Below are 72,089 nucleotides of genomic sequence, written 5' to 3' on the forward strand. Positions count from 1 at the left end.
GAATAAGATGCCAGGAATCCATCAGTAGCTAAGCTATGCTATCATGTTTGTCCTCAACACTTACTTTTTATACTTTTGTTACAGTCATCAGAGATCTCTTACATTAGTTTACACTGCACTGTCAGTCATTATCAACAGTCATTATTTACCAACCTCACCGCTGCCGCCGTTTCCTCTTTTCACCTGGCAATAACACACCTGAGACGTGCTGAGATGCAGAGGTCTAAAACAGTGCAGGAGAGGGCCGCTCGGGATGTTTTCAGAGTGGCCCTCTTCTGTGCTAGTTTAGAAAAAAAAGTAAAATAAATAAATAATCAAATTGCCGCAGGTGCCACCCCCTCCAGAGTGCTGCCTGAGGCTGCCGCCTCACCTCACCTCAGAGGGGTGGCCCTGGGTTGGGGATAGATTGGCCCAACATATTTACTAAAACTCACACCAGAGTTATTGTTATGGTTCTGTGTGTGTGTGTATATATATATATATATATATATATATATATATAAAAATATTTTTTTTAAACTACAGAACCTCTAGTCTGTAGAACACTACAGTGAGGTCCACAGGACCAGTGGCGGGCGGCTGTATGTTTGAACTGAAATGTGAACTACTGCAAAGACACTGCAGCGCGGTACTTAATGAGAACTACTGCAAAGACACTGCAGCCTGAAAGTTAATGTGAACTACTGCAAAGACACTGCAGCCTGAAAGTCAATGTGAACAGCTGCAAAGACACTGCAGCCTGAACTCAATGTGAACAATGTGTACTGTGCGACACTCCATGTGAACAAGGTGCAACTAAAACCCTGCCAGTTTAGTTCACTGGCCAGGTGCACCAGTACAAGCGAAACACACACGGCTGCCAAGGGTTAACACTCACCCTAGGCCAGCAAACACGCACACTTACCCCTGCGACAGCTAGGGGCCACCATGGAAGTTTAGAACATTCTCCTGCACACAGCTTGGTGTTACCAGGGGAGTTTGCATGGTCCTGCACACAGCTTGGAGCCATCAAACACCCATGCTCCCGCACACAGCTAGGAGCCATACATGAAGTCAGACAGTACACATAGGCTATCTCAGAGACCATACCTGCTGCAGATCTACAAGCTGGAACGGCGTCTACCGCTCCTAGCCCTGGTGTAGATCTAAGGCTCCATTCACACAGAGTAACGCCAGGCGTCATTTGTGTGTAATTTGTGTGTCTTTTACGGCCGTCATAAAACGTTTACATAGAGTTCTATAGGAAAAGACATCTGTAATTTACGGCCGTCATTTACGGCCGTCTTTTCCTATAGAATTCTATGTAAACGTTTTATGATGGCCGTAAAAGACACACAAATTACACACAAATGACGCCTGGCGTTACTCTGTGTGAATACAGCCTAACAGTTCAGGGTTTACAGGTCCTATCTAACAGCACCCAGGAGAAGCAGAGGAACCCCACACAGAGGCCTAGTCTGAAACTGACTGAGTACTGGAGCCTATTTCTGCAAACTACTGTCATTCACGTCGTGGACTTTGAGGAGATTTTAGTCAAAGTGTGAGCGCCCGGTGGGCGTTGGCTCACACTATTTAAAGGGAAGTCCCCGCCCAATAGGGGCGGTGGCCATGACCTCACCTCTCATGCTTAGTAGGGGAGAAATGGTACTTAGCTATATGCTTGAAAAGCATAAAACATATATATATATATATATATATATATATTTATTTATTTATATATGCATAAACATTACACCAAAATCACCTACCCTAAAAAAACCTTTTATTATAAATAGTCGGAAAATCTCATCACATGTTTGTTTTTAACCATTTCTCATATTACTGTATCCACTTTTCCAATATCAGCAGATTTCATTATATTATTATTTTTTCCATTTCTTTACTTTTGAATGTGTAAGTAATTTTTGGGTCAATATCTTACTAAAAGTTTTAACACACTTACATTTTATACATGGGTACTATCAGCTGTCACATACAAAGGGAGTATTTTTGGGATTTTTGTTGCCTCTAGCTTCCTGTTTTTACATTCCTAAAATTTGTGACAATAAACTTTTTTTTATGACTAATGTTGTTTTTAAGCTTTGCCAAGCCTGGGCAGGTCTATGACTCTCCTGTATCTTCATCATGTGTGTTATAAAATAGTACTTCATAGCAGAATTATTCTTAGCATGGTAACAGTGAATAAGAGTTGAAAGGGGTTGTGGTATAGGAACAATCTGGTTGATCAGTCGAGAGTCTTAAGTTGGCCATACATTAATAATTTTGCACCTATGACGACAGATGTCAACCTTTTTTCATGACATAAAACACTATGTTAGACACTAATATCTGTAAAAACATGATCCGAAATGTTGGATTTTTCCAATCATTGTCATGGGCAGTCACTGACAACAACAGATGTGCTCCCCATCAATCGAAGCCAAGCCCAGGCAGAAGTCAATCAGTAATTTGTCCTCTCAATGTATGGCAGAAAGTCAACGAGTCATTCAGAAATCATCCTTAAGTGACTTCTAGTGTTTGTTTTTTTTTATAGATAAGAAAGATTGGTAAGCCTTGAGGACAAGCCAGTATATCTGACACAGTGGCTCGTTGAATCAATGGAAGACATTCTCGAATATGAGGCCATCTAGGAAGCTATTTTCAATGAATATCATTGACTCTGAGTAATACAATGTACATTACTCTTAACCTTTTTTTTTTTTTTTTTTCTTTTTAAATGTAGATTGTGAGCCCCACATAGATCTCACAATGTACATTTTTCCCTATCAGTATGTCTTTTGGAATATGGGATGGAAATCCATGCAAACACGGGGAGAACATACAAACTCCTTGCAGGTGGTTTTATGCTCTTGGCGGGATTTGAACACCAGGACTCCAGCGCTGCAAGGCTGTGGTGCTAACCACTGAGCCACCGTGTGGCCCTCACGCTTAACCTTTTCTGAAAAAAACCACTGGCAAACACGAACGTACTTCCTATGGATACAGGCTATCTCTTTTACATGTTTTACATGGGACAATGAATAGAATGGAGTGAATATTACCCTGTGTAAACATTGCAATGATCAGGCAACAAATAAAAGCAAATGCTAGTTTTTTTGTCTCGTGGTATCTTTTATGTGAACCTAAAACCTATTACTATTAACCACTTCAGTACCGGGCCAATTTGTGGTCCAGGACCAGACACATTTTAGGTTTATTTTGTATGTGCGGTTTTGAGGGCTGTAACATTTTTCCCGTATGTCTCAGTCAACTAATTTTTGCGTCTTTTTTCGGGGACACATAGGGCTTTATTTTTATGTTATCTTTATTTTCGAATGTGTTTTAATTTTTTTTATATCTGGGAAAATATAAACAAAATAGGAGGGAAATTGTGTCTGGTTTTCAATTTTTTTTTTTTTTTTTTTTTTTTAAAATTTAATAACACAAAGTGTCACTGAAAAACTTTATAATATAGTTTTTCCTCTCCGTTACGGTAATTTCTATTTTGTATGGTGTCGTCGGGGGTGGGGCTATGACCTTTAATAACGGCGTTTTATTAGCGTATTATTTATTTATTTTTTATTATTATTTTATTTACATTTTTTTTAAACTTTTTTATTATATTTTTATTTTATTTTTTTTCCAGATTGTGTCCCCATAAGGTGATAAAAGACCTTTGGGGACATCTGATCACTTTTTTTTTTGTACTTGAGGCTGATTTCTCCTATAACTGGGGCTGGTAAATTTAACCTCAGATACAGGAGAAATCCAGCCTCCTGCACGCTGTATACACAGCTTACTGAGCTGATCTGAGTCCTGTAGGACCCAGCAGCTCTGGTAAGACTCTGCTCCCGGCGGATCACGTGTCCGCCGGGTCAGAGGGCAGCTGAATTATGGCTGCGTCCATAGCTGTGTATACAGCGCTCATTGAGCGCTGTATATACAGCGATCGAGAAGGCAGGGGAGGTAATAAATCTGCCCTGTCTTCTCTCTGGGAGCTCCAGCTGTAACTTCAGCCGGCTCCTAGTGAAAGCAGCTACACGATCTCCGTACAGCTGCTGTGTTCTGACTGGACGTACAGGTACGTCCTGTCAGAACTAGGCAACCACTTCCCGGACGTATATAGTCTATGGGCGGTCCGGAAGTGGTTAAGCAGCACAACTGTCTGTCATAAAGCCACCTTATAGGGGATGAACAATCTAGGGAATGATGTCTCTCCCTCAATGTGCCTATGAGATGATCTTTTGAACATGGTCCGATCAACATACTGTATTAACAACTGGTGCTCTATACTTGGCCCATCTAAAAGGGCAATAAAGCATTGTGAACACTGTAACTATTTACAAATATATTACTGCCCCTCCCCCACCAGCAACAACAGTAATACATACCCGAAATGAATAGTAATGGTCCTTTTACACCAGCCAGTTTCTGCCCATGACTGTCAACCAATGACATACTGTACATAGGCTCTTGTTCTTAGCTTTTCACAATGACATAAGTTGATCAAACAAAAGATAGTCTAATCCCCTTTTTATAACCCTACAAGTGCACATACTATGTCTATAAGGGGTGATCACTGGCCCATGTAAAAGTGACATAAGAAATACTAGGAATGAAAGGAAAAAATATGTTTCCAACAAACTCTTTTATGTAGAGCTCTATGAACCCACTGGCTGGTGTTAGACAGTGGTGCCAGGTCCCCTATTGAGCCGTGGGATGGCTGCAGATGCCTACTTACATACTGGCTTTGAGTTTCAGCTATACATGTGTGAACAGCTTGTACTGTAAGCCTCCTAGAGATGAGAACTAGAATAAGATGATTAACGTGTCGCCAATACTGGAATAAGGAAGCAGTCAGCCTGACAACGTATATACAGTCATTTCCATTGAACCGTAAATAAACCATAGTAAATAAATGAAGTCCAAAGTTGTACAGTTATACCAGTATTCACAGGGGTCTAGCTGAGGAGTAATTTAATAAGTGTCCAGGTAGATCCATGCAACCAAGGATCTAGTGCATATCACCACAAAATGTCCAACAAGGACTGAGGCTAAGGCAAATTCCAACTCTCAAATCTCAGCCCATATAAATATTGTGATACTCATCAAGAGAGGTAAAAGAAATGATATGCAGGAACCGCTATATGGAATTGCAGTTATAACTGCATTCCCCGGAGACCTGATGGTGGGCTCAGGTACAACTTGGGCTTTTGGAAGGCAGGAGTCAAAAGCCACTCACAAGTGATCACTTACCCATATAGTGTATGTCATGTCAATGCTGCAACTTTTGGCTTCATGACTTGTATGGTGGACAAAAAATCACTGTGACAGAAGAGAGCAAAGAAAGAGATCTAATACTATATGGGGAAGGGAGTATTGGTAGATTAGATCAGAATGGTATAATATTGAGGGGCCAGGTTGTGGATGGCCTTATAATATTTTTTGGAATGGGTGACCGGTGAAGAGTTTGGGGTAGGGTTGAGGCAGAGGAGAAAAGAGGGGAAGCAGCTATGTGTTGTGTGTAAGCAAGGAGTTAAAAATTGCAGCTGTCCCGTGCAAGCTTTTTTCCCACGTCCAGTTGCATGGCATTGAGTCTCCCACCTCCAACTTAGCAGTCTTCACAAGTTCGCAATGCATTAAATTGTACTACATTAATGAAGTAGCACTACATTACAATTAAGGGAAACCTTGTTACAACCGTAAATAGAGGCAATTTCTTGAAGACGCATCATGGGAGTTGTAGCTCTCATAAAACTATCCACTGGGAATAATAAAAGCTCTTTATGCAAGAATGTGTAATACACAAGTGTCACAAGTCTGCGACCGTGCAAATAAAAGTTGAATTCGGACTAAGAAAGAAGACTGAATGAAGAGAATTTCTAGGGCCGCGTGGTTATACAGTATATGGGATAACATCCGTTCTACTATCATTTCTAAGAATTTAGCAGTCACTTAGGAGAACCATGACCATTTCTAAGCACAAGGCCGCAGGTCAAGTGCTTTAATACAGGTCACACAATTCAGAGGTATATTTATATAGTCTTAATAATGTCTAGCTGGGTGAGCTATATTGCTTATAATAGATTCTAATCCTTAAAAAAAAGTAGTCTGCAACATCTGACAGGTATATTATGTTGGTTGGCAGCAATAGGAACTTAGTACGGTATAATTCCTGCGGAAAGTGAAATCGCGAGGTTCTGAGATCACAGTGTGACATTTATATAAGTACTACTGTGTATACAGAAAAGGTTAATAGAAGATTGAAGCTGAAATAATATCATCCTGCCTTCTGGCTGGGAAGTTACTCAGGACTGAAGATGTAATTGTAGCACAGCAAGAGATTTATCCCTGGCTTATGCTTTATGTAGCCATGCATGCTGATGGTCTTATCTACATTTGTATTCATCCATAGGTATAGATTTATGTAATAATTGCAACGGACTGGTTGCTGAAATAAAATCTCAAGAAAATTCTGTCTAGTCTTAGGGTGCATTCACGTGGAGGAAAATGGCGCTGAATTTAGTGTGGAATTTTAGCGCTGAAAAAAAAAAACTCCCATTGACTTCAATGCTAACAGTAAAAGGAAACCATTGAAGTCAATGGGAGGCTTTTTTTTCAGCGCTGAAATTCCACACTAAATTCAACGCCACTTTCCTCCATGTGAACGCACCCTTAAAATGGTTGGTTGAGTTCACAGAGAGGTATGCCGAGTGGTATGGGGGTCAACTCCTAGTAAGGGGGTTGTCCTCATTGTGATTGCAGGTTGAAAAGATAAAGGGCCGATTACAGACCCCATAAAATATAGACCAATAATGACTATAAATGTCTGCACACCGTACATTGTTTTGGTGCCAAATTTATATAGAAACTTTTATTTCCAGTGTGTGCAATTATAACACAATAGATAGAAGATAAAGAGGCAGCTTCCAAAATACAGTAATAATGATAATTAAACACATATACAATAGGCTACATGAGAAGAAATACATTGGGATGCTTTAGTTTACCCCCTGAACGGTACATAGCAAACCCTTTTAATAATCCCAAATGTGTTGTTGTCTATGCTTACATTGTGCACACTATCTGTATAAAATGTCAATTGGCATCACTTATATGATAGCAAGTGTGTATGATACAGTGACATTTCATGCATATTGTGTAGGCTGCCTTACATACATATTCCTGACATTTAGAGAGACAATAGAAGCCGATCAGTGTGCTAAGTTCTTACTTATACTAAATCACTCGGGTTTGTACTGAGCGTATAATCTCATTCAGATGGATATATTGTACCAGTGTTTAACTATCTACAGTAGTGCCCAAAAGTTTTTGACAGGTGTGGAAGAAATGCTGCAAAGTAAGAATGCTTTCGATAATAGAAGTGGTAATAGTTTATTGTAGTCAATTAAATGATTGAAGAAAAGAGAAATCTAAATTCCATCAATATTTGGTGTGACTGCCCTTTGGAGGAGGAGTCCTCGAAGTGATGACGACCCCCACAGAGCCCTGCTCTCAACATCATCCAGTCTGTCTGGAATTACATGAAAAGACAGAAGGATTGGAGCAAGCCTACATATACAGAGGATCTGTGCTTAGTTCTCCAAGACGTCTGAAACAACCTCCCTACTGAGGTCCTTCAAGAACTGTCTGCAAGTGTTCTTAGAAGAATTGATGGAAGGCAAAGGGTGATCACACCAAATACTGATGTGATTTAGATTTCTCTTTTCTGCATTCACTTCATTTTGTTAATTGACAAAAATAAACTATTAACACTTCTATTTCTGAAACTGTTGTCACTTTGTAGCATGATGCAGTATGTTCTGGGTCACTGGGTCCTTAGGTTGGCATGTGATGTGATGAAATAACTAATACTCACGTGTTCAATCCCACAACTCTCCAATGTTGCTTCTCAGGTCCCTGTTGAGCATCAATGCAGTTGTTCCATACATTATTCACCACATTATTGCTGCCAGCTGTTCACTGGCCTGAGTGGTCACGTGTTTATCATGGGCACATGACCACTGATGCCTGTGATTGGCCACAGTGGATGATATATGTGATGACATCAGTGCAGAACCAATAAAGACATAGACTAGAGCAGTTGCTGGAGAGATGGGGGGTCAATGTTTATATAAATTTAATACTTCTAAATACATTTTTTAAATTTCAAATTTTTTTAACAGGTTTAGAATGGGTTACAAAATAACAAAGCAATACTCACCTCATTGATCCCCCTTCAGTTCTTGTTCTGATGCTTATCGGGTCCTCATATTTCTTTACTTCCTGGCCATGTATTGACATCTAAGAGACGTCACAATGGTCATCTCTTTTGTGGCAAGACAGGACAGAATTAAAGGCTAATGCCATGTTCACACGGGGATTCCGCTTGTAATATTCTGTCGCGGCTGCCGCAAAGAGATGCCGTTGCAGTGCACAGCATCCCACACGCATCTCCACTCCGAATTAGGCCCAAATGAATGGGCCTAGTCCGGAGGGTGCTGTCTTAAGGCAGACACCACGGCTGATTCAGCCGCGGAATCCGCCTGAAGAAAGGGCATGTCGATTCTTTTTTCCGTGAGTGGCAACATGCAGCTCATGGAAAAAAGAGCACTAGTGGTCTACATAGACCTCCATTGTGAGGGGGCGGATTATGATGTGGATTCAGCGCCATAATCAGCCCCCTCTTGCCCCGTGTGAACGAGCCCTAATGGGGACCTTGTAAGGATCGGAGCAATAGCAGTGCAGAATGAGTTGGGTGACTGTTTCCATTGGGCAACCCCTTTAACCTACAGTATGTCAAATTTCTCACATATTTATTAAAAATAACAACCATGCACCATTCCCTCTAGAATATGTAATAAGGTTAATATATCCACGTTGTTGATATTTGAGGAAATATTTCTAAGCACAGTTGTGTAGTGTAGCTGTTGTTTCCATACGCCATTATGAGTAGTGTGAAGCTGTTATTATGGCTATTGTCATACTCTGGTCCCTTCGTTTGGTTATAATGTTGTGTTAGCTCAATGTGGACAGGCCAGCTACAATAGATGTTGTTTGTCACCCACTATCAAACATACTATGGCCCAACCAAACATCAGACTTCTGTAATACCATAAAGTCACTTAAGTTTTCTTTATATGTACTGAAAGAATAGATCAAACACATTCTTACATGCACCAATAGAAATAAGAATTGAAGAGAAAGCTTGAAAGGTCACAGGAATATATAGAATCGCATCTAGAAAAAATGTTCTGTGCTAGAGAACTGTCTGAATGGCTTCCAGCAATTACGCTAATGGGGCTCTCAGAGAGCAATGTTATTTTCAAAGGACCAGGGTCACTGGCAAGAAATACGTAAACCACGAAAAGCAGCTCTCCATACATCTGTTCCTGCTGTATTTTAAGTATACAAGAGATACAAAAAGTTTGGCAATGCCAAAAATATATGCTCCCAAAATAAGCAGCCTATGTAAGGCTTTTAGATTTGGGGGAACAATACATCTAAAGCTATCCATAGCTTACCCACTGTGGGCTGTCTGTTAGATTTAAAGAAGTTATCTTAGATCCTTCAAAAATTGTCAAGGAAATTGTGTAAAATAAAGATATAGATTCTATGTACATTTTAAATATCCCTCCGCTCCAGCAGTGCCCAGCAACTTTGATCCCTATGATCCTGCAGCAATGATGCCATGTTCATTGGACATATGGCTGCTACATCTAATCACTGACTTCAGTGTCCATGTTCTGTACATGCAGAAAAGAACGTAAAGGACGAATATGATGTCATTGCTACAGGAACGGCAAGACTAGAGCGCCTGAACAGATATGGTTTACGGTTTATGTTTCAAGTCTGTTAAGTCTTTTGAAAATCCAGATCAAGCTTAGAGTCGACTTCAGAATATCGACTGCAAGGTTGTTCCCGTAGTTGTTGGCCCATCCATGGAGGTGAAGTCTTTGATGGTCATTTCAGAGTCTGCTAGTTGCTTGCTGTTCTTTGCTCTTCGTGACAGAAGACCACCTATTCTTCTGAGCCAGCTGCGTACATCTTCTTTGAAGGACGGGGTGTACAATCCATAAACAAGAGGATCAGTGCAAGTGTGTAGAAGGCCAAAGAGAAACAAGCTATGGTGAACATACTCAGGGGTCAAGTGAATCATTTCAGGCTGGAACCAGTACCATATTCCCAATAGATAATAAGGGGTCCAGCAGACCATGAATGATACTACAATAACCAATGTCATCTTCAGTGTTTTCAGACGTGCTTTGGAGATTAGGTCATTTTTACTTCTTGCAAGCTCTGGGAAGAAAAACACATAGATTAAGAAATGTTTGCGGGTCACTGAATAAAGCATCCAGAGGGGCTCCGGCACCAATGCTTCAAAATGATGAAATTACACAACGGGCAAGATTTATTATCTCCCTATGCCAGATTTCTGGTATAAAAACTGTGTTTTTGCAACTTTTTAAGTGTCACTTGTGACTAAAATTGTTGCAACTGGTGTTTTTACATGTTTAAGATGTACATCTTAATTCTGATGCATTGGACCCCCAGTATGTTGCCTATACCATGCATTAGTCTTATAACACCTTTTATAACAATGTTATAGTATATAGTCCTTCTACCAATAAACTCTTAAAAAATATCTGCTAGTGGTCAAATAAAAGCTACCAAAATTTCCCATATAATGTTCTAATATAAAAAGTTCTAAACTAGTTATAATATTATATGGTAGTCACAAGCATCGCTTCATAGAACTCCTGAGCCTCTACCTTCAGCAGCAGGGGTGTAACTTAAGGGGGTGCAGTCGCACCAGGGCCCAGCAGCCTTAGGGGGTCCATAAACTCTAGTCTCAGTATTGAGATTGAAGCTTCCATCTGGCCCATAAACCAAGAAGACCCACAGATTACTCCAACCACACTAAGGTTCATTAAACTCCTTACCACCCATAACCATGACTAGCAAGAATTCGCTATAGGGATAGGAGGTAGGGGGCCCCGGACAAAAGATTTTACCGGGGTCCACAAGACTTTAGTTACGCCGCTGTTTAGCAGTGTTGGCTGATGCACCCTGTATAACCATATAGGTCGTGCATTCCTATCGCTAGCCACCGAGTGAATCTGCTGAGTATGTACATCGGCCTATGTCGTAGCAGAAACAAATTATCAAAAAAAGGGTAAGGTAGAGAATTTCATTTTTCACAGCATCTGATTTTTCTTATCAGGTACGCCCAGTCATAGACTGAGTGAGAGATGCGGCAGATACAATTTCCGAGCAAGCAGGAAGACTACCAATCCAATTTCTTCCAAAATAAACCCATGTGTTATTTTCATGCCATGGCTGACAATTGTGTATTAGGCCTCCTTCTTATGACAGTAGTGTTTTTTACTGTCTCAAATACTGAGCCAGGAGCTGCAAAAAACATGTCCGCATGTCATCTGCATTCCATAAGAGGACTTCCGTACACTGGTCTGTTCTGCAACTATGGGCAAAAATAGGACATGCTTGATAATTTGTGGTCCTTGAATAAGGCACAGACACGCAACTTCAAAAAATGTAGTCATGTGTATGGGTCCATAGAAATGAATTGGTCCATACTTGCGGATAAAAACTACGGTTGTGTGAACTAGGACTTAGTGTTTAGGAATTTATGAAAAAAACATAGTGGTATCAATAAAAAACTCAAATGGATAACACAGTTTACTTTCAGGACTATCTTTACATGGTTTAATATTCCACACACAGGTCACAGGGAAGACGTTACTCCAGAGATGAATTTTCTTGGATATATAGCTATGGAACCAATGTGGAGCACGTGGTTGTAGTAAGCAATGAGACATCAGCCTAGCTATTAATGGTGGTCCTGGTTATCTCAGGATCAGATTGTAGTACGGCACTAGTCCTGATAACCATAGGTGTCAGGATGTGCCGTAAATAATGGCTGCCAGGTTTTCATTAGCTGGATGGAATTTACTATTCATTAAAGGGAACTTGAATATTTTAGTCTGTCTGCTGGCAGCATGTCATATAGCAGGAGGAGCTGAGCAAATTGATATTATACAGTATATAGTTTGCTTACTCATTCAGGAAACATTTCAGAAAAAGCTGTAATGTGTGAGTATATGAGGAGCAGCACTATGTTTTGCCATTATATGTCTTGTATACTGCGTTTTTTTGTGGTGTCCTACTGCTGCAGGCTCTACTATATCTCTAATTGTCAGTTGTCTAGTGAGTGAAGACTAACTGATATGACATCTGTCATACACGGCACACACAGAACAGGAGATCTTAGTCCTCTAATTCTATCTCACATACACAAAGTAAAACAGCAACAGTATGCAGGGCATTGTACAGCAGTACTGAACAATGTAGCTGTGAATCCAGCACTATGGTGAGGTAAAGCACTCAGTAGAAGCTGCAGCTGTCTCTCTTCCTGTTACCCAGTAGCAGCTTCTACTTCCTCCTCCCCTCTCCTCTCCATAGACATCTATGGGCAGCATGTAACCTGATCTTTCACTGAGCTGAAAGTCCATCTTGTCTTTCCAGACAAATTTAGCAATGGCTTCAACGTGAGTGAAGAAGTCTGAAAAGTGGAGAGTAGTTGAGAAATTACAGTTAGAAACTTTATTATATTTGCTTGTACTATCATTTATGTTACTCTAGTGGATGATTTCACTCACACATAGACAGACTTCGCTATATAAGTGTGTGTCTCTCAGTCACTGAGTAGGACTGCCCATGGGGCTCTTAAGTACTGAAATAATTTTCACACATCCCTATATATCAATATACTTCCCTACTCCTGTTCTATAAGGCCTGGTTCACATCTGTGTTCAGTAATCTGTTCAGAGAGTTCACATGGGGACCCACCTGAATGGACTACCGAACACATTGGCAAGCGGTGTGCAGTGAAAGCACACGGACCCAATAGAATATAATGGAGTCTGTGTGTCTCCGCACAAATCTTGCGGACAGTAAAGTAGATCGTGAAGTACTTTTCTGTCCATATGTTCCGTGTGGACACCACACAGAATCCGTGTGCTTTCACTGCTCTCCGCTTGCTAATGTATTCGGTAGTCAGTTCCAGGGGGTCCTTATGCGGACTCCCCGAACAGATTACCGAATGCAGATGTGAACCGAGACTAACATGCCAGCACGGAAATATGCAACATGTTCCATGTGACAGATTTCAATTATATCTGATCCAGTGGAGGTGACCTTTCCCTTAGGACATTGCTGGTGCAGAGTCATGTAAATATTTTTTTTTAAATTACCAAAACGTTGAGAATTCAGCCCATAACTCAAATATTTTCAGAGTAGAACACAGCATAAATTCTAGAGGGTTCCAGTAAACATGTAATGATACCGCCTGGCTCTCTCTCTGTCATATACTACCGCCCCAGTGGAAATGCGCTCATTACTTATTGACAGATAAAAGCTGTGGCCCTGAATTGAAGAAGAACTGTCAGGCTAATATCTTGTTAAGGATTACTTAGGCACATGTTTCCCTTAACCCTCAAAGCTACAGCAGTACCCTACATGGAAAAATGTAATCGTCTTCCGCACATGACCCTTGACTTGGCTTACTCTGTGGATCGGAAATTCATTTCTTTGCATCCAAATCTCCAGTGAAAAGACTCTTTATAAGAAGCCATTATCTCTCTTGTCATTTACTATAAAATAAATTAGGTTTGCGAGCCCCCTCTGAGCATGACATTAAAGTGCTGTCACAGAGCCAATTAGCAGCTTTTCCTTGCATCAAAAAGCCGGTGTGGTGAAACAGGGAATGCACAAGCATTGGATGCCAGCAGGGCTACCCTGACAAGCCGGCAATGGCGTGGGGTAATAGAAGAGGATTTTCATGTTCACATTCCAAAACATTGACATCTCATTTTTTTGGTATTGTGCAATAAATCTTTGATGAAACACACTGTGCACTTATATTTAGTACTGGATATACAAACATATTAACACTGTACTGAACCCCCTTACAAAGTGTGAATGTTATTAATGAGGTTATCCCATCTCAAGGATCTTATCTAAACTGGTAGCTTTTGTAAATTGAAGACTTTTTCTAAATACATTGCTTTAGAAATTCAGCTTTGTTTGCCTGGTATGTGAATTAATTCTTCCCATTGTTTACACAGCGTTGCTATAACCACGGACCTGGGAGATAGGACAAGTGACGTCACTTATTAAGTGTTTGCAGGACAATCCGTTCAGTTAATTGCACTTTGCTTATAAAGCCGAGTCTGTTATCTCTCTATGTAAACACACAGATAACACTGAGTCCATTCTATACAATAATCTGCAGATTATCTGACCTACAGAAGTGTTGTGTGTCCCGTTTAGCAGGAGGGAAGGTTGCAGAGAGAAATATAGGAAGTGAGAAGCAGACGCTGCAGGCAGCCTGTCTGAAAGACTGAGATGGGTGAACCCCTTTAAAGTGTTGTTATCCTAGTGGGGTTTACTTTGCAACATTACTTAGTTGACATAGTTGGCTTTGCTTTGCACTGATGTTCCAATGTATGTACTAACCTATGTTTTTTGGAAGTAATATGCTCTTAAGGCCTCATGCACACTATTGACTTTGCAGGCCAAGGGTGTTCTGGGTTTTTAATGGAAGGCACTCTGATGACGTCATCAGTGCCTCCTGTTCTGCTCCATTCTGTTCTGTTGTCACAGACCTGGATAGGACATGCTCCATATTCCATGGAATAGAACAACTCAGTCGTGTGCATGGGGCCTAACAATTATGTGTTTGGTTGCACTGTTTATGTTGTTTTCCAAGTTAACTTGGTGTGGATTCTGGAGAGTGGTGACATATGGGCTTCATAAAATGGTAAAGATGAGATGAATATGGAACTGATTGGTGAACCTTGTAGGTTTGTAGTGTACAGTAAGCAGTAGAAAAGCTGAAAAGAGAGGTGGTCAGGTGCACAGGACTGACAAGAGCTGTATCAGCTAGGTCTGCAAGAGGCGTTGAGTTCGGCCAACATATAACATAAATGAACCTAAAATGTTGCAGGCCTGGATAGCAGTACCACACCACTTACAGTGTTTTGATCTGCATCATGCTGTGGTCTTATTTGGGACTTCTGTACAGAAAGAGGGTAATTCGCTACATGAAGTGTTTCTGTAATGCCTGCAAGTGTTTGCTGACCGTGCAAATAGATAGACCTGTACTATGGGCTGTAGGGAGGTTTGGATATACTGTAGAGTATGAGCAGAGGGTGAGAGTGTAATAACCTATTTTGGGCCTGTTATTACATTTAATTGTGAATTACTTTTTGAGATAGTAACCAATAATCTGTGTGTCCTCCAGAGGCTGTAACCACTAACCAGTGTGCCTTACAGAGGCTGTAACCGCTAAACTAGTGCCCCCAGAGACTATAATCAATAAGCTGTGTTTCTTCCAGATTCTACAACTACTAATCTGTGTGCCCTCCAGTAATCACTAAGCTGTGTTTCCTCCATAGCCTATAACCAATAAGCTGTGTTCCCTCCATAGCCTATAACCAATAAGCTGTGTTCCCTCCATAGCCTGTAACCAATAAGCTGTGTTCCCTCTGTAGCCTGTAACCACTAAGCTGTGTTCCCTCCGTAACCTGTAACCACCAAGCATGTGTTCCCTCCATAGCCTAGCCATAGCCAATAACCACTAAGCTGTGTTCCCTCCATAGCCTGTAACCACTAAGCTGTGTTCCCTCCATAGCCTATAACCACTAAGCTGTGTTCCCTCCATAGCCTGTAACCACTAAGCTGTGTTCCCTCCATAGCCTATAACCACTAAGCTGTGTTCCCTCCATAGCCTGTAACCACTAAGCTGTGTTCCCTCCATAGCCTATAACCACTAAGCTGTGTTCCCTCCATAGCCTATAACCACTAAGCTGTGTGCCTTCCATAGCCTGTAACCACTTAGCCGTGTTCCCTCCATAGCCTACAACCACTAACCTTTGTTCTCTCCATAGCCTTTAACCACTAAGCTGCTAAGTTGTGTTCCCTCCACAGTCTGCAACCACTAAGCTGTGCGTACCCAGTTGATACTTGCAACCAGGGGCGTAACTACCGTGGTAGCAGCAGTAGCAGCTGCCACAGGGCCCGGGCCATTAGGGGGCCCGGTGACAGCCGCTACCGCTGCGGTTTTTTTCAGTAGGCAGTTACGGGCCCTATTCACTTGCCGATCCTGGCTGGGCCGGGATCGGCAAGTGACACCGCGGGCCCCACAGGGGCTATCATTATACTCGGGGGTCTTTGCAGACCCCCGAGTATAATGACCGGCGGATCGGGAGAGGTAATAAACATAAAAAACTGTTACTTACCTCTCCGCGATCCTGCCAGGCCTCCGTCCTACTGTTGTCTGACGTCACATGAACCCAGCATGCTTCCCGGGTCATGTGACGTCCGACGTCATTAACGAAGGACGCGAGAGGAGGACAGCACAGGAGCCGGGGAACAGGTAAGAAGCAACAGTGGTTTTTTTCTTTAATGTTTTTATTCCCGATTTAGTCTCCGATTATTATACTCTGGGGTCTGAAAAGACCCCAGAGTATAATAATTGTTTATGGGTGTCCACAGAGGGACACTATTGGGGTTAACACTGTGTGTGCAGGGGACACTATAGGGGTTAACACTGTGTGTGCAGGGGACACTATAGGGGTTAACACTGTGTGTGCAGGGGACACTATAGGGGTTAACACTGTGTGTGCAGGGGACACTATTGGGGTTAACACTGTGTGTGCAGGGGACACTATTGGGGTTAACACTGTGTGTGCAGGGGACACTATTGGGGTTAACACTGTGTGTGCAGGGGACACTATTGGGGTTAACACTGTGTGTGCATTGGACACTATTGGGGTTAATACTGTGTGTGCAGGGGACACTATAGGGGTTAACACTGTGTGTGCAGGGGACACTATAGGGGTTAACACTGTGTGTGCAGGGGACACTATAGGGGTTAACACTGTGTGTGCAGGGGACACTATTGGGGTTAACACTGTGTGTGCAGGGGACACTATTGGGGTTAACACTGTGTGTGCAGGGGACACTATTGGGGTTAACACTGTGTGTGCAGGGGACACTATTGGGGTTAACACTGTGTGTGCAGGGGACACTATTGGGGTTAATACTGTGTGTGCAGGGGACAGTAAGTAAGGGACATAATAGAGTGCGGAGGAGGGGGTCAGTCGAGGTCTTCGGCGTCAGTTGGGATGGGGGGGGGGGGGCCATGTCAAAAGTTCGCCACGGGGCCCCGCCATTCCTAGTTACGCCACTGCTTGCAACCACCGAGCACCAAACCCATATGAAACTATAACTACCAAGCTAAGTGCCTTATACAGTATATTTATTTATTTTACTTGTACAGCACCAACATTTCCACAGTGCCTTACAGATATTGCCCCTTGTATTGTAAACATCAAGTGTTGTTCCTAATGTTGGAGTAAAGTTAGAGTGAATTGAACTATATATACTGGGTCCATCTGATTGTTGCACTATTCGTGAGTGGGGTAAAATGGCAGGGTCAATGAAGTGAGTTAGTGAGACTACATTGTTCTTAAATAATAGATATGGATAAGTGTTTTATGTCTTTTTACACATATCTGCTTACATGCAGTACTAATGATTTACAGGTATGACAATAAATGAGAATATATCAGTAGACAGAAGATTATGGATCTCCACATATGCTGGAATGAAGGAGTTGTGCCAACTAGTAATTCTGCCAAATCCCATTAAGAAGTTTGCATAACTTTGTCTTGACTCCAAAGACGGGTTAAGTGGGCTTTCAAACTTTATAAAATCAATTTAGAGACATTTTAGTAAAAAAGAGTGGGTGTAGCGCTCTCTAAGTAACAGCATAAGGATGTCTCACCTTTCTTGTGCTTCATCTGCTTGCCAATTTCCCAAAGTATTCGGGTGTAACAAACAATCATGACTCCCAGCGGTGTGATAAATAGGGTGCAAAATGTAAACATATTGTATGCCGTCTCCTGCCAACGGTGGGTGAAGCTCCCATGTGTGGCACACTGTGTAAAGTTAACTCCAGGAACAGTCTGCAGCCGGAAAAGGAACAGCTAGGGAACAGCAATAAAGAATGGTGAGTACAAAACCTGTCATCTTTATTAGATATGAAAAGCAGCACATAATATCCCCAAATAACAAGCCTTTACTTAAAGGGAAATCAAACAATAAACCAATTTGGGTAAAACCCAATAAAATATATAGAAAACTGCACTGAACCTATATCGATAAAAAACAGATTTTTTATTGAAGACACTTAGTAAAAACACACACGACGCTGATATGCCAGCGTTTCGGGGTAACCACCCCCTTTGTCAAGTGTCAAGTGGTTACCCCGAAACGCTGGCATATCAGCGTCGTGTGTGTTTTTACTAAGTGTCTTCAATAAAAAATCTGTTTTTTATCGATATAGGTTCAGCGCAGTTTTCTATATATTTTATTGGGTTTTACCTAAATTGGTTTATTGTTTGATTTTTGCCGCTCCCCTGTATAAGGGGACGTAAATAGAACTGCCGCTCATAGGAACCTTGTTGCACATCTAGTTGTGGTATATCCACTTTAATTGTCGATCTGCTCAGTGCACCCTATTTTTTGTACTTTTTTACTTAAAGGGAGTCTTTCATCAGAAACCAGCAACTCAACCCAGACAGCCTCAGGCAAACAGGCTAGGGGCACCAGAATCAAACTGTGAGATATTGCTGTTTTTGTCAATATGCAAATTAACTTTTTTTGGCAATACCCTCATTGCTCCCAAGAGCTCATCAGCATATAGACAAAAACAGTGATCTATTAGCAAAGGCCCTGATTCACAGGGGGAACCTTACTTTTTGAGTCAGGTGCCCCTAACTTATCCATCTGTGGGGCCGGGTTGTTAAGCTGGGTTCCAGTGAGTCTACCCTTAAAATACAATGTATGAATATTTAGAATCTTTTATGATTATACAAGGTCTGAATAGACAAGCAAAATAACTGAAATAATAGGCATAAAAACTTTCATGGTTTAACGCCTTCCCAGGCATTTTTTGATTTTCATTTTTCTCTCCATGCCTACCAAAGGACATAACATTTTTCTTTTCACAGAGCTGTATAAGGGCTTCATTTTTGCGGGACAAATTGTACTTCATAATGGTATGATTTATTATCCTATATTACCGTATATATTCGAGTATAAGCCGACCCGAATATAAGCCGACACCCCTAATTTTACCACAAAAAAACTGGGAAAACATATTGACTCGAGTATAAGCCGAGGGGGGAAAATCCACCATTGCAGATAAAAAGTCTGGTCATGTGCATTACAGCTCAGTAACTCCATGTGTCTCATAGAAATAGCAGTTAACCCCATCATGTCCCTCACATTAACCCCCTGTGTGCCTCACATAAGAGTTACTGATATGTGGGACATATGGAGGTAATAATTAGGTATCTTCATAATTAAGGTCCTTCATTAGTCCCCTCATGTGTCTCACATATTAGTAACTCTTATATGGAGCACACAGGGGTTAATATGAGGGACATGATGGGGTTAACTGTTATTAATGTGAGGCACATGGAGTTACTGAAACTAAATTAATAACTCCAAATGCCTGACATTAATAGGCAGAGTAACTAAAGGAAGGTCCCTGTGTGTGTCACGTTACTGTAGCTTCCTCTCCCCCATACAACAGACATCTTCCATAAGACACAATGAATCCTGGCCACTCATCTGCAGGGCAGATGCTAAATCCTAGTGTGCTAAAGGACCTCTGATGACGTCATGACCATGTGATCGGGCTCTGGTGTGGGCGGAGCTACTAGGATTTAGACTCAACCTTATCTGCAGATGTTACATACCAGTGGCTACAGGACCTTTGATGACATCACAGTCACGTGACCTCATGACAAGCCAATCACAGAACACTAGCACTAAAGGACCTCCCCCTTCCAGGTCCTTCCAGTTTTCTGTGCTCTGTGGACCCTGACTCGTGTATAAGCCGAGGAGAGCTTTTTCAGAATGAAAAATGTGCTGAAAAAAAATAGTATCAGCCACATGAACAAACAAATTAGCATGATCAATCTCACCAGACTCAGAGTATCAGGACACACCCAGGTGCCTCCTCTCACTCCCTGAAGTGCAGGCTCTTCAGCCTTTTTTTGGGCCAGTAATGAGCCTATGACCCACACCTGGGCTGAAGCCTACTCCAGACCCGCCCTGGAGCTCAATATCTCATATATATATATATATATATATATATATATATATATATATATATTTTCTAAATCTCACTACAGGGGCCCCAATCACCAATCATCTTGCTGCTCCCGGAGACCTACTACTGTGTGGCCAAATATCCCTGGCTCACAGAGTTAAGAATGATCTAGTTCAAAGCAAGAGCCAATTAGCAGACTGCTGACAGGACCCCAGGACAGAAAAAAATCAGAGGCAATGGCTAGGCAGCAAGCTACTCCTGTAACATTAATTCATGTTTGCAACATTTTAGATATTTGTGAACAGGTGTCAGGTGATATTTGTATGTCATTGTATAATGTACCCTATAATTAATTTTACCGGTGAGCCATAGGCGCTCCAGTCCGACATTGGTTTTAAATGAGTGGCTCTCTTTTATTATCTCAGAATTCTATAATAGAGTATAGGAAAATAGCTTTTCTAAAACCGACTATTACTCTAATGTGTGAACAAACTGTTTGTAATGATGATTTATTTGCGCAATTTGCAGTTAACTCTCTGGAAAAAAACTAGAATGCATTTTCCTTTTATTACCGTTTTATGCTGTTATTTTTGTATTGTTTCTTTGCAGTAATTAAATTACATTTTCTCAACTGATATTGTTATGCCTGGGGCTTAAAACCATTAGGTACACTGAATAATTAATGTATATGAAGAAGTACAGTAACTCCAGTCACCGGATTTTATCTGTGGTTTAGGTTATATTATATTTAACAACAAAAACTTAGACTGGAAAGACAGGGCATGGTGAGAGTCTAAAGGTCCACTATATGGAGAATTTAACCAAAGAGACACAGTTTGGAACAAATTTACTAGTTAAAATAGCTTTCAATAGTGAGGGTTTGATCTATTGCATAGACAGATGGAATAGTCTCCTACGGAGACACCAGTCCAGGTGTGAACCTAGCCTTACGTGTTTTGCATCTCACTTTCTACCAGTTACTGTGTCTTGTCTGACAAGTGGAAAGAAGTTAATGGGAAAGGGATGGGGCTTCTCAAAAGGGACCTGAGAATAATACCAGAAAATGCACAAATTAAATAAAGCCCATTAATAATCTAAAAATGACCGGCCAGAATCTGCTAGCGAACACATCTGAAAAAGCTGCTATTATTATACTCTGGGGTCTCTTCAGATGGAGGCCCAGGAGAGGTAATTAAACATAAAAAACAGTATTATTCACCTCTCCTTACGTTGGCCTCATTATGCATCATGATGATCTCTGACATTAGGAAGGAAGTTGTGCCAGAGCCCAGGGGAGGTACGTATATTGTTTAGTAAGTTTCTCACCTCCTCTGGGCCTCCACTTATTATTTTTTTTGGTATAATAACAGCTTTTAAGTGGCGAACCCCAAAATGTTCGTGTTTTACTGAGCCCAAAATTTGGGGAAAATTCTTAGGGCCACTACGGGATACTATACTGTGTGAAAGGGCCAATATGGGAAATTTTACTATGTTAAGGGGCCACTCTGGATTATTATACTGTGTGGATGGGCCATTATAGGACATCTACTACATGAAGGGACTACTATGGGACATTACATTGTGTGGAGGGACACAATGGGACATTATACTATGTGATGGGACCACTATGGGACATTAGACTGTGTGTTTTATGGGACATTATTCTTAGAAGGCTTTTCCAGGAATTGTGACCGAATGGACTTTGGCAGCAGACACTGGAGTGCTGGGGACAGGTGAATATGTTTTTTTAAAAATATATATTACACCTGCCCGGGCTTCCCCTACCTCCTGGAGTTTGCCCAATTCCTGGACAACCCCTTTAAGCAGCGCACTGAGGCTGGGTGTATGTCCCCAGTTTTTTTTCAATCACTCTGGGTTTAGTGACATATCTTATTAATCATTAGGTGCACTAAGACATACAGTTATATCCTGGTACACATGACTAAGCATGGCAGTCGCTCTGAAACAGAGAGGCCGCACTAGCTGCTGGGTCTGTGCTGTTACATACAGCAGGGACCTGACAGCATTGCCTGGGATCAGAGATGGCTCTGATCATGGACATTTAACCACTCAGATGCCATGGTCAAATGTGAACACGGCATATGAGTGATTACTTTCTATTTGATTCTCGGTAACAGGACGGCCCTCCGCAGCACGATTGCAGGAAGTATCCTGTTACCATAGTAGCCTGGAGCCTTCTGAAGGTTTCCAGCCTTGCCATAATATTGTAACTACTGAAGCCTGCCTGCGGTAGGCTTGAATAGTTACATAGCAAATCTGTCATAGACTGCAATACAGGTGATCATAAGTTCAAGTCCCCCTAGGAGGGCTAAACAAAAAGATAAAAGTTTTTTAAAATATAAAAAAATAATAAAAAATAAAAGTTTAAATCACCACGCCTTTCCCTAGATCACATATAAATAAATAAATAAATAAATAACCATAAACACATTAGACATCCCCAAGTCCAAAAATGCCCAAACTATTAAAATATAAAAACATTTGTCCCATATGGTAAACGGCGTAGCTAAAAAAAAATTAAATGGTTGATTTGGTGTTTTTTTGCTAAATTACCTCCATAAAGAATGAAATAAAAAGTCATCAAAACATGATACAGTACATTCCACATAGTATACATAAAAACTATATATGTCCCACAAAAAAGACACCCTACACAGCTCTGTACACTGTAATATAAAATGGCTACAGGGGTCGGAATTTGGTGATTAAAAGAATTTTTTTTTCTTGAAAATTTATAATTTTTCTAAAATTATTAAAATGTGAAAAAACTATATAAACTTGGTATCAACCTGATTGTACTGCCCTGCAGAATAAAACATAGCATTTTTACTGCAGAGTGGAAGCCGTAAAAGAAAAAGACATAAGTACTGCATTTTTTTCTCAATCCCACCTGACGCTAGGGTCACACCTGCGTTCTGGTCTCCGTTCTATGGTTTCCGTCTTCTGCATGCCAGAAGACGGAAACCACAGACTGGGTCCGGCCGTGCGCGGCGGTGAGCGTTTTAGGCTCTCCGCCGCGAAACCGGATTTTTTTATTCGGACACAGAGTACTGCATGTCCGACTCTGTGTCCGGATTATAAAACCTGGTTTCGCGGCGGAGAGCGCAAAACGCTCACTGCCGCGCACGGCCGGACAGCTTTCTCACCCATTCAAATGAATGGATGAGAAAGTCTCCTGCAGGTTTCCGTCTCCTGCCTCTGTTTTAGGCAGGAAACGGAAACCTAAAGTACGGAGACCGGGCGCAGATGTGAACGAGCCCTAATTCTGAATTGCTCTGTGATCGCCTAGTGCTGTCTGGTCCTGCTGCTCTGGTGTTTTCTTCCGGCAGAAGTCCTGGTGGTACGTGACCACTGAGGCCAATCAGCGGTCACTTGTGGCAGAGACTTCTGCTGTAAAAAAAACACCAGAGGAGTAGAACTGGACCATGAGTGCTGAGAGCAGGTAAATGGTTTTTTTTTTATTTATTTTTTTTAATTTAGATGAATTTTTATATTTAATTTTAATATATTTTTTTTCATCTTCCCCATCCTCATTATCCTGGACAACCTCTTTAAGTTAGCCTAGAATCTAGTCACTAGATACTCTAAAAGTGCTCCAGTTTATCAAACAGCATGAGACAATCTGGCACAAACTAGTCTAACCACTCGTTTACACCTGCATTTGGTAATCCATTCAGGGAGTCCATAAGGGGACCCCCCTGAACAGAATACCAAGCGCATTGGCAAGTGGTGTGCAGTGAAAGCACATGGACCCCATAGACCAGGGGTGCTCACACTTTTTCAGCATGTGAGCTACTTTATAACATGATCAAGTCCAAAGATCTACTACCCACTTCTTGTGGGTGGGGCGGGCCTGTGGGCGGGGCCGGGGCGGGTCTGTTGGCTGGGTGGGGTGTGTCTGTGTGTGTGGGGGGGGAGGACGGGCGGAGCGTGAGAGCAGGAGACAGCGGTGTTCTGTGGCCGCCCAGGGATCCCCGCTGTCTGCTTGTTCACAACGCAGGCTGAGAGTGTCCGTAGATGACTCTCAGCCTGCATTGTGAACAAGCAGCGACACGGCCTCCTCCATCCCTAAGAGTGGGGAGCGCGTCATCCCCCGGAGCTGCTGCTGCCCAGCCTGCAAGTGTCCGGAGTGCGTATCACATTGAAACCAATAGGGAAAAAAGCAGCCCATTCATTTCAATGGGGAGCGCTCGTATGCCGGCTCCCATTGAAATGAATGGGATCTGCTTTGTACGCGCTGATTCTGAATGTGTTTTACGTTCAGAATCAGCTCAGCGTATATTTAGTGTGAATGCACCCTAAGACTGAACTACTACTGTTTCCACCATCTAATAGATCTGTCCCTGATATATCCATTGCAGTCTCAGGCCTTACTATAACTCCTAAGCAGCATGCCCGCATGTCCTAAAGCTTTAAGCGCAATCTAAAGACATATCTTATCAGACATGCCTATCACAATTCCTAATGTAAACCCCTCCGTACCGTAATTAGAATAGCTAAAATGAACCCTCCTCTGTTCACGCTCACACATTACCTCACATGATATGATGTCGTTTCAGGCTAACTTTATATGTCCAGGCACCATCCACATGTTAAAGGACACGACTGGTGATGGTTCATAAAGTTTTATGTTTGTGTAATGACAGTGACCTCTATTACAACATTGTCTGACCTCTGTATAAGCAATGCCGCCCCTGCTACCTCTTGTGTCACCCCCTCTACCTCATAGATTGTAAGCTCTTGTGAGCAGGGCCCTCAGTCCCATTGTGTGAAATGACTATTTCTTTGTAATGTATCTTTTTGTCTGTATTTGAACCCTACAAACTGTACAGTGCTGCAGAATAAGTTGGCGCTATATAAATAAAATTTATTATTATTATTATTATTACCAAATGCAGATGTGAACGAAGGGTAAGTTTGTATTTTCTAAAAGTTAGATGGTCTGTTTGCACCACATGTGGTCTGAATCAGCCGTAGAATCCTCCTCAAGAAATAGCATGTCGCTTCTTTTTTCCACAAGTGGGAACAAACCACTCGCGGAAAAAGGAAATGACCGGCTGCCATTGATTTCAATGGGAGGCATTTTTTTGAGCAAAAAACCCGGTCTGAACTCAGCCTTAGGCCAGGTTCACACAGGATTTTTTGTTCCGGAACCTGAGGCGGAGGTAAAGAATGGGTGGCCGCGTCTGAATGCTGGTGCACTGCACCGGCATCCAGTCACGCACTCCGCTCTGGATTAGGCCCAAATGAATGGGTCTAGTCGGGAGGAGGGAGTGTCTTCAGGCCGAATTGCGAGGCGAATCTGCTTGAAGAATGAGCATCTTGCTCCTTTTTTCCGGAAGTCGGAAGTAACGGCTCCTGGAAAAAAGAACTGACCGGCTCCCGTTGATTTAAAAAGAATCCTGTGTGAACTCACCCATAGAGTATTGGGCTGAGATTGCCTTAGAAACCTAAGAGATAGTTGACACTGAGGCAGCGTGGGCTGAATATATTGTCAGCTGTGGGTAGTTTGGGGGAGCTGTGAGTGATGCCAATCCAAAGGGGAGCCAAAGTGACCTTGTGAAGACTTGCGCTTAGTGTGTAGGAGTTATTCAGTTTACTTATGCTAAATAGCTATGGTCTCTGAGAAGTTAACATTGACCAGATTGAAGTTGGGGCTTTCTAGTGTGATGAGTGAAAGTTATGTGTACAATACTGTTATAACAGAGTTCTAGTTTTTCCAGGGTTCCATTTTAGAGATGAGAGAACCGGTTCAGGACAAACCAAATTCGATCCAAATTTTTCAAAAGTTTGGGGTTTGCCCGAGAATCATGATGTTGTCAATTTCATCCCGAAACAAATCCATCTGAACCTGAAATGAACCGAATCTTCAGAGGTTTGCCCGCCTCTGTTTCATATCGCCAAGTGTGAACAGCAGCTAAGAAGGGTAACGGCACCACCTAGTTGCAATTAAGCATAAAGTACATTTTATTGTGAGCTGAAACCATCAAAAGTACGATGCCTTAAAAACTAAACATCAGCTGTCAAGTTTCACTTTAAATCTAAATTAATATAAAAACAAGAATCAAAACTTAGAAAAATATTGATCATCTATACCTGTGGTGATGCCAGAAGAAGGCTACCGATCCAGGCAGTCCATAGCATGATACGGTTGCGTTGGCCAGCACTTGTAAAGCTGAGTGGGTACAGAATAGCCCAATGGCGGTCGAGGCTGATCACCACTAGCACTAATGCAGCAGAATACATAGCAAATAGCTTCCCAAAGTTAAGAATCTTGCAGGAAAGTTCATCTGCGTACCATTGTACCATGACATTCCACATTGCATCCAAAGGCATGACTAAGAAAGTAACCAGCAGGTCGGCCACTGAGAGGCTAAGAATAAGGATCCGGAGATGAGACTTGCACCGTTTCCCACTGATGCTGCATAGTACGGCCACATTACTGCATGATGCTAGGAGGAAGAAGCAACAGGTAATGCCCACACGTACTTTGGCAGCTGCTGTAAATGTAGGCTCTCTCCAAGGGCCTGGAAAGCCCACTGCTGAGACGTTGGCATCAGACAGGACCAGATGGCTTTGATTCACAATAGCTGGCAGCATAGCCATGGTCTAGAATATACAAAAAAATGGATTAGGAAGGAATAGACAATTTTAATTTCAATGTGGAGATTATACTATATCCTGTTTTGTTCAGGATTTTATAAAGATGTATAAAAGTAAAGTCTTCAAGTTAACCTGGGACATTTGTTATGCACTAGTATGTGTCGTGCTGCCCATATAAAGGCAAATTCATCAATCTGCTTCAGCCGAAGGGATCTATAGTCAATTAACACATTAATGGATCCGGCTTCTCATGTCTTCAGAGGATTCTCACTCTTACTTACTAAGCACAACACATAAACTACTATGTCAATATAATTTTGGTGATGACCCTATCATCTGGAATATGTATGCAAGTGCATGTCTATAAAATAGCTTTGCAAATCCTAAATCGCTGATGATAATTAATGAATATCAGTCCTGTTAGGGTTATACCGAAACGTTGCAGAAATGCATACAGTATGGAAGGGGTTACTGAAATTCCGCACACATTCTGCAGAAATATCCATGGTGGCACACAGAGTCCTGTACTGGACTCTGTACAATGCTTCAAGGAGCCTTTAGAGAGAATTCCTCCATATATACACTATTGGCTGGCACTTGTCAATCTGTTGGAGTCTTCTGTACAGTTGAGGCTCTGTGTATTGCTACAGGTGCCTCTGTGCCCTTTCTTGCCCCAAACATCAGCCACAAAAATTGTTCTGCACTTCGCTCACCACTTTGTACAAATGTGGGTGAACAGGACAAGAATCAGGGAGAGCCTCAGCCTGACATATTTATTATTCATAAATCAGTCGTGCCCTGCGGCATTCAGGGATTTTATTAAGACTCGTGTATGAAATGCCAGTCTTAATAAGTCTGCCCCAACCTATTAGAAAGTTGTAGAACTTTTCACTATACGATGACTTTTCAGCTGGTTGCATAAAACCAGAAAATACTAATAATGTCATATCAATGGATAAAATTTTTTTGGGTTTGACCAAACCCAAAATGTTTGCAATATTTGTAATGAATTCCATAGGGGCCACTATGGGACATTCTACTGTGTGGCATCCCTATAGGACATTATACCTGGTAAAGGGCCACTGTGGTTCATTATATTGTATGGAAGCCACTGTGGAACATTATATTGTATGGAAGCCAATATGGGACATTATACTGTGTAAAGGGGCAACTATGACACATTATACTATGTGGAAGGGCCATTATTGGACATTATATTTTATGGAGGCTACTGTCAGCCATTATATTGTTTGGAGGTCACTATGGGATATTATACTGTATAGAAGCCACTGCAGGACATTATATTATATGGAAACCACGTTGGGATATTATACTGTATGGAGCCCACTGCGGAACACTACATTGTACGGAGGCCGCTTTGGGACATCATATTGTGTAAAGGGGCAACTAGAGAACATTATACTATGTGGAGGGGCCACTATGAGACATTATATTTTATGGAGGCCACTGTGGGCCATTATATTGTTTGGAGGCTACTATGGGACATTATACTGTATGGAGGCCCCTGTGGGACATTACATTGTATGGAGGCCATTTTGGGACATTATACTATGTGAAGGTCACTATGGGACATTATACCTGGTAAAGGGGTCACTTTAAGTAATTACATTGTGTGAAGAGAGGCACTATAGGAAATTATACTGTGTGGAGGTTACTGTGGGACATTATATTGCATGGAGGGGCCAAGTTGAGACATTATACTGTATTTGAAGCCCTGTGTGGAGGGTCTCTGTGGGACATTATACTGTATGAATGAGGCCACCATTGGGCACTGTACTGTGTGAAGGGGCTACTATGTGACATTATACTGTGTGTAAATGGGGTGTCATACTGTAGGGCGGCCAAACAAAGAGGGCATTTTACCATGTGGGAGCCAGGAAAGGGGGAGTTATGTCATGTGGCAGTGTGGGCAAGTCAAAAGTTTGTTATAGTAGCCAGTCTTTGCAAGTTACTCCCATGGATCACACTGAACCTAACAAACCATTACCAGGTGCAATGTCTACCTTGAATTTTTCCCGCTTTGCAGCGCTGTACGCACACAGAAGCTAGTGATTCTCATGGATCTCAGGAGGCCTTTCTGTCACATTATGGTACTTAATATTTATGACATTCATGAAGGTGTACGCTGAACAGAGCTGTTTTTAAAACTGATGCTGAGATAATGAAAAGTGGTTGTCGCCATCTGTTTCTGGCATAAAGTAAGCTGTCTCACCATATCACTGATGTCTCCTTTCTAGATGTGTGCCCTGTGTCCACATAGTCGTCACCAACATGATATCTTATGGAGCTCCTGCAAAAAAACAAAAGCAGGTAAGATTTTATTGATTATTTATTGCCTATATCTCTTGCCATTGCTCAGAGGTAGAACCTGTCAAACGTTCATGGCATCTTTCCAAGTCATCTAGATTAAATTTCCCCTACTGTTTTGAGTCTTCAGCTCCTATGCAGACCTGAGTGTCTCCATAGTAACAGACTACAAATAACCCCTTGTAGTCTAAGGGAGCATTCACACGGCGTAACGTCCCGCGAGATTTGGCACGTGTACGCCGCGTGACCCTTTGCGTGCCGTACACGCTCCCATTCATTTCAATGGGAGCGGGGAGCGTATGCGCCGCGCTAGTTTGCGGCCGTGCATTTATTCACGGCCGCAAACTAGTGCGGCGCATATGCTCCCCGCTCCCACTGAAATGAATGGGAGCGTGTACGGCACGCAAAGGGTCACGCGGCGTACACGTGCCAAATCTCGCGGGACGTTACGCCGTGTGAATGCTCCCTAATCCTCCAGCCACACTTAGCTATTACACAGAGAATGGAATAGGACGCAGACAGCGCTGTTCTCTGTGTAGTAAATACAGCTGGTGTGCCCAATACACGAGAACAGAGTCTGCTTCTTGTTCCATTGTTTAAGTATCAGCTGCCCAGAACAGCTGATCGCTGAGGGTGTCGGGTCCCCACGATCTGGTATTGTTCTATCTTATCCTAATATTTGTAGCCCAGAAAACTCCTTTAAGATAGGATAAAGAATAAATGTCTGATTCCTTGAGATTAGCTGAGTGTATTATATGACTGGAGCTGGAGGGGTGGTGCGCATGTTTAGCCACCACTCATTTCATTTCGAGGGACTGCCAGGACAGAGAATGTAATGTATATGACACATTCTCTGCAATTTTTTTCATACTGCTACTATATCCGTTTTCACACTTACTGGAAATATAGTAACTGAATAATAGAATAATATTCAGATGTAGCAGAGTTAATCCACGTTTCTGCACAGGGATAATTGCCTGGATCAACAAAAGCCAATGAGAAACTGAAAACTATCTTTTCACTGACTTCTTATTGGCGTATGTTGTCTCCTGTAATAAGATATTATGTTGCAGCAATTTCTCACATATATACAGAAATGTGGATTAACTCTGCTACATCTGTATATTACTCTGAGTTTCTATTCCTATCTGGTTTTATGTTCTACTTTATTAAATGTTATATCGTTGATAGTACCATTCATGTAGCTGATTGGTTTGTGGCAATGTGTCATAGTGCAGCAGTCGGTGCTAGAAGCTTGGAATACAAACAGTATGCGATATACATCTCATGAGTCTGTAGGGATTAAAATGACTGATGTTCTCTTAAAGTGAACCTGTCACATTGAAAAAGTGGTCTAATCCGCAGGTAGCATGTTATAGAGCAGGCGTAACTGAGCAGAATGATATACTTGTGTGGTCCTACTAAGTGATAGGCAACCTTTCTTACATGTGCACATACATAGATAGCTGTCAATCACTGAGTAGATCCACCCACTGGACTCCTAAGCCCAGAACACTTGGTATTTTACATCAAAACCCGCTATCTTCTCCATCATCAAAGTGACAATTTGCAGCAGACGCTCTTTTACACAGAGCAACCTCCAGGCATTGATTGTACCGCAGGGAAATTTTATACTTTATTTACACTTTAAAATGTATAGATTATTCTTGCCATGAAAAGTTAGACATGTTACCCTTTACAGAATCTTATACGGAGTGAACAGAGTCTTATACTCTTGGAGATAAAAGTTGTGGCTTGACTCTTGAACACTGCAGTCCAATAGACCATCCATAAGGACAGTAGGAATACCCCTGGAGATATGGTGTATACCTCCCTTGGTGTACACTTACCACAAGATGAAAACCTAGGCTTTAGTGAATTGTGTGTAAGCCCACAGCTCTTCTATATTATACACATAAAGATTAAGGCTGGGGCTCCACGGGCCGGAAACGCCACGATTTGCCCATGGTGGAAAGCGTTTTATAGTGCAGGGAAAGTGGATAGGATTCCAGCAAATCCCATGCCCACTTTGCTGTAAAACCCATTGTGTGGACACACTGCTATATCCAAAACCAGCACGGTTTTGGCAATCACAGCATGTCAATTATATCTACAGAAACGCCGGCGGTATAATTGTAACTGGAAGACTCTGCGAACCTTGTTTAAAGCGCTGCGGGAAGAACTGCGATACGCTACAGCACTTTATTGCTGAAGAACGTCCCCTGGGGCCATAGCCTAAAGGATAAAGCAACCCTCTAGTTTGCAATAAAAATGTCACAATAAATATATAATCTATAGCTAAAAAATCTAGTGCCCTCATTTTTGATCTTCCTGTTGCAGATCATCTGATTCCCAGTCTCTACTTTGTCTTGGGTTTGGGACCTGGAAGTAGCCCTGAGAAAAAAATTAAAAATGGCTCCATTTTTTAGGCAGGCTCAGTGCAAGTAGGTGGAGTCAGCACAAGTAGGCAGGGCCAGCACAAGTAGCTTGTCAGTGTAAAGTCCTGTGTAAAGGCAGCAGTCCTATGTAAGTAATGTTATAGGCAGTGGGGTCAGAGGGGCAATTAAACTGTAGGTGCAGCCGCAGCCGCCATCACACTCACAGTCCACTGATTCCTCAATTTAGAGGCTCGCAGCATTTGGGCAAACTCCAGAGGAGCCTGGGGCAGGTGTAACATAAAAAAAGTTCAGTTGCATGCCATGCTTTAGTCTTCAGACCCCATGCACCCCAAAAGATCACTGAAGCCAATTAGCGGCCTCAGCAGTCACTGGAGAGGGACAGGTGATGTATATGAGTGACATTACCGGTCCCTCTTCAGTGACAGCCTAATTGGTCTCAGCAGTCATGTGGGGTGCAGGGGAAATGAGACACGGTGCATGACTCAATGGGCTGCGGTGTCAGACACGGGAAACCTGGGGATAGCTGAGTATATTTTCTGTATTAATGTTACTCCTTTTTAAGAATGATGTCCTTTAGTGCACACAGTATAATGTCCCACATTGTTCTTAAACAGTATAATGCCCCATAGTGGCCACTTCACATAGCATAATTTCCCATAGCGTCTCATAATGTCTCACATTAGCCCCTACACACGGTATAATGTCCCATAGTGGCCCCTCTACACACTATAATGCCATATTGTGACCACGCCACACAGTATAATATCTCATAGTGGCCCCTCCAAACAGTAAAATGTATCACAATGGCCCCTCCACACACTATAATGTCCTATAGTGGCCCATGTGGTTTTCTTTATGAATGCTCCAAAAATTTCAGGTCCAGAAGAACCCAAAATTTTATATTAATTATTATACACTAGCGTCTCTTAAGTATGAGGCTTCCACTTCTAATTATACCATGTGAACATAGCCTTAAAGTTCTGTCTACTTATAAATTCTTTTATTTTCCCATTGGCTACTATACTTAGTATTTGAGTATAGAAAGTATAGCAGTATTTTAACCCCTTTCACATTCTGTCTCAGGAAGAGTTAAACAAATGTTAATTATTGAATCATTTATAAAGTTATAAGTTGTAAAATTAAAGTTGTTAAAAAAATTCAGCTAATCCTGCAAAAAACAAGCCCACATATGACCATGTCAACACAAAAATAAAAAAAAGTTCTGGCTCTGGCAATATGAGAATGAAAAAATGGAAAATAATATTGTCCTTAAGGCAAAAATTGGCAATGTCCTTAAGGGATTAAAGAAAGAGATAAAAATATATTGTTATTACTACTGTTGCCTAACATGGTGGATAAGGAAAAAATTTACATGCACTTACAACGTAAGTTTCAGTGGTTCTCATGTATAGAGGTTTGTTTTTACTTAAAAGTGTATCTTATATGAGATTGCTATGCAATGTCTGGATCTGTATTTTCCTTGAATAATGCAGAAATGCACATGATAAGTAGATATCATACAGTGCAGAGTTCTTCTTTTCCAGGAGGTCATCCCTGGCGTCTTAGAACACAGAGCGTTTTCTTTTCTTTTCCTTGTACCAAGCGCTCATGTCATTTCCACTTACACTTTACATATTGCTCACCTGCTGTGAAATGTCAGTGGGTCCCTGACTGTGGATCCCTCTTAAAATCATAATTGTCTATTGTTATGTATGGGAAAGGTTCCATAACCCTTAAGATATCCAATTTCTTGACTGCAGCAGATCACCTAGTGGTGCAATGGCAGCAAACAATGGGGTGAACTTGCTGAAACAACCTAGAATCCTTCACCTCTCTTTTGTGGTTCGTTGGGTAATGAAGGACAACCCCTGGGCTGCAAATCCTAAGAGATCCATCTAATCCCTTATCCAAATAGATGTATCGGACACTACACATAAATATCTTAAAACGTCAGTGGAGAGTTAACTGCAGTACCCTGAGACGTCTTTCTATCCCTAATTTCTGTCAGTGAGCTAGAAACAAATTGCCTTCCAATTCCTGAGAAAATTAGGAGATTAAAGTGTCACCAATCTGTTAGGGAGAATGATTTTAGTGTGTCCCCTGCTACAGTAGATAACTATGGCGCCTTGTATGGGGTGATTAATGAGTTACTACAGAGCTGGGCTATAGCATCTCACTCTGCAACTAAAATATGGATTCGTATCCAAAGTGTTCATTGCTTTCCTCCTTATAATTACAGATCGGGGTCTATCGTGTATGTACTCTGAAATGTAAATGAATATTTATGACCGAAAGTGAATCATTAAAATGCAGAACAATTAATTGAATCGGCGTATCTTTTTAGCAAGGCAAATGTCAGGAAATGCAAAATTCTTGGAAATATCGTGTTTCTGTAATGCACATCTGGTTGATACAGATGTCTAGGGAGATGTCAAGAAAATTAATTGATAGGACTAAAGTGTCACTGCCTGAAACACAATGGTGGAATAGTAACAGGACACTAAAAAGTATAGGACTGCCTAAAAAGAAAGCCTACGCCTGTGTCTGACTCTGTATAAGGAACGCCAAAGGTTAATGACATTATTTTGCTACATGGCTGAGAAGAACACTCATAAAATATAGTATATGCCTGCTGTTCTGTATCCACATGAGACTACAGCGAGTACAAAATATTTATAATATATATAGTTACATATGCTTGAATAAAAGAAGTATATATATCAAGTTCAATGTCTAATCTTACAGCATTGATCCAGATGAAGACAAAACCCCCGATGAGGCGGACGCCAATTACCCTATATACTTAAAGTATATAAAATTCTACAATATAACAATTACATTACTAATACAGTAAATAATTCTGCACTCACCGGATTTCGTTTTCCTGCTACATTGTACCAGCACCTCTCCATAGGAGTCCTTTAAACTTCTGCTTGTCCTATACAGGTACCCAGATCTGAGTCTTCACATCCTCGCTATGCGCACTACTATATCCCTGCTGATGCTTCATAGAGGCAGCTGAGAGATGAGCAGTGAATCTTGTGGGAGGGGAGACACAGGATAAAGCCAGTAACAGGCGACCTATTGAAGATAAAGTGCAGCGTCTAGCACAGTAAGGTACCACAAGATGCACAGGCTCTCTCCAGGAGTCCCACTAATGCCCCATACATGCATTTGTAAAATGTCCAGTGTCCTGCAATGGCTCAGTCAGATTAAACATGGAAAATAGTAAGATGTGCAATTCCAGAAAAAAACTTATGCAAGATGAAATAAAAAAGGATCTAATAGTATGTCCTATGTCTGACGCTGAACGTCTTTGTTCACGAAAGGCAGCTGGAAATGGAGAATAAAGTGATAGTTGTGAATAGAGCTGGAAGCGGATAGAAAACTAACAAATACAAGTGAATGCTGAGACTTGTCCCAACAATGACAAAGCCTGAGATCAGCCATTTGAATAAAAAGATTGGCTAGATTTATTAGTTCAAATGTGCCAGTATTTTGGCTTAACATGCACCTAAAAGTAGCACAAACATCTATTGTCTTGTTGATAATTTTTGCATATTGCTAGACACTTCTCAAAAGTATCTATTAAAGGGGACTGGTTATGAAGGGTTCTGCAGCAGATTTATTAGCACTGCGTTCTGGCTTTTTGGAACAATCTAAAGTAAGACAGTCTTTAGCTGATGTAAGGAAAATAATCTAATGCAGCAAGAAGCTAGAAGTCCATCACATAGTGTGAGAATAAATCTGGAGCCTTTTCTGGCAGCCTCAGTCTATGATGTCTTAATATCACACACCAGTAGTAAATCTGTCCCATTGTTCAAGGTGGGCATCCCTTTAAAGAGGACCTTTCATCATATCGGGCACATGCAGTTTTATATACTGCATGTGCCGTAGGGTTTTACAGTCAGAAGGGCGTTTCTGACACTTAGCCAGGGACGCCCTTCTGCACGGCAGCGCCTATCGCGCTGTACTGTGGAGCGGGGAGGAACGCCCCCTCCCTCTGCTCACAGAGCTCGTCCATAGACGAGTATTATCAGGAGGGGAGGGGGCGTTCCTCCCCGCTCACACTGTACAGTGTGATAGGCGCTGCTGGGCAGAAGGGCGTCCCTGGCTAAGTGTCAGAAACGCCCTTCTGACTGTAAAGCCCTACGGTACCGGGACCGATAGGGCTTTACACCGGGCATAGATCGGGAAAGCCGACAGTGTGCTGAATTCAGCGCACTGCCAGCTTTCCAGCAGTATATAACACTGCATGTGCCCGATCTGATGAAAGGTCCTCTTTAAAGAGGACCTCAGGCACATGTGTTTTTATATACCACTAGAAAGCCGACGCGCTGAATTCTATGCAGTGTTGGCTTTCCCGTTATGTGCCCCGGGGCTGGAGATATCAGTGCTGTTATAACGGCAAGAGCATTCCTGACAGTCTAGCTGGGCTGTAAGGAACGCCCTCCCCCCCCCCCCAACATTACCTATCCATAGCCCTGTACTGTCAGAGGGGAAGTTTCTTACCACCCAGCGATAACGCTATGCTGTGAAGAACAACGCACCTGACTATACATGTCCAGAGACAAGTACAGGGGGGCATTCTTCACATCTTAGTGTCAGTGCTGGGTGGTAAGAAACACCCCCTCTGACAGTACAGAGCTATGGGCAGGTAATGTCAGGGGGAGGATGTTCCTCACAGCCCAGCTAGACTGTCAGGAACGCTCTTCCGACAGTGGGCAGAGATCGGTAATGGCACTGATATTTCTAGCCCCGAGTACATAACGGGAAAGCCAACAGTGCATTGAATTCAGTGTACTGTCAGCATTCTGGCAGTATATAAAACTGCATATGCCCAAGGATATGAAAAATCCTCTTTAATAGAGATGAGCGAGTACTGTTCGGATCAGCCGATCCGAACAGCACGCACGCATTGAAATGAATGGACGTAGCCGGAACGCGAGGGGTTAAGCGGCCGGCGTCAAAGCGGAAGTACCAGGTGCATCCATTCATTTCAATGCGTGCGTGCTGTTCGGATCGGCTGATCCGAACAGTACTCGCTCATCTCTACTCTTTAACACTTTAGGTAACGGTAGCTGGCTATCAATGGCAGGACATGCAATGGGCACCATGAAACCGTATTTCCCTCTGCTAAGTGCCTGGAAATAGTCCAGGAAGAGACAAAGAAGTGTAATGAAGGTGTCATCTGTGTGTGATTGGTGGACAAGAAAACTGTGGAAGTGACTTGCGTTTGTTGGAAGATCAAACAATCCTCTCCACTGGCAGTGCGTGTTGACCTTCAAGAGCCTGTTCACCATATGCGCATGCCTTTATGTAAACACTGCTCCCAACATCTCCTAAAAGTTAGGTCGGAGCAGTTTAGATGGTGGCCAATTTGTGGAAACGATCTTCATGCTTCTCTAAGTCCTATGATGCTCCCCCTCCCAAAGTCTCTCAACTGGGAAAAATGTCATTGAGGGTGTTGTAGAAGCATGTCTAGCAATTGACGATCACTTGCCAAAAGGCACACTTCCGAATTGTAGACTGGGAACATTACAGGGCAACAGGGAAAATATTTTTACGCCCTCTTGTGGCAAACCCCAATGTCTAATCAGACCACATCTGTAATCATTTGCCTGACACATAACTGCATGGCGAGTTTTGCAACAAGCTGCCATTTCTATTCGGGTTTGTTCTTTTTTGTCAATGCATCATTCATAGGAATCATTCAAGGGAACTGCCAGGTCTTCATTCCTTTGACTGGTGAGTATCCCAGCAGTTAGAACCCCTACAGACATATAATCCATATCCGAGTGTCCTCTGGTGGGCCCAGGCTGTGATACAATAAAGGTCCAGCAGAAGAACCCCATATTTGAAGGGTACTATGATCTAGATCCTATGTGTTGTTGGAGGGCGACCCCCAGAATCATTTTAACTTGTGGAACCTCAGTCCAACACTGTCAATATATCAAGTGAAAACTTTATATCATTGGCTGACCAAGTCATGGAGGCTAAAAATCGGGTAAGTTGACAATATCCAGTGCCATGAAACTTCAGACTACTACCTGGTAAGGCAGTTCAATGTACTCTAAATAAAGTGGATAAAGCCTTTAATGAATTCCATACCTATTTGTTTCTGTACCCACTTGTACAAACAGAAAAGTATTGTGACTAATACAGCGTATAATGGTCAGATCAATAGAGTCTATTAAATGACAGACACAGACAGTAGAGGAAGCCTACTTAAAAATATATGGAAGCTCATTCTTTAGTATCTGATTTGCTTAGAATGTTTTTAATATGGTAGACCACCAATAATCTGCAACTCACAGTGGAGCCCTAGCGGCAGTGCCCACAGACAGGCATTAACCCTTCAAAAGCCTCAGTTAAATATGACAGCGGCATCTGATGGTACATGGGTATCACCATGTTGAAGACAATTAACATACCCTTGAATAGGATCCAGAGACAGCAATTCCCCCCCCCCCATCAGTATGTCTTTGGAGTGTGGGTGGAAACCCACCCAAGCATGGGAAGAACATGCAAACTCCTTGCAGATGTTGTCCTTAGCAGGATTTGAACCCAGGACTCCAGTGCTGTAAGGTTGCAGTGCTACCCACTGAAACACCATGCTGCCCAGAGACAATAATCTGTGTCTCTGACATCTGGGAGCCTATTGAAGGCTATCATACCTGTATCCAACATATGTCTATTACAGGCTGGATTTTTGTTAAGATGTTAAAACATAAAAACTATATAAATTTGGTATCACCGTAAACATACCGACCTGCACAATATAGAAAATGGCTTTTTTGGCTGCACCAGGAAACAAAGACCATAAGAAAATGATAAAAATGCAGTTCTTTCTAATTCCCCCAGCTTTTCCAGATTTCCACTATATTGTATAGAAAGTTAAATGGTACCATTATAAAGTACAATGTGTTGCAACAAAGGTAAGCCCTCATATAGCTATGTGACACTATGTTCACACCTATGTTTGGGTTTCCATTTTTTCCAAGCGTACCCCACAAATAGAAACTTAATCTGCTTAAAAAAACGGTTACCTGCGGAAACCCGCGGAACCCATGGACTATAATGGAGTCTTCTGGGTTTCTGCCTAAAAAAGGCAGAAAAATGAGGAGAGAAAAATCCTGCTGTGTGTTGCCAGTGTACTACTGGATGTTCTGCAGCAGCTGTGACAATCTCCAGCACAATTTCCAAAGTCCAAACATTCAATTCATTCTATACTGTATCCAAGAAGGACAGACAATTTAGTCACACCACGTGGCACTGTTTTGAGCACATTTGACATAATTCTACAGTTTTTTCCTTTCAAATACCAAAACCAGGAATGAGTGAACAGATTTGGACTGAAGCAGATTCAACAAGAATTTTCCAAAAGACCCCAGACTATAGTGGAGGCCCAGTGGAGGCAAGTAAAAATTAAAAAAAATAGTTCTACTCAACACACCTCACCTCTACTGGGTGTCCAGCCTCTAGACAATGTCAAGCCTGTGACCCCGGGACATGTGACATCAGCCAGGAGTCCACTGGATGTCGCAAAGAGGCCCAGGAGAGGTGAGGCAAGGGGAATATAAGTGTTTGTCATTTTTACCCACCCACTCTGGGTCTCTACTTATTATACTCTGGGGTCTGAGGAGAAGAAACAGATCAGAACAAATTTGGCCTGAAAGTAACTGGAGGGCCAAACCTCACGAATATTTGTCAAAATGAATCTTGTCAGGTTCACCCATCTCTAGTAATGTTATATACATCATTTCCTTTTCTTTAGTTATTTAAATTCTTTATTACATGCAATATAAAATACACAAATCTCCAATAAGAAATGGATATGAATATAGATATCACATTACAAAGTACCTTTCATTCCCCTCCACACCCATTCCTATCATCTTCCCAGTAGACCAGCTCTAACCTAGTAGGGCAATAAAAATAATTAAAAAACACATAATAATAGTCAGCCATCCTTGTTAATAAGCTAATTTAATAGATCCCAGAGTTTCAATTTATGGAATTTCTAAAGTGACACATAATACCATTTTTCATATAACGTAATTTGGGACACTTGGCTTCTCTAATGTCTTATAGTTACATCTTCCTTAGGTAGCCAGCTCTTCAATAAAACCGTTCTTGTTACGCCTAACACATTTGCCACAATTTTTTTCTATTTACCCCTTCCGAATAAATAATCGCAGTATATTCTATTATATATCTATATGTATCTTCTTTTCTACTAAGTTCCAAAACTGAAATATCCAGTAGCAGTGCCATAACACATGGAATAATGTCATGGAAATTGGACAGTGAATAGTCAATGGACAGTGTCATAACATATGGGCCAATGTCATGGACAGTGAACAGTCAATGGACAGTGTCATAACATATGGGCCAATGTCATGAACAGTGAACAGTCAATGGACAGTGCCATAACACATGGGCCAATGTCATGGACAGTGGACAGTCAATGGACAGAGTCATAACACATGGACCAATGTCATGGACAGTGAACAGTGGACAGTCAATGGACAGTGCCATAACATATGCACCAATGTCATGGACAGTGGACAGTCAATGGACAGAGTCATAACACATGGACCAATGTGATGGACAATGAACAGTGGATAATCAATGGACAGTGCCATAACATATTCACCAATGTCATGGATAGTGGACAGTCAATGGACAGTGTCATAATATAAGGGCCAATGTCATGGACAGTGAACAATCAATGGACAGTGTCATACCACATGGACCAATGTCATGGACAGTGAACAGTGGACAGTCAGTGGACAGTGCTATAACATATGGACAAATGTCATGGACAATGAACAGTCAATGGACAGTGTCATAACATATGGGTCAGTGCCATGGACAGTGGACAGTGTCATAACATATAGACCAATGTCATGGACAGTGGATAGTCAATGGACAGTGTCAAAACATATGAACCAATGTCATGGACAGTAGACAGTCAATGGACAGTGCCAAAACATATGGACCAATGTCATGGACAGTGAACAGTGGACAGTCAATGGACAGTGTCATAATATATAAACCAACGCTGTCCCTTCAGTTTCACATTTACCACAGAGATTTTTTTAAAGGGATTCTACCACTAAAACACTTTTTTTTCTAGTTACCACGTCGGAATAGCCTTTAAAAAGGCTATTCGTCTCTTACCTGTGGAAGTGCTCTCCGCCGCGCCGTTCGTTCAAAATACCGGTTTGTACCGGTATGCTAGTGAGTTCTCTCGCAGCGATGGGGGCGTCCCCATCGCAGGAGCAGCGATGGGGGCGTCCCCATTGCAGCTCGAAAACTCACCGCAGCGCCGCCCCTCCGGTCTTCGGTGTCCTCCCCTTGCCTCTTCAGCGTCTGTCGGACGCCTGCGCAGTATGCTCTCTGTTCGGCGAAGATTGCCGAACGTACTGCGCATGCGCAAAAGTGCGGTGCCCGCAGTACGTTCGGCAATCTTCGTCGAACAGAGCGTACTGCGCAGGCGTCCGACAGTACGCTGAAGAAGCAAGGGGAGGACATCGAAGACTGGAGAGGCGGCGCTGCGGTGAGTTTTCGAGCTGCAATGGGGACGCCCCCATCGCTGCTCCTGCGATGGGGACGCCCCCATCGCTGCGAGAGAACTCATTAGCATACCGGTACAAACCGGTATTTTGAACGAACGGCGCGGCGGAGAGCACTTCCACAGGTAAGAGACGAATAGCCTTTTTAAAGGCTATTCCGACGTGGTAACTAGAAAAAAAAGTGTTTTAGTGGTAGAATCCCTTTAACAATTTAATTGAATTCAACCAGATAGGTGTGAAATATAACCTATTTAATATAAAGAACTGTGTCATCCTTTGATCATTATTTAGTGGAACATCTTTTATCCCCTTAACAATTCCACCCCATTGATCTTCTATGAACACCACACCTCCCTTTTTCCATTTCTCTTTATTCTATAAGTGCACTTCTAAGAATATTTCTTCAGTAATGCTTTATATCTCCATACTAGGGCACCTTTTGTGGTTTTCTCAGTGCTTTCTAATATATCCAACCGTGCAATGTGAAAATAATTCCTATCTCCTGATTTTTACTGCATTCTCCAATTGCCTATATTCAAACCAGATATTGTCCATGACCCCATTTGTCTTTACTTTTATAAGGCAAAAATGACAACTCTCAAAAAAACTGAGTCTCTACATTCTGAATTTCAACCATTTAGTGAAGGGTGTAATTTTCTCTAATTATGGAAAAGCCTTATTTTGTCATAAATGTGTACACCATAGTGCTCCTTAAATATCCCAAAATTTTATAACCAAAATCCAACATTTAACAAGTAATAGTTAAGTAACGTCATAATAACCCTCATTGAGTAATCCAAAAATGTTATCAAACTGCCCCTAAACAGTCCCATACTCATTTTCCCAATACAACTCTCTATATATCTACCTATTTTCAGAATACGTCATTAATAAAAGATCAGCGGGGGTTCCACTGTGTTCCCTTCTCTGTAGACATTCCATGCTGTTTACTTTATAGCAGTCGTTCAGTATAATTACAGAATCGCCCTATAGAAATTAATGGGATGAAGCTTTAATTACATTGCATTAATTAAATAGTGACTGTTACAAAGCTTGCACGAGTGGTACAGTCCCTTCAAACAGCTGATCAACTGGAGTCCTGGATGTTGGACCCTGCTGATCTTTTTTGATGATCTATCTTAAGGATAAGGTCATCAATAAACATGAACTGGATAACCCCTTGAAAATTTGGCAAAGCTAAGCCTTTCTTTTTCTTATACATTGCAGTTACTTTATTCCTTGGAGACCTGCCTTGGCAAATCACTGTAATTTAGGAGACACTTTATTTTCTTAAGCAGCCTATCCAGATCGGAGAATTGGACACAACATATAGAATTTGTGGCATCGTCAGCTCCAGACAGTGGGAACCTGTTTCACATCAGGATCAGGATCTTAGAAGGGTAGCGTGTGGGTGGCTCAGTGGATATCACTGCAGCCTTGCAGAGCTGGAGTCCTGTGTTTGAATCCCTCCAAGGACAACATCTGCATGGAGTTTGTGTTTTCTCCTTGTATTTGCATGCGTTTCCTCGCACACTTTGAAGAAATACTGATAGGGAATGTTGATTGTGAGCCCTACATGGGTCAGTGACTAACCAGTAAAGCACTGTGGAATATGATGGTGCTGTACAAGTAAGCATAATAAATAAGTTTTATAAACTATATAATTCAGTATATTCCATATCATCTAAATATTTAAAGTACTCCCCAGAAAGTAAAGCTTTTAAGGGGCCCCTACAAGTTTTCATACTGCCTATCTACTAGCAGTAGGATAGACTGGATTCAGTTAATCTATACACCTACAAAGTGTCCAAGCCTTTCAATAACAGGTAAGAGAGCAGTAGAATGCCTAAACTTCACTCCGTCCTGGGTGCTAGAGTCTAAGGCTACCCTGACATCTTCACCATAGCTACCATGAGGCCAGATGGTCTTGGCAGTATCAGGACCCCGGTTATCATAAAAGGAGCTAGTGTAAAAAATAGCTGCAAATGCAGATTACAATCAGACCAGGAAACTGCAGCAAGAATACACAAAGAACGTCCAAACTGGAATCGAAAGAATAAACATGTCTGAGGCAAGGTCAAATCCAGGAGTACACAGTCAAAGTCAAATGAATAAGAATAAGGATATCCAGGAAAACAAGCCAAAGTCAATAACCACAAATTCATCAATCAAACAGGTATGCTTCAGAGCTCAGGAGCCTAACTACTAATATCAGCCTAACTACTACTAATATGCTAAATAGCAGGAGCCTAACTACTAATAGCAGCTGAACTACTACTAATATTCTAAATAGCAGGAGCCTAACTACTAATAGCAGCCTAACTGCTACTAATATTCTAAACAGACATTAATGGGGTTGTCTCATCTCAAGGATCCTATCTATATTGGTAGCTTATGTAAATTGAAGACTTTTCCTAATATATTGCTTTAGAAATTCTACTTTGTTCTCCTGCTATGTGACCTTATTCCTCACATTGTTTACACAGTGTTGCTATAACCACAGACCTATGGACAAGTGACACTGCTCTTGCCGGCAGGACACAGGACAATCATTCAGCTAATTGCAGTTTGCTGATAAAGCGGGGTCTGCTGTCCCTCTATGTAAACACACTGTTAACACTGAGTCCGCTCTGTACAAGTATCTGCATATTATCTGATCTGTATAAGTATTGTGAACTTCTCCCGCCGTTTAGCAAGAGGGAGGGGGGAGGGAGGAGAAATTCAGGAAGTGAGATCAAAAGACTGCAGGGAGCCTGCTGAAACACTGAGATGGAGAAAACCCCTTTAACCCATACCCAGAATCCGCCAAAATAGTACGGCAAATGCCGGGTCTTTAAAGAATGTAATGTACAGCGGAAACACAGAGCTATTGCCAGCAATCAGAGTTCACTCTGATCATGGGCATTGCAGGCCAAGACCACCAGGACCTTTGTCCTTGCCGGCCGGCTCCCACACGGTGAGAGACGATCAGTCTACTAAAGGCTCTCGGGCTTATCATAGGCATATTACTATTGTTATTATTATTATTGTTTATTTATATAGCACCATTAATTCCATGGTACTTTACATTTGGGGGTTTACATACAGTACACAAAATATACAGGTAGATATAATACTAACAGTGACCGACTGGCACGGTGGGGTAGAGGGCCCTGCCCGCGAGGGCTTACAATCTATGGGGGAAGGGGGTAGAGACAGAAGGAGAAGGGGAGACTATTGATGCTGGTCTGTGATCAGCCTCAATAATAATAATTTAGCCAATCAACCATATATGGGACTTGCAATCAAACAATTGCAGGTTCAAGCCCCTTAGGGGGGCTAATAAAATAGTAAAAAAAATAAAAAAAAAGTTTTAAAAAAAAAAACAAAAAAGGTTCAAAATACCCCTTTTTCCCTAGAATACATGCACAAATTTGTTTTACTGTGAAAAACATATACATATCCTTGTGTCTGAAAACTCCCGGTCTTCAAACTTATAAAAAAAATACTTTTCCCATACTGTGAACGCTGCAGCAGATTAAAAAAAAAAAAGCAAAAGTGCCAAACTGCCATTTTTCACCTCCTCTTAAAATTTTTATAAAAAGAGATCAAAGCAATAGACATTCCCCGATATGGTAGAATTAAAAAGTACACCTGATCCATGTAAAAAAAATGCCCTATACATCCTCATATATGGAAATATAAAAAAGTTATGGGTGTCAGAATATGGCAACTTTAAGAATTTTTTTTTTAAGTTTTGGATTTTTGTTAAAGGGTAAAATGTAACTAAAACCATATCAATTTGGTATTCCCAAAATCATACAGTAACAAAGAATATAGAACATTGTGCTGCACAGTAAACACCTAAAAACCCCCGAAGTCTGTAAGAAAGTTACTCAAATGCACTTTTTCTCCAATTTCACTCCATTCTTAATGTTTTGCCCACTTCCACATACATTGTACAGAATAATAAATGGTACCATTATGAAGAACAATTGCTACTGCAAACAATAAGTCCTCATATGGCTCTGTGAACGGAAAAATAAAAAGTTGTATGGTTTGGAAGGCAAAAACGCCACCGGCAGGAAGGGTTTAAATATCCCTCCTCAGCTGATGATTGGAGAATGAGCCAGCACTCAGAGCCTTGACTAGCTGAAGACAGTGAAAGCTTCAAATGGTGGCATGTAAAACTTAAAGAAACAGCAGTAGTGAGCAGTGTTGCAGTGAGGAGAATGGTGGCTGCAAGTGGGAAAACACATTGAAAATCCTAACATTCTCATTCCACACAAAACCTTTAGGAGAGACCAGGGACAATACTGACATATCTCCCCCCCTCTGTTATATTATCTGTCTGTCTGCTGAAACTTCTTCCTCATCTGTGTAGAGTTTATTACATGGTATATCACCAACTCCCATCATCCCAGATCATATTTGCAGCTGTAACCGGTATGATGCTTATAGGCCTACAAGTCTGTTATTTTTTCCTTTTTTCCCCCATATGTATCCTATATAAACAGACATAGTTAAAGGGCAGACTCGTGTGCAGAGGTTAGACAATGCAATTTAATACCAACTGTGATTCAATTCCAAGTGTGTAATAACCACACTATAAAAGTTGTAAGTTTCTAAATGATTTTTCCCAATTGTGCCACCATGTTCAATGAATTTCATTTTTACTTTATTTGCTGTTTTTTTTACAAACTTACTGCCCATTCCCACCTCCTGTTACATCTATCCACGTCATCTCGCTCTCGTTCTCTTACCTATATGCAGCTCCCATTCTCTGTTCCTCAATCACCGTAACCCACATGGTGCTTCTGTGAAACAAAGTAGACGATCCCACAACTCACTTAACCATCTGCTATCTCTCTCCATTCTCCTGCTACTAGTTGCTGGGAACATTTTTCCAAACCGTGATCCTTCTTCTTCTGATAACCTCAACGCCATACTTGTCTCACTAAGAAACCCTTCTACGTTAATATTTGCTGTCTGCCCTCTCCTTTACTTCCACCAGTCTCTTTCTCTTGTGCACTCTCTCTCTCCTGGAATCTGTCCCACCTCTTTCAAACATTATGTCATAGCCCTGCTACAGAAAAACCCACCCCCAACCGATCCTGTGCTGCTGTCACCCCGTCTCTAAACTCATATCTAAACTCCTGGAATGCTTGGTCAATTCCCACCTAATTCGCTATCTCTTCTGCTAAATCTCTTCTGGCTTTTCATACCCTACACAGCTCTTACAAACATCTCCAAAGATCTCTTGATGGCACCTCCTTACATTTCCTCCTTCATCACTGTCTACATCCCTAACCGTCCGCTCTGTTCTGTCAATGACCTTAGACTTGTATCCTCTGTTATCCACACATCCTGCATCCATCTTTTCTCAAGCTGCATCAGTGCTCTGGAATGCTTTACCCTGGATAATCCTGCAGTGTCTGTATATTCACAGATACCGGCTGATGACAGCTCATTCAACTTCAGCTATATGACCTTATATATTAATAGATAGCCGGACTATTGTACCAAACCTGCCATGCCCCCCTATTTCTTCATGTATTGTGACCTCTCCTCCTTTTGTTTGATATGTACATTTCCTTGTCACATTGTAATGTCAAATATGGTCTGTTCATGTGTCCTCTGTTTTGTTGCATGATATATGCCATCCTTCATGTTTTATATTGTTTTCAATCGTATTAATTAGAGATGAGCGAGTAGCATTCGATCGAATACCTTGCTGCCATAGGAATGCGTGTAGGCGGCTGAACACCAAGGGGTTAAACGCATTGAATATTTGATGCACTTAACCCCTTGGTGTTCAGCCGCTTACACGCATACCTATGGCAGTGAGTTATTCGATCCAATACTTCTCACTCATCTCTAGTACTAATTTGTGGCATTATTTTTAAGCAATTTATGAATATTTCTATATTTTATTTATTTTGCTATTTTTGGGGGGCATACCTATTGATGGTTTATATCTGGTTGCCATTACATATCTGTAGTATTGTAAGTTAATTAAAAATGATACAGGTCTATACAGGCATCGTAAAACCACCGGGTCTATCATCAGTTTTCTCATTAGATCTGGTCGATACTTTAATCCATATGAGATTCCATATATTGAGGAGTTTTGATAGTGATATGTTATTGTACTGTTTATATATTTCTACAGCAATGCCATCAGAACTGGGTGACTTATTATTTGCTATGGACTCTAATATTGTCCTTGACTCCGGCAAACTAATTGCAGCATCCAGCAACTCGCTATGTTGTTATATTGTTCATTCAGGGTTGGTAGAGGCAGTTCCCCCAAGAAATCAGACAGTCCATTGATGGGACCCTTGTACTACTACATATTAGTATAGTGAGCCAAAAAGGCCCTATTTATTTCCTCCTGTGTATTCATTATCTTGGAGTTATACGTTATTGCTGATATGTATTTCGATTAACCTTGGCTGGCTACCATTTTTGATAATAGGGATTCTGGCATTCTTCTCTCCATATGTCGATTCTGTTTCCTCCATTGATTCTGTCTTAGTACTTCCACTGAGATTTTACCTTTACACCTATCACCTCTTCCCATTCTTCTTTATCTTCAACTTTCTGCATTTGTAGAAAAAAAGTCTCTATTTTTCTTCCACTTCTAGACCGAATTTCTCTTCCTTTGACCTGAGCACCATGTAGCATAAACGGAAAAAAACACAGCGTTTTACAGTATCTGCGTAGTGGATGCGATTCTAGTGAATCCCATCCACACATTGCAGAAAATTACGTGCAGTGGGCACTCTACGAATTCCAAAACCATTGTTTTATTCCTACGGAAATGCTGTTGGTTATAATGGAAGCAGAAATTTGCAGAGGAAACACCACTGCAGTTTTTCCTGCATCACTTTTTAGCTGCAGCCCGCTTCGTGGGGCCTAAGGGTGCATTCACACGGAGTAAAATGGAGTGGTTTTTTTACATGTGGCGTTTACGGAACGTTTTTTGGAGCGTTTACCCGTGTAGAAAAACATGCTCCGTAAACGCTCCAAAAAACGCTCCGTAAATGCCACGTGTAATAAAACGCTCCAAAATACACGCGTAAATTTTTTACATGTGTAAAAATTACACTCCAAATTACACTCCATTTTACTCCGTGTGAATGCACCCTCATCAGCCTTACTCTCCGTTTTCTTCTTTATGTGGGTGATCTCCTTAGGGTGCATTCACACTGAGTAAACGCTAGCTTATTTTGTAGAGTAAAATTACACTTGTAAATTTTGCTATCCCATTGACTTCAATGACATTTTACAGGCGTATTTTTACACTTGTAAAAAAATATCATTGAAGTCAATGGGATAGCAAAATTTACAAGTGTAATTTTACTCTACAAAATAAGCTAGCGTTTACTCAGTGTGAATGCACCCTTAGAATGGAAAGATTACTTTTGCTGATTCTGTGTAGATGCAGATACCTTATTTAGTCCCATGAGACCCTTCCTTATCTTTTTATGTCTCTCCAGTACAATTAACATTCTACTGTTATTATTTATTTATTTAGTCATTTATTTTACTTAGGCCGGTTGCAGACGACCATGCTGCAAGCGGCCGGCCATGAATTAAAATCACATTTCCGCGGCTCTTTTCATTAAATGAATAGGAGTCAGGGAAGCAAGGGCCACATAATAGGACAGAAATAGGACCGGTTCTACATTTTGTCGCCTGGACCGTAGGCCTCCACACGGCACAATGAAATTCATGGTTGTGTGTACAGGCCCATAGAAATGAATGGGTCAGTGTGCTCTCCGAGAAATACAGGGATAGCACCCTGAACATGGCCACGGCCATCTTCAACCGGCCTTATCTTGTATAACGCCAACATATTCCACAATGCTTTTTCTTGTGTAGTGCCTCAGTTATTATCATTTCATGGTCTGATATAGTCTTTGGGCCAAAGTTAACAGAATGAACCTTACTGAGAGCTGGTTTATCGGATAGTACTAAATTAATCTTTAAGTTTAGTTTGTGTGACTTATGCTAGGTTCACACTTTCACTGTCTTATTTGTTCTTTTAGTCCATTGCAGGACCAAAAGAATGGAGAAATAGACCCTCATATGGACAGATTTTCCTATGAAATTGTGGGACAAAAAAAGTTGGATTGACGGGGCAACGTGGTGGCTCAGTGGTTAGCACTGCAGCGCTGGAGTCCTGGGTTTGAATCCTGCCAGGAACAACATTTGCAAGGAGTTTGTGTGTTCTCCCTGTACTTGTGTGGATTTCCTCTCATTCTACAAAGACATACTGATAGGAAAAAGAAAAAATGTACATTGTGAGCCCTATATGGGGCTCATAATTTACATTAAAAAAAACAAAAAAATCAAATAATTTCTCTTATCTTAATCTAGCCAGGGGTTCATTGAACGGTGCATTTAGATTCCCAATTATATACACTAATTCTTCAATTGATTGTATAGTAAAATTTACCCTATTTTTTATCAAAAAAACCCAGTGACATTTTACACCAGTGTATTTTTTCAATTTAGTTTTTACTGCATAAAAATAGTTAACCACCTAATCAAAAAGACCAAAAGACTCCCCGTCTTACAAGCCACATAACTTTTTTTATTTTTCCGTTCACAGAGCCATATGAGGGCTTAATGTTTTTGGAACAAACTGTTCTTCGTAGTGGTACCATTTATTATTCTATACAATGTACTGGGAAGCTGGAAAAAAATCATAATGGGGTAGAATTGGAAAAAAAGTGCATTGTTCACCTTTCTTATGGTCTTTGCTCTTATAGCATTCACTCCTTTTCACATGATTTTGGGGATAACAAATTTATTTATTTTTTTTATTTTAACATCTTTAAAAAAATCTGAAACTTCGCAACAAAGAAAGTTTTTCTAAACGTTGCCTTTCACTAGTACAGGTGTACTAGTGAAACAATGGCAGTTTGGCACTTTGGGTTTTGTTTCCAACTATGGCATTCACCGTATGGGAATTTTTCTAAAATAAATTTGTACATCGAGCGTTTTCAGACACAAAGATACCTAATATGTATGTGTTTCACAGTAATATGAAATATGGCATTAAGTAAAGCCTTTATACCCTTTATGGCCATTTATAACCTTGATGGCATATAAGTACAAAAGACAGGGCCCCAGGAATAGTAAAAAAAATTACTTTATTATTTCAGTGAAACTATTCAGTTCATTGCGAACATTTCTCAAGACACAAAATTCCTCACAGATACTAAACGGTGGGGCTAAGCCTCTGTTCACATTTGTTCTGTGGCATCACATGACAGATAGTGGGTGTTCTTTTTTTGCAGATTTGTTTGCATCTACCAAATTTGTGGCAAATCCCAAGCAAAATTTGCATGCTGCTATGGATTTGCCACAGATTGCATTCCCTGTCGTCCCACCAGCGGCACAATACGGGCTCAATACAGGGCCTTGTGCCGCTGTTGGGACTAAGGGAAAACAGATTATCTACATAATCATCCATTCCCTGTCGTCCCACCAGCGGCACAAGGCCCCGTATTGTGCCCGTATTGTGCCGCTGTTGGGACTAAGGGAAAACAGATTATCTGCATAATCATCCATTCTTTGCATTGGAAAGTGTGAAAAGCCGGGGCCTCATGGGTCGGAAACGCCATGGGAAAAATCGTGGCATTTTACAGTAACTGCAAAGTGGGTGAGATTCTTGCGAATTCCATGCCGACTTTGCGGTAAAAAGTGAGGCGCAGACAAGCCGTGATTTCCAAAACTGGCGCGGTTTTGGAAATAGCAGCATTTCAATTATATCTATGGAATTGCCGGTGGTTTCCCCATAGATATAAATGAAACACCAAGTTGAGGAGGAAAACTCTATGAACTTTCTGTGTAAAGCGCTGCGGAAGAACCATGATGTGTTGCCGCTGCGGTTTTTCCCGCAGTGCTTTATGTGGGGCCTTAGCCAAATACTACATATTAAAACCTCAAAAAAGTATCATGTCCTAAAATGCTATGATTTTTTTCCCTTACTTGCATTGCATTGCCTATTGTAGATTTTCAAATATTCCGAAGCTGCTTTCTTCATAAACTACATCTGTGGGTACGATTCTCATCTAAGTTTTCCGCCATTTATCATATCTCACATCATGTTTACTGTGGCTGCCCTGGCATAGAAGGAAGCTTTGCCAAGTTTTCTACCCTTATTGCAAATATTAGATTATTGTTTCGGTGTCATCTCAGGATCAGGAGACAGGTCATCTGCAAAAGAAAAAATCAAATAGAGATCTCATTACATGATCGGAGGAAAATGTTATTACTAAACTGGTCTCAAACTGAAAGATCCCGAATGGACCTTGCTCTATTTGGAGATACGTTATATTGGTTTATGGGGCGTAAACTCCTGGTTACAATTTATACTGTATTTTTGATGATCAGATTTGTGTTATTTGTTAAGTTCCGAATTATATTATTTCGTGAAGTTCATGTTTCTCTCTGTGTCTAGTGACTACAGATACAGGCAAAGTAGACAATGAGTTACAGGGATTACCAAACACTGGACAGTTGTATTAGCCACACTGCTCATTACGATAGCCCTGAGGGAGTTGTAGCTATATCTGTCAGATCAACAGGACACCCAACGTCAAGCTTAAATTGATCAGAACGCAATGCAATGAGTCACTGCTAAGACCTGCAACCAGCTGCTGCGTATATACACTGTATACTTAGAGAGATTCTCGAGATATCTGTCATTAGAGAGAGAAACGCTTATCAATTATTTTCTGATCTGTCATTTTGTGTCTGGATTACGGAGAAGAAAGAGGCAAAAAGTACATTAAGTAATGAAATTGACCTTGTTCTTAGAAACCTTGAATAAAAGATTGTAATGTTTTGTACTTGTGTAAGCAGGCAGCAATGAAGACGCGGGGCACAAATGTCTATACTGTTATCGATTTATAGTCTTCTAGGTAATGGCACTCACAATACAGATTATTAATTTCATATACAATAGCATAGTCAAAAGAGTCTGGATGGCATAACATGAGGCAGAATAACAAGTCTCAGTCTCCTCTGCTCCTTGGAATCACAGATTGATTTATCTTAATAGCTTTTTATTTTCTGACAACTGTGGCTAGACACAAGGAATTACATCAAGCAAACAGTTACAGTATCATCTAATGAACCCACATTACAGCGAAAGGGCAAATGTCAGCTGAGTTACTGATATTAGTGCAATTCTATCCGGCCTCAGCAAACAGGGTAGTGGGTGCATGTCCTACAAGTTTTATTGCCATATGCTGTTTTAAGTGCCAGTGCCCTATTGGTCAATCACATACAAAACACCAAAAAGGGCCATCTGATAGAAACAGATGGGGGGGGGGGGGGGGAATGAAGCTGGTCAGAGGAGTTGAGTGCAGAAACGGGAGTTTGCCAGGAGATGGCAGTTCGCCAGGAGATACACAGTAGGAGGCAGGAAACAATGTCAGGGGCAAACAGGAACACAGGGTGAGCTAATATCAGGGAATCTGAATAACCAGCAATGAGCCAGAGCCAGAGTCAGGCCTAAATAGCCTCCAGCTCACCACCTGAACCCGGAAGTCTGGGTTCCGCTCCCAGGAGGAGACTGGCAACCCCCGCAGACTATTGTGGAAGTTCCTGTCCTCCCCCTAAAGGACCCAGAAACATTGGACCTGGCATAGATAGTGGAGCAGGTAGGCAGCCTCCATACATCAAAGCAGAGGCTCCAGCCCAGCACATGACATCAACATTATCTAACATGAACCAGGGATGAAGTCAGATCTTAGAGGGGTTGTCCAGGAATTTGAAACGTAAGACCTTTCTTTGAAGTTAATAGGAGCAGGGATCATAGCCAATGGTGTTGGAGATGGCCCCATACAGATGATAGATGCAAGGGCTGCTTGTCAGTTCCCCACCAATCAGATTCCTGGACAAGCCCTTAAACCTTTCATTTAACCTTTACAGAATAATTCCCAACATTGCATGTTATAGGGCAGTGGAAAGGCAATGTAATAAAATATTATAGGAATATTCCAGTCTAATCACAGGATGGGTCATAAATATTAGATTCGTGGGGACCCATGTGCTGACACATGATATTCAATACAATGAGGAATGTCCACTATCATCTGTCTCTCCTCACTAAGATGGCCATTGTAGGGAGTTGTATGGCGTGGTTATCCAGTGCAAATCTGCTTCTCTTCTATGTCCTCAACTCCCAAAGAGTTGCAAATAAGCTCTGCATGGAATATTGTCACTCATATACATAGTACAATGAAACTTCTTTACAAGACCACCCCTTTAAAAAGACCACCCCCTTATCCAGAACAGATTTTCTGTGATAGATTTTCAGCTTGTCCATATAATATGCAAACAGGTCATCTTCTTTGAGAAGATGATCCCCTCCAGAAGACCCCTTTTCAGTGAGATTTGGGCGATAGCCTCAGACATTTTACTATATTTTGTAAAGGGATTAATACCTTCCTATACAATTACAAATCTCCAATGAAAATAAGAAGATGCAATCATTATATTCTAGATTTATAGAGAGAAAGGAACCCTAAACACTTGAGGTTTCTTGTCTCATCCTGATCTAAAACATGTCAAACACTGCAGGTGAATGTATTTATATAGTACAAATTGACATGAAAGAAACAGAGAAGAAATTCACGACAGAGCAGCGAACATCAAAGCCTTCTATATTCAACAGAACGTAGAATACTGGGCTTTTAAAGGGTCACTAATATGAATTTACAAGAGAACCTTTCATCCCACATGTTATGTACATAGGCATATAAACATTACGTCCTACTTTGAACATTATCGTATGCAGATAGATAATTCAGAATTTTTACTGGATATTTTCATGTACAAGATCCATTAAGGATATCCTGTAGCTTTTCCTACTCTAACTGTAGGTCTTACAGCCTGAAATCTTGCTGTTAACATGTCCTTCCCAATATTACCTTACCTGTGATGGCAGGTAAGTCATCCCAGAAACCAGTGTACTGACTAATAGACATTTTGGTATATTGGACGGCTATAACAGCTATTTATTATACCAACAGATCTGGAGGAAAAGAATATTATACTAGAACTTGTGAATTCATGGACAATAAAGGACACTAAAGCTGGCCATGCACTGGAGGTTTTGGATGGCCCAAAAGTTCAACTAATTTTCTTCTGACCATCAATGTCTTTTGTGCTGTCCCAAATAGCAACCAAAACCATCAGGAAAAGTTGATCTACCAAGATCGATTTTTTTTCACTATTTTTCAAATGTTGTTATTGGAAATTATTCAATGACAGATACGTATCTAATGGAAGCCCAGACCGGGCCACAGATCACAGGCAGAGATCAATGACTTGTCATTCTTTTCCATGGTTCTATCATCCAAAATGACAAGCTTCACTGAACAACAATGAACAAGTCAGACAAAAGATGGCTGTCTGAGATCCTTAATGTATAGTCAGTATAAGGCTAAGGCCTTTTTTGTTGCAGATTTTTCTCCCTTCTGATAAACCCACTCCTGGCTTTGGCTCAAGTAACTGCAGCAAAATCTGCAACAACATGTTGCGGAAACGCAGCTTTTTTGTTGTTGCGTTTTTTGGAGCCAAAATCAAGAATGGCCACAAGAGGAATGGGAAATATATAGTAAGCTCTTATACTTCTACCTTCTGCTCAATCCACTCCTGGCTTTGGCTCAAAAACCTGCAACAAAAAAAGCTGTCTTTCCACATCGTAGGGCCTTAGCCCAAAGCAGCTTTTCTGTAACATGGGGTCTTAACCTAATGTCCTAGGTCATCAATATTTTCAGATGAAAAAACCTTAGAATAGGACTTTACGTTTAACAAACTTTGCATAAATCAATAATATTATATGTTATTGACAAGTGACTGTTTCTCCACTTATCAAGCTCTTGTCCTCCTCTTCCCTCTCCCCAACCTCATTTCCTAACTGTTTACTCCCTCTGCATTCATTACCTAGGTGTCTATGGAGAGGATCTGGAGCCTATTGGGAAGAGACACTGTTTGTAGTAATGGTTGTACTTTACCACAGTGCTGGATCTACAGATACATTGCTCAGTACTTTTCTATAATGTCCTCCATGCTGCTGCTGTCTCTGTGAGAAATAAAGTTAGAGGAGCCTGATCTCTTCTCTTTGTGCTGTGTATAGGAGACATCATAGCAGCTAGTCTCCATCCACTAGCTCAGGAAAAACTGACAATTAATAAATATTAATAAATCATGTCTGCAGAGAGAAACATTGGTGAAATTTGCTAGGACAGCTACATATTTACAGGAGAGGAAGTGGCGTTAAACATTCTGCCAGCAGAACCAGATCAGGATTAATGCTGGGAAGACCAAGGAGATGATGGTAGACTTTAGTAAACGGAGAGGTGTTCCGACCCCAGTGGAGATCCAAGGAACATGTATTGAGATAGTCAGGACCTATAAGTACCTGGGCGTGATCCTCAACAATAAACTAGACTGGGCTGATCACCTGGAGGCACTGCACAGAAAGGGCCACAGCAGACTCTACCTGCTGAGGGCCTTCGGAGTCCAGGGGACACTTCTTAGGGCCTTCTTCAACTCTGTGGTTGCTTCAGCCATCTTTTTCAGTGTGGCCTGCTGGGGGAGCAGTATATCAACCACGGACAGAAATAGACTTGACAGGCTGATCAGAAGGGCCAGCTCTGTCCTGGGGAGCCCCCTGGACCCAGTACAGGGAGTGGGTGACAGAAGGATACTGTCCGTGGTGAGCTCCATGCGGGAGAACAAATCCCACCCCATGTATGGGACCTTGATGGGACTTGGCAGCACTGTAAGTGAGCGTCTGCTTCACCCCAAGTGTGAGAAGGAGCGCTATCGCAGGTCCTTCCTTCCAACCGCGACCAGGCTGTATAATCTACATCAGACCAAGCGAAGATCACTCCGCACAGAGAACTAATGATTATGACGATGACCATGAGGTCTTCCTCTTTCTCTTCAGTTTCTCCTTAGCTGCTATGGACTCCTAGTATATCTTCTCTTCTCAGCATATGCGTGCCTACGTCTGTTTTATATTACTGTGTATTATCTTGTATCTGTATTACTATGCTGCTGTAACATACTGAAATTTCCCCAATGTGGGACTATTAAAGGATTATCTTATCTTATCTTAAGTTGCTTGGGACACAATAGCTGGTATTGGGGACAATGTGGCCGGTATTGGTGGAACTGTATGTGTCTCTTTGGCATTTCTATGGTTTGGCTGAGCCTCAGAGAACGGGTGAACAAGCACCACTCTAATATAACAAATGGGTACCCCAAACATAGTGTCTCTAGACACCCTAAAATCAGCAATAAATGTAGTTTCAAAGGTATCATAGTGACCAGATCCCAAGTCATCTCAGTAATTGAATTATTGAGAAGGAAGGAAATGTTCTGGATGTATGAACTGAACACTATAACTCCTTTTGAGATTAAGTGAATCTATTGACCTACAGAATGTAGGTAAAAACAAAACCTGTATATCGTGTTTTTTCCTAGTTCCAACAAGTTCTTAATTTTTCCCAGCTTTCCACAACATTGTATAGAATACTTTACAAATTCAACAAAAAATAAGCCCCCACATGATTTTGTAAGAAGGAAAATAAAAATGCTTTTGTAAGATGGGAAGCAAAAACTGACAACCCAAAAACATAAGCAGGAAAAGCTTAAAAGCATCAGTAAGGCTACATGCACACTACTGTTTGCATCGTATGGTTTGTGGGAAAATGGCACAGATGGTACATGCATGATATCCGAGTGCTGCCCGTTCCCTGCACAGATCCACTCATTTTCAGCAGTGAGCCCTGGCTGCAAAATGAAAAGGAATAGGATCTGTCGAGAGTTGTGTTTGTCTGCATGAACACTAAAGACATGTAAATGTCTATACAGTATATAGACAGTGCACACATCTATATCCACATAGTTTGGCTGTGTTCTTATCTCCTGCTGAGTGCAGTAAGACACATTTACTGAAAAATCATTTTAAAAGTGTAATTGGAAGAGGAATCCATAGTATCTTAAAGGCATGTATTGAGGAGTGAAGGAGAACATTTGTCCACCTGATACTAGATCACCTTGCAGAGGCAGATATTGTAGCAAGGTTTAGGCGCCATGCACATGGGGCAATCCAGAGCTGAAAATACAGTCTGTTTATTGGCTGTGTTTCCTGGAACTAACCTGGGAGTCCTTGTCTCACGGTGATCTATGATGCTTGGAGTCCTAACCTGCCCGCAGCTTCACTTTCCATATTATATACAGTATAACACAGTAAAGCTGAGGGCAGGTCATGATACAAGGAGTCCTGGTCTCTTGTCTGGGTTCAGGCTAGGAAATCCAGCTAATCTAGAACTCATACTTTCTGGTCTGGATTGTGTGAATGAAGTCTTAGAAGTAATGTTGTCTTGGAAAAAGTATGAACAAGTAAGAAAACAGCCATTCTAACATCACCTATAGGTAGCTACCCTGTAAGTCATTGCCTGAACCATTGAGATTAGAAAATCAGGCAAACTAGAATATTTGTAGACAGCAATGTTGTAGAGGTTTTGCTTCTAGCCAGCACATAGTAGGGTTCTGGATGACATTTTTTTTTCTATTTATCAGTGCTTTGCTACACTTTGTACTGACCATAATAGAAGGTATTACCATCCGTGACTGGTGTGCCATAGTATACAAGTGGACACATAATAAGATTGCTTGGTAAATGTATGTTATAGTTTAGCACTATGTAATGTGTTAGCGCCGGCGGCATAACATTATGTAGCTTCAACTAAACATGTCAGATATTGTAAGTATCTCTCTAAGCCCCAAGGTTTTCTGAAACAAATTCATGTACTATGGTGACAAAGAAAATAAGAATCGTGTTTTCTAGAATAAACTGTATGAGATCTTATATAGCAAATAAATGACAGCTAAATGGCCTGTGATTTAGAAGCCAAAAATAAAAAAAAAGTTGCCTCTACATATTAGGTAATTGGCATTTGAACCGTCTAGTATGCCACAGGTCTAGTCTTGAGGATCGGGCCTATCTGATGTTAAGACGTGCAATTCTTCATCCTTTTTGGAGATACTGCCAGAGGACTTGGTATTGAAAAAAATCAAGCATTTGGGATGAATTAACACATGAATGGGAGTCAAAAGGAATGGCAAATTATCTTAAAGGAATTCTTTCACTGGAACAGTCTCTGTTAAACTATAAGCATAGTCAGATAGCCAGGAATCACAGGAATAAGATATTAGCTTTTTTCCTGATATGATAATGAGCGGTTTTGGACAACAAGGACATTCCCATTCCCATAGGAGCTACTGGGATATAGTAGGGAATTTGGTGTCTGCAATGTCCTCCGCACAGCTTATATATTCCCTCTTCACCATCCGCTGTGCATTCCCGCCTGCAATAATAATACTCACTACACCCACTGGTGAATTCTTTCAGGGGTGCAGTTTTCAAAATGGGTAACTCTTTGGGAATTCCACTTTTCTGGTAACTTACAGGCTCATGACAAACATGACATGGCGTCCAGATTCCAAACATCTAAATCGCCAAAAGCCAAATAGCACTCTTTCAATTCCAAGCCCCGCCATGTTCCCAAACAGCAGATTATGACCACATATGGGGTGTCCTCGCGTTCATGAGCAATTGCTTAACAAACTGTGGGGGGCTTTTTGTCCTTTAACCCCTTGTGAAACTGAAAACTTTGGGGATAAAGGGAGATTTCAGTAATTTTTCGCTTACACATCCCAAGGTTAGTAAAATCTGTGAAACGGCTATAGGGTCAAAATGCTCACTATACCCTTTGACAAATTCTGTGAGGGACGTAGTTTCCAAAATGGGGTCACTTTTGGGGGGTTTCCATTGTTTTGGTACTCTAGGGGCTCTGCAAATGAGGCATGGCGCCTGAAAACTATTCCAGTAAAATCTGCTCTTCAAACACCCAGTGTCGCTCCTTCCCTTCCATGCACTGCCGTGTGCCCAAAAATCAGTTTACTCCTACATGTGGGGTATTTCTGTGCTCAGGAGAAATTGTATAACAATCTGTGAGATGCATTTTCTCCTTTAACCCTTTGTGAATGTGTTAATTTTAGGTCTAAATGAATGTATTAGTGAAAAAAAATGAAATGTCTAAATTTCACTGCCATTTTGTGTTTATTCTTATGAAATGCTTAAAGGGTTAACAAACATCCCAAATACTGTTTTGAATAATTTGAGGGGTGCAGTTTTGAAAATGGCGTGATTTGGGGGGAGTTCTATTATATAGGCCTTTATAATTTCTTTCAGAAATGAAGTCGTCCCCAAAAAAAATTGGTTTGGAGAATTTTCTTGTAAATCTGGAAAATCGCTGTTACACTTGTAAGCCTTGTAACGTCCTAAAAGACAAATCAAAAGATGATGCCGATATAAAGCAGAGATATGGGAGATAATATTTATTCATGTATTTGGGTGGTATGACTATCTGCCTGAAAAGCAGAGAATTTCACATAATTTCCATCAAATTTCATATTTTTTTTTATAAGTAAATACAAAAATATTGATTACTGTTTACCACTAACATGAAGTATAATGTGTTACGAAAAAACAATCTCAAAATCACTTGTGTAAGTTAAAGCGTCTCAAAGTTATTGCCATTTAAAGTGACACATGACAGTTATGAAAAAAGAGGCCTGGTCCTTAACACACTTTTGGGCTGTGTCCTTAAGGGGTTAAAGGGATTGTCCAAGATTTGGAACAACCTCTGGAGTGAGTGTAAAAGAAGGAAAAGACATACTCACTGGTACCAGCACTCTGTTGTCTGGTCCTCTGTTGCATGCTAACACAAAGATTCCTATTGGAATCAATAAACAGATCAATCATCATTTGTGTATCTTTCACCCCTTTGCAGTTCAATAAAGTGTAGTAATGGAATATTAATGCTCTTGGTGACCAAGTCAAAAAGTTTAGTATGTCGCTCCTCTTGGGGCTCCAAAAGACACATCTTGGACTTGAAGATGAAATACATTAGTTGTGCTGCCTGCATGTTATCTGTACAGTAATTACCGGTCACATCACAAAGGGATCGAAAGACTGAAAGCAAGAACAAAGCCGATATCACACACATTTAATACCTTCAGAGCAGGTACATTTTAAGATTCATATTAGACAAAATTCTGTACTTTCAAACGCGTAAAGTCAATAACAGGACATAGTTACACAGAAAACTTCTGTACAACTATTTTTTGCTGTGGATTTTGCTGCTTATAAATACAATTTTCTATGAAGTTCTATAGTTTAATAATGAAGTCCTTTGTTTATTACAGTGGTGTAAATATTGGGGAAGCAGCAACAGGACTTGACGGGGGACCGGCGGGCCCCTGATAATTTTTGGTTTTTAATATGCCATTACATGCTAGAATAACCCCAGCAGGTAACAGGCCCTATTTACTTACCAATCTTTGCACCTGCTGACGGCCACCTGTGCTTCCCCTTCTGCGGAGGTGGCTGTAATCAGGAATGGCGGTTGGTAAGTGAGACCATGGGCTCGTGAACCCCAACACACACTGCTATCATTATATGCTGGGGTCTTTTCAGACCCCAGAGTATATTGGAGACCCAGGGAAGGTGAGGGACCATAAAAAACACTGTTACTTACCTTTTCTGTGCTCTGGCAGTATTCAGGCCTATTTCATGAGGTCCCAAACGTCACTTAGGTCATTATGCATTGCAATACTGGCCTGGCTCATGTGACATCTGGTCCAACTTTGAAGACATCTGAAAGCAGTGGAGAGTGCACTGGAGCCAGGGAGAGGTAAGTACCAGTGTTTTTTTTTGTTGTTGTATCCTCCCTGGGTCTCTGATTATTATACTCTGGGATCTGAAAAGACCCCAGATTTTAATATTTTTGCATGGTTGGTCCACTATGGGGCATAATACTGTGTGCAGGGGCCACTATGGAGCATAATAGTATGTGTAAGGATCACTATGGTGTGTAATAATGTGTACAGGTACCACTATGGGGCATAATAGTTTGTTTGCAGGAGCCATGGTGGAGCATAATGCTGTGTGTGCAGGGGCCACTATGGAGCATAATAGTTTGTGTGCAGGGGCCATGGTGGAGCATAATAGTGTGTGCAGGGACCACGGTGGGACATTATTCTGTGTGGAATGGCTATTATGGGGCATTGTAGTAGTATGGTAGTATGGGGCATTGTAAATGGGGTGTAATACTATATGGGAGCCACAAAAGGCGGCTGCTAATCCACAATGTGATGCCTTCGCCTAAAAGGTATATCTGGGCTAAAATTATGGAAAACTTATGGTCAGCAATACTTTTTAGCCCAGAAAACCCCTTTAAATAGGCAATGTACTTTTAATAAACTTTGCATAAATCAATAGTACAAGCAGATATAAGAAACTTATTGCATCTTACTGAGACAAATCAGTTTCTCCATTTATCAAGCTCTCGTCCTCCTCCTCCCTCTCCCCAACCTCATTTTCTAGCGAATCCCATGCCCACTTTGTGGTAAAAACTGCCATGCGGACGTGCCATTATTTCCAATACCGCCCCGGTTTGGAAATGGCAGCATGACAATTATACTTACGGAAATGCCGGCGGTTTTCCTATAGGTTTCTTTTTTTTTAATGTAGTACACACAATGTACATTTTTTTTCCTATCTGTATGTCTTTGGTGTATGGGAGGAAACCCACACAAATACAGGGAGAACATACAAACTCCTTGCAGATGTTGTCTCTGGCAGGATTTGAACCAGGACTCCAGCGCTGCAAGGCTACAGTGCTAACCACTGAGCCACTGTGTTGCCCCTCCTATAGGTATAATTGTAACAGAAAGTTACTCCATGTAATTTCTGTTTAAAGCACTGCAGAAGAACCGTGATGCGTTCCTGCAGCAGTTTTTCCCGCAGTACTTTATTGCTGTGAGACATCACCTCGGGCCTTAGCCTCAGCGTGTTCACAGAATCACTCAATCCACATCAATGAGTCCTTTTTAAATAGATGTAAAAAAAATCAGTGGGTTGGGTGAAAAAGAGATGAATGAAATTCATCCTTTTTTAACACCCTATTAATAATGGGTACAGAATGGAAAACACTTGTCCATCCAGACATCCTGTAGACACCAATCTAGTTAAAGGTAAAGCATGTTTTAATGGTGCCTTGGGGTGGGCCACTGACTTTTGGCTTTGGCTCCAAATACAGCTTTTCTTCCATGTGTGACCTCAGCCTAAATATAAAATTCTGTGAATTCCTGCACATGTACAACCAATGTCTGACCATCAGGGGACAGCAATCAAGTGACACTTTGATATTTTTAGTCTCTGCCTCTTGTGATCTTCATTAGTTTCTGAGAACTTGAGCAGCCACATTAGCCCTGATAAGTATTGTTAGATTTTAGTTTAACTCCAGTAGAAGTAATGGCTTCTCTAATGGCTGATCTCCTCTTATTATTCCAGGAAACCCACAATGAAAGATTCAGTGAAAAGGTCAGGAGTCGTGACAAATAATAATGCTGCAATTTCTTACCATTTTTCTACCCAGAAGACTGTTCAAGGTAATGTTCATAAACCTATTAACCTCTTAAGGCTACGGCCCCACATAGCAAACTGCAGGTTAAAAATGCTATTGAAAAAACCTATTGAAAACCCATTGTGTTTTTTCGGCAGCATTTTTCATTGCATTTTTAGGCTGAGGCCCCACATCATGGAAACGTAGCTTTGTCTGTTGCAGTTTTTAAGAAGATATTTAGATAATGTCTATTAAAATGTATTATTATTTTACAGTTCCTGCTAAATCCTGCAATTTTTTGATGCTGATGTTCAGGTCTATAGAAGTCTATACCATGTTTGTTAGAAATATAACATACACAATGCTTATGAAAACTAAATAATGACCATCTATTTCTTAAAGTTTCCTATATAAGTCATAGGAATAAATATAGAAATCAATGCCACAGTTTCTCTATCCTTTTCATAATGCCCTAATAGAAATTCCATTTAAAATTCTTCACAGGATCAATGGGACCTAAAGTGACGCGATTTGGCAAAAAAAGGTGCTTCAAGGATACATTTAGCTATATTAGGGTGCGTTCACACGATGTAACGTGGAGCGTGATCTGGCACGTATACACGTGTCAGCAGATTGTGCGCTCAAAATGCTCCCATTCATTTCAATGGGAGTTAGGAGCGTATATGCCGCGTTATTTTGCGCTCGTGATTTTGCGGGGACATTCACACTAGCATCTACTGTCCATCCAGGGGATCTCATCCTAATCCCTGGAGAAACTGGACAGGGGATGGCTTCCTGGCGGTCAGTTTTAAACCCTATTCATTTGAATGAGTTTTTAAAGCAAACCATATGCAGCCTCTCTGCAGGGAAACAGTTAAGACAGAAATCCTGGGGCAGACAAACAGGGCACAAGTGTGAACACCTCCTTAGCTGTACAACTCCAATACCAGAGTGGATGGAGTGCTCATAGACCCATCCTCTCTACAGACTCCAGTATGCTGCATACTGCTGATCCAGCCAACGCTCCAGATGATGCTTCACTCTGCTACATTGCTCCAGGTCACTTGTAGAAACTACGCCTTGCTATATCATTGCTTAAGCCCACAGCTACAGACTACAGACTGCTACATTATATATCTAGCCTGCTGTTACAGACTCTACTCCATTGCTGTTGCATACTCCTATCTGCTAGATCACTGAACCAGTCCACTGTCTTAGGTTCACTTTACTACATCACTGCACTAGCCCACCATTACTGGCTCCGCTCTGCTACATCTCTGAATAAGATCACCCTCTATCATAGACTTACGTCAACTATACTGTTGGTTCATCTTTGCTATTCTCAAGTTTACCCCTGCAATGTTGAGGAATTGACAGACTTTGGTAACCTTGCTACCTATCTTTGATACATCTAGCTTTCTGCACCACCACTGTCTGTCATTGTCTTTTTAGGCTTCACCAGAATCTTTGGACAATGTCTCGGTAGATCCATTATACTACTACATACATTCTCCTATTGTTGGTGTTGTGGTCCTGGGACATAGAGATAGGATGTAAAGTAGGTATAAAACAATGGCTGTCATATGTTACTCTCTAAGTACTGGGTTAGACATTGAACATTGTACTGACTTGTTTACTATCAGCAAGTTGGGTATATCTTATTTGTTCAGTGTTTAGTCCATAGATTTGTGAGTGTGGTATACACTGAACATACATATCGTAGATATCGTGGGCATCTGGGTAAACAGAAGTTACATTATCCCTGCCAGTGCGGCAAATGAACCATCTGATGTATAGCAGAGCGTAAGCATGCTAAAAGTCAATTCACATCCATCACATCACCAACCATGGAAATCGAAGAACAATGTCTGACATATATTTAATAGAGATGAGCGAACACTAAAATGTTCGAGGTTCGAAATTCGATTCGAACAGCCGCTCAATGTTCGTGTGTTCGAACGGGTTTCGAACCCCATTATAGTCTATGGGGAACAGATACTCGTTAAGGGGGAAACCCAAATCCGTGTCTGGAGGGTCACCAAGTCCACTATGACAACCCAGGAAATGATGCCAACACCTCTGGAATGACACTGGGACAGCAGGGGAAGCATGTCTGGGGGCATCTAACACACCAAAGACCCTCTATTACCCCAACATCACAGCCTAACAACTACACACTTTACACACTCAATACCACCTCTCTGACAGTAGGAAAACACCTTGAAACATGTGTATTTGGCACTTGCAGTGAGGAGAGCTTGTCACCAGCAGTGAATTTGGCCCTTGTAGTAAGTTGAGGTTGGCACCAACATTTGTTTTGAAAATCAGGGTGGATTGAGCCTCTAACCAGCAGAGTTTGGGCAAATTCATGGTGGAGGGAGCCTCTAAAAACCCCAGTTTGGACCAATTCATGGTGGAGGGAGCCTCTAAAAACCCCAGTTTGGACCAATTCATGGTGGAGGGAGCCTCTAAAAACCCCAGTTTGGACCAATTCATGGTGGAGGGAGCCTCTAAAAACCCCAGTTTGGACCAATTCATGATGGAGGGAGCCTCTAAACAGCCCAGTTTGGGCAAATTCATGGTGGAGGGAGCCTCTAAACAGCCCAGTTTGGACCAATTCATGGTGGAGGGAGCCTCTAAAAACCCCAGTTTGGACCAATTCATGGTGGAGGGAGCCTCTAAAAACCCCAGTTTGGACCAAGTCATGGTGGAGGGAGCCTCTAAAAACCCCAGTTTGGACCAATTCATGGTGGAGGGAGCCTCTAAAAACCCCAGTTTGGACCAATTCATGGTGGAGGGAGCCTCTAAAAACCCCAGTTTGGACCAATTCATGGTGGAGGGAGCCTCTAAACAGCCCAGTTTGGACCAATTCATGGTGGAGGGAGCCTCTAAACAGCCCAGTTTGGACCAATTCATGGTGGAGGGAGCCTCTAAAAACCCCAGTTTGGACCAATTCATGGTGGAGGGAGCCTCTAAACAGCCCAGTTTGGACCAATTCATGGTGGAGGGAGCCTCTAAAAACCCCAGTTTGGACCAATTCATGGTGGAGGGAGCCTCTAAACAGCCCAGTTTGGGCAAATTCATGGTGGAGGGAGCCTCTAAAAACCCCCAGTTTGGACCAATTCATGGTGGAGGGAGCCTCTAAAAACCCCAGTTTGGACCAATTCATGGTGGAGGGAGCCTCTAAACAGCCCAGTTTGGGCAAATTCATGGTGGAGGGAGCCTCTAAACAGCCCAGTTTGGGCAAATTCATGGTGGAGGGAGCCTCTAAAAACCCCAGTTTGGACCAATTCATGGTGGAGGGAGCCTCTAAAAACCCCAGTTTGGACCAATTCATGGTGGAGGGAGCCTCTAAAAAGCCCAGTTTGGACCAATTCATGATGGAGGGAGCCTCTAAACAGCCCAGTTTGGACCAATTCATGGTGGAGAGAGCCTCTAAAAACCCCAGTTTGGACCAATTCATGGTGGAGGGAGCCTCTAAACAGGCCAGTTTGGGCAAATTCATGGTGGAGGGAGCCTCTAAACAGCCCAGTTTGGGCAAATTCATGGTGGAGGGAGCCTCTAACCAGCCCAGTTTGGACCAATTCATGGTGGAGGGAGCCTCTAAACAGCTCAGTTTGGGCAAATTCATGGTGGAGGGAGCCTCTAAAAACCCCAGTTTGGACCAATTCATGGTGGAGGGAGCCTCTAAACAGCCCAGTTTGGACCAATTCATGGTGGAGGGAGCCTCTAAAAACCCCAGTTTGGACCAATTCATGGTGGAGGGAGCCTCTAAAAACCCCAGTTTGGACCAATTCATGGTGGAGGGAGCCTCTAAACAGCCCAGTTTGGGCAAATTCATGGTGGAGGGAGCCTCTAAAAACCCCCAGTTTGGACCAATTCATGGTGGAGGGAGCCTCTAAAAACCCCAGTTTGGACCAATTCATGGTGGAGGGAGCCTCTAAACAGCCCAGTTTGGGCAAATTCATGGTGGAGGGAGCCTCTAAACAGCCCAGTTTGGGCAAATTCATGGTGGAGGGAGCCTCTAAAAACCCCAGTTTGGACCAATTCATGGTGGAGGGAGCCTCTAAAAACCCCAGTTTGGACCAATTCATGGTGGAGGGAGCCTCTAAAAACCCCAGTTTGGACCAATTCATGGTGGAGGGAGCCTCTAAAAACCCCAGTTTGGACCAATTCATGATGGAGGGAGCCTCTAAACAGCCCAGTTTGGGCAAATTCATGGTGGAGGGAGCCTCTAAACAGCCCAGTTTGGACCAATTCATGGTGGAGGGAGCCTCTAAAAACCCCAGTTTGGACCAATTCATGGTGGAGGGAGCCTCTAAAAACCCCAGTTTGGACCAATTCATGGTGGAGGGAGCCTCTAAACAGCCCAGTTTGGGCAAATTCATGGTGGAGGGAGCCTCTAAAAACCCCCAGTTTGGACCAATTCATGGTGGAGGGAGCCTCTAAAAACCCCAGTTTGGACCAATTCATGGTGGAGGGAGCCTCTAAACAGCCCAGTTTGGGCAAATTCATGGTGGAGGGAGCCTCTAACCAGCCCAGTTTGGACCAATTCATGGTGGAGGGAGCCTCTGAAAACCCCAGTTTGGACCAATTCATGGTGGAGGGAGCCTCTAAACAGCCCAGTTTGGACCAATTCATGGTGGAGGGAGCCTCTAAAAACCCCAGTTTGGACCAATTCATGGTGGAGGGAGCCTCTAAACAGCCCAGTTTAGACCAATTCATGGTGGAGGGAGCCTCTAAAAACCCCAGTTTGGACCAATTCATGGTGGAGGGAGCCTCTAAAAACCCCAGTTTGGACCAATTCATGATGGAGGGAGCCTCTAAACAGCCCAGTTTGGACCAATTCATGGTGGAGAGAGCCTCTAAAAACCCCAGTTTGGACCAATTCATGGTGGAGGGAGCCTCTAAACAGGCCAGTTTGGGCAAATTCATGGTGGAGGGAGCCTCTAAACAGGCCAGTTTGGGCAAATTCATGGTGGAGGGAGCCTCTAACCAGCCCAGTTTGGACCAATTCATGGTGGAGGGAGCCTCTAAAAACCCCAGTTTGGACCAATTCATGGTGGAGGGAGCCTCTAAACAGCCCAGTTTGGACCAATTCATGGTGGAGGGAGCCTCTAAAAACCCCAGTTTGGACCAATTCATGGTGGAGGGAGCCTCTAAAAACCCCAGTTTGGACCAATTCATGATGGAGGGAGCCTCTAAACAGCCCAGTTTGGACCAATTCATGGTGGAGAGAGCCTCTAAAAACCCCAGTTTGGACCAATTCATGGTGGAGGGAGCCTCTAAACAGCCCAGTTTGGACCAATTCATGGTGGAGGGAGCCTCTAAACAGCCCAGTTTGGACCAATTCATGGTGGAGGGAGCCTCTAAAAACCCCAGTTTGGACCAATTCATGGTGGAGGGAGCCTCTAAACAGCCCAGTTTGGACCAATTCATGGTGGAGGGAGCCTCTAAAAACCCCAGTTTGGACCAATTCATGGTGGAGGGAGCCTCTAAAAACCCCAGTTTGGACCAATTCATGATGGAGGGAGCCTCTAAACAGCCCAGTTTGGACCAATTCATGGTGGAGAGAGCCTCTAAAAACCCCAGTTTGGACCAATTCATGGTGGAGGGAGCCTCTAAACAGGCCAGTTTGGGCAAATTCATGGTGGAGGGAGCCTCTAACCAGCCCAGTTTGGACCAATTCATGGTGGAGGGAGCCTCTAAAAACCCCAGTTTGGACCAATTCATGGTGGAGGGAGCCTCTAAACAGCCCAGTTTGGACCAATTCATGGTGGAGGGAGCCTCTAAAAACCCCAGTTTGGACCAATTCATGGTGGAGGGAGCCGCTAAACAGCCCAGTTTGGACCAATTCATGGTGGAGGGAGCCTCTAACCAGCAGAGTTGGTGGAAATCAGGGTGGAGGGAGCCTCTAACCAGCAGAGTTGTGGGAAAGCAGGGTGGAGGGAGCCTCTAACCAGCAGAGTTGGTGGAAATCAGGGTGGAGGGAGCCTCTAACCAGCAGAGTTGTGGGAAAGCAGGGTGGAGGGAGCCTCTAACCAGCAGAGTTGTGGGAAAGCAGGGTGGAGGGAGCCTCTAACCAGCAGAGTTGTGGGAAAGCAGGGTGGAGGGAGCCTCTAACCAGCAGAGTTGTGGGAAAGCAGGGTGGAGGGAGCCTCTAACCAGCAGAGTTGGTGGAAATCAGGGTGAAGGGAGCCTCTAACCAGCAGAGTTGGGGGAAATCAGGGTGGAGGGAGCCTAGTATTAGCAGAATTGTGCAACGCTTATGGTGGATGAGTATGAGGATGCGGAGGAATTGGAGAGGTTGAGTACAGACATGGAGTTTCATGTTGGGGTGCTTTACACAGGTGGGCCCAAAAATGAAGGCTCTATCCAGTGGTGGTTCATTTTTATCAAAGTGAGCCGGTCGGCACTCTCAGCTGACAGACGGGTGCGCTTGTCAGTGATGATGCCACCGGCTGCACTGAACACCCTCTCAGATAGGACGCTGGCGGCAGGACAGGACAGCACCTCCAAGGCATATAGGGCAAGTTCAAGCCACAGGTCCAACTTCGACACCCAATACGTGTAGGGCGCAGAGGGGTCGGAGAGGACAGGGCTGTGGTCGGAAAGGTATTCCCGCAACATGCGCCTATACTTCTCACGCCTGGTGACACTAGGACCCTCCGTGGCGGCACTTTGGCGAGGGGGTGCCATCAAGGTGTCCCAGACCTTAGACAGTGTGCCCCTCGTTTGTGTGGACCGGTGAGAACTTGGTCGCCTACTGGAGGAACTGTCCTCCCTGCCGCCAACGTCACATGCTGGAAACATCTCCATCATATTCTGCACCAATTGCCTGTGGCAAGCATTGATGCGATTGGCCCTCCCCTCTACCGGAATAAAAGACGAGATGTTGTTTTTATACCGGGGGTCAAGGATAGCAAAGATCCAGTACTGGTTGTCCTCCATGATTTTGACAATACGCTTGTCGGTTGTAAAGCACCCCAACATGAACTCAGCCATGTCTGCCACAGTGTTAGTTGGCATGACTCCTCTGGCCCCACCGGAAAGTTCAATCTCCATTTCCTCCTCATCCTCCATGTCTACCCATCCGCGCTGCAACAATGGGACGATTCGAAGTTGCCCGGAAGCCTCCTGTATCACCATCACATCATCGGACAACTCTTCTTCCTCCTCCTCCTCCTCCTCCTCCATTAAACGCAGTGAAGCGGACAGATGTGTGGACCTACTCTCCAGCTGTGACGGATCGGATGCTATCCCTAACTCCTCTGTGTGATCTGAGTTATCCCTGATGTCAATCAGGGATTCTCTCAGAACACACAAGAGCGGGATTGTAAGGCTCACCATCGCATCCTCAGAGCTCACCCTCCTTGTGGACTCCTCAAAGACCCGTAGGATGTCACAAAGGTCTCTCATCCATGGCCACTCATGGATGTGAAACTGAGGCAGCTGACTTTGTGGCACCGTAGGGTTTTGTAGCTGGTATTCCATCAAAGGTCTCTGCTGCTCAACCACTCTATTCAACATCTGAAACGTTGAGTTCCAGCGTGTGGGGACGTCGCACAAAAGCCGGTGTTGTGGCACATGCAGGCGTTGCTGGAGAGATTTTAAGCTAGCAGCGGCTACTGTCGACTTGCGAAAGTGGGCGCACATGCGCCGCACTTTCACCAGTAGCTCTGGAACATTGGGGTAGCTCTTTAGGAAACGTTGCACCACTAGGTTGAAGACGTGGGCCAGGCATGGAACATGTTGGAGTCCGGCAAGCTCCAGAGCTGCTACCAGGTTCCAGCCGTTATCACAAACGACCATGCCTGGGCCCAGGTGCAGCGGCTCAAACCATATTGCCGTCTCATCGAGGAGGGCATCCCTCACCTCGGAGGCAGTGTGCTGTCTGTCCCCCAAGCTGATCAGCTTCAGCACAGCCTGCTGACGTCTACCAACGCCAGTGCTGCAACGTTTCCAACTCATAGCTGGGGTCAATCTAACAGCGGAGGAGGAGGCGGTGGCGGAGGAGGAGGCGGTAGAGGAGGAGGAGGAGGGGGGTGTTCTTCTCGTGTCCCTGCCAGGAATGTTAGGCGGGGAGACGAGGTACACCGGGCCAGTTTGGGAAGCAGTCCCAGCCTCAACTACATTCACCCAGTGTGCCGTCAGTGAAATGTAGCGTCCCTGTCCGCATGCACTTGTCCACGCGTCGGTGGTCAAGTGGACCTTTGTGCAAAGCGCGGAACTAAGGGCCCGCCTGATGTTGAGTGACACGTGCTGGTGCAAGGCGGGGACGGCACACCGGGAGAAGTAGTGACGGCTAGGGACGGCATAGCGAGGTGCCGCAGTTGCCATCAGGTCCAGGAAGGCGGGAGTTTCAACAAGCCGGAACGCCAACATCTCCTGGGCCAGCAGTTTAGCGATGTTGGCGTTCAAGGCTTGCGCGTGTGGGTGGTTAGCAGTGTATTTCTGCCGCCGCTCCAATGTCTGAGAGATGGTGGGTTGTTGTAAAGAAGCGCCTGATGGTGCCTTTGATGGTGCAGGAGAAGGAGATAAGACAGGAACAGGGGAGGATGAGGGAGAAGTCAACAAAGTGGCGGAGGCAGATGAAGTGGTGTCCTGGCTCGTCCTCTGGAGTGCATCGCCAGCACAGTCAGCAGTGGCAGTGGCAGAGGCAGAGGCAGTGGCAGAGGCAGTGGCAGTGGCGTGAACGGCAGGCGGCCTTTGTCCTGCCGTTGCTGCCTGCCACTGATTCCAGTGCTTGGATTCCAAATGACGGCGCATTGAAGTGGTGGACAGGTTGCTCTTCTCAGAGCCCCTAATCAATTTCGAGAGGCAAATTGTGCAGACAACACTATATCTGTCCTCGGCGCATTCCTTGAAAAAACTCCACACCTTCGAGAAACGTGCCCTCGAGGTGGGAGTTTTTCGGGGCTGGGTACGAACTGGAACATCTTGGGAGATTCCGGGTGTGGCCTGGCTTCGCCTAAGCTGCTGACCTCTGCCTCTGCCTCTAGCTACCCTTTTTGGTGCTGCACTTGCCTCAACATCCACACTACTTTCCCCGCTTGACATCCCCCCTGTCCAGGTCGGGTCAGTGTCCTCATCATCCACCACTTCCTCTTCCAACTCCTGTCTCATCTCCTCCTCCCGCACAATGCGCCGGTCAACTGGATGCCCTGACGGCAACTGCGTCACATCATCGTCGATGAGGGTGGGTTGCTGGTCATCCACCACCAAATCGAACGGAGATGGAGGAGACTCTAGTGTTTGAGCATCTGGACACAGATGCTCCTCTGTTAGGTTCGTGGAATCGTGACGTGGAGAGGCAGGTTGAGGGACAATGAAAGGAGCAGAGAACAGCTCTGGGGAGCAGGGACAGTTGGGGTTATTGTTCTGTGAAGCTTGGGAATTTTGGGAGGAAGGAGGACAAGACTGTTGGGTAATAGGAGGAGAGGAGGCAGAGTCTGACTGGCTGCTGGACAATGTG

General features: G+C 42.5%; 1 protein-coding gene across 1 annotated transcript; it reads right to left on the minus strand.

Annotated features, from left to right (window-relative positions):
- Positions 1-9,808: 9,808 nt before the first annotated feature.
- Positions 9,809-34,545, minus strand: LOC142204844 (gonadotropin-releasing hormone II receptor-like). The gene is made up of 5 exons (XM_075276171.1): positions 34,410-34,545; positions 29,046-29,123; positions 26,306-26,818; positions 17,852-18,053; positions 9,809-10,278 (listed from the first exon to the last, which is right to left on the minus strand). Exons 2-5 carry the CDS (start codon positions 29,046-29,048, stop codon positions 9,875-9,877), a joined length of 1,122 nt encoding a protein of 373 aa, XP_075132272.1. The 5' UTR covers positions 29,049-29,123; positions 34,410-34,545; the 3' UTR covers positions 9,809-9,874.
- Positions 34,546-72,089: the final 37,544 nt, after the last annotated feature.

This window comes from Leptodactylus fuscus, chromosome 5 (assembly GCF_031893055.1).
Source record: "Leptodactylus fuscus isolate aLepFus1 chromosome 5, aLepFus1.hap2, whole genome shotgun sequence".
Classification (NCBI taxonomy): domain Eukaryota; kingdom Metazoa; phylum Chordata; class Amphibia; order Anura; family Leptodactylidae; genus Leptodactylus; species Leptodactylus fuscus.

Excerpts from the sequence above, each read along its gene's own strand:
- LOC142204844 (XM_075276171.1), bottom strand. Across the intron at positions 18,054-26,305 it reads TTCTTCTGGCATCACCACAG|CTGTTCCTTTTCCGGCTGCA; the intron begins GTATAGATGATC and ends GCTGTTCCCTAG. Across the intron at positions 10,279-17,851 it reads GCAGATGAAGCACAAGAAAG|AGCTTGCAAGAAGTAAAAAT; the intron begins GTGAGACATCCT and ends TTTTCTTCCCAG.